Here is a 72,089-nt window from a genome sequence, read left to right on the forward strand (position 1 = left end):
GTGATATATATACACACTTAACGAAAGTCAAAATAATGTCTATTACAGAAATAATAAAAATAAATTAAAAAAAAACTCGGCAATAATAAAAGAAAGTTAAGGCAGCAAAAAAATCAAACAATAAATTAAAAAAATTATATCTTAACATTGGGTACATTACAAACTTAGGTTATATACCCAGTATTATGTGCAAATATAACTTAGTCAACATAATCAACATAATATTATGTTATTTAAAATTTCTAATGTCACAGTAGACATTACCTTCCTGTTATTTCCTCGGCTTTATTAAATATTACAATAAATAAGATAAAAATAATATCCCTAGTGTAGGCCGAAAGAAAAAAAAGCTGGAGAAAAAAACTCTCGGTACTCTTTTAAAAATTAAAAGTCATATCATATACAAGACAAAAAGTAACAGTATGGCCATGAAATGATCAGGACAAACACGAGACAGCCAATCGTGTGTGTCGAAACCACCACACGTTACCTCTCGTCGCTCACAATATTTTAACTATATCTATTTACCGATTGAGTTCAAAGGCATAGCCTAGTCGAGCTTTATTCAATCCCATGCCTTTTCATCATTAAGATATTCATTGATGTTATAATAAGCTTTACTACATAAAGTTCGCTTAGTATTTTTTTTAAACTTCAGCAAAGGCAGAGATTGAAGCGCAGCCGGAATCTTATTGTATAATAAGATAGAGATTCCTATACAGGAACTACTTTTAATGTCGACAATGGTGATATCCGGTAAAACTCAAATGAGTCTATGTGGCATCTATTATTATTAGTAATTGGATTTCTATATTATTAGTAATTGGATTTTATATTCTTACATGTATCTGTAAATAAATAAATTTATTTATTTAAGCTATCTCAATGCATCATGATATTATTAAATTCGACAATCATCATCATCATCACATCAGCCTATCGCAGTCCACTACTAGACATAGGCCTCCACAAGTTCGAGCCAAAAATGGCGTGAACTCATGTTTTTTGCCCATAGTCACCACGCTAGGCAGGCGTGGTGTGGTGGGTTGGTGACCGCAGAGATGGCTTTGTCGCACCGTAGACTCTGCTGTCCGTCTTCGGCCTGTGTCTTTGAAAGCCAGCAGTTGGATGGTTATCCCGCCATCGGTCGGTTTTTTAAGTTCCAAGGTGGTAGTGGAACTGTGTTATCCCTTAGCCGCCTCTTATGACACCCACGGGAAGAGAGGGGGTGGCTAAATTCTTTGATGCCGTAACCACGCAGCATAAATATTCAGCAATTCTATAATAGTTATTTGTAAAGAAAATTATCGGATATTATCTGAGGTTTCTCAGTACATAAAATACTTAGAAATCGCTAGGTCGTAAATTTCGAATCCAAGTTAGCACACAGTTTATAATTCTGTTTGGAATAAGTTCTCACATCATTCTCTCACCATAATTTTTTCTAATTATTTTTTCTCTGTAACAGTACTATTTTTATACCACTAGACTAGTAAACAAACGTACAGACCGCCAGATTAAGCGGACACCGTGGTCTCTGGACGCCTCCACACCAGAAGCATTGCAATCGACATAACTGTTAAAAATGAACAAATTATCATACACCCTATACAAACATCCTCAGTAAGGCTAATTCTGCGTCAAAAGTCTGGAATAATTCACAATATAAAAACAAAAACCCATACCACAACAAATATCTGTATTATACATACAAATATTGAGCGATAGTCGAAAGTGTAAATGCTAGCATTTTTAAGTCGAAACAAAAAAATAAATAAATTTAATCCGTGTGTTCTTGTAGCCCTTATATTAAATAAGCACATTACGTTATATTCAAATCCCTTGAGTAACGTAGTTAAAACATAAAAATAATATTAAAATAATGATCCCTGTTCACGTAACCCCATCCTTTTATATAGGAAAGCACATTGACAAAAACGAGGATTATTAATAAAATACCTATTAATTTTATTGAGAGGATCGAATAATTTACTGAATAAATCAGAAATAGACATTGATAGAAGAAGTAATCAAAAATTTTAATAAGGTATAATTCCATATATTAATTGAATGAAATTATCATAAATCATCATATTGGTTTATCATATACTCTTATAGTTATAGTTTGTTTAAAAAGTTTTATTCGTTATATGGATATGAATTTTAAATATATTTTTGTTACCATAAATGAAACACAAATTATAAAAAATCATCATCATCATCATCATCATAAAATCATCAATTACAACAATGTGTCCATGTTGACAATTTACTAATGTAAATAGATGTATTTACACAGAACTTAAGCCAGTGCTAAATTTACTAGGAATTGCTTTGAAAATATAGTACAAATAAATGGCATTACAGTTCAAAATGGATTAGTTTCATATGTTACGTATTACATACATGATAAAATTAAGCAAGTAGCAGTGATCACAAATTTTAATTATAATCGTACAAAGTAACTATTTTTCGAAAATATACGTTTTGGGGACTTACATTTTTTTATTAAAGTTTAAATATCATATTTTTGTACACTATTTACATAAAAATAAATGTAGAATTATTATAAAATACTGAGCTATATATAATCGAATTTAATTACAGCCTACTCTTAGTAGCTAAAAAAGTTTGTGCTTTCTTTGCAATTCAGACATAATTTGTATTGAATATAATATATTCAAAATAAATTTATTGAAATATGGTTCACTTCTTTTATAAATTAGATTATCCGTGGACTTCTTTTTTCACTCTCTATATATTTATCTCTATTTTATTGTTATTTCCCTTATTCCGATAATTAGACTCTTAGTATCGATAAAGCAAATCGGTTGTAACTCTAATCAAAGGCTAACATATAGATGGACTAAATGTTCATCAGTTTGCTTTAAACTGTAGCAGTAGCCAGTATGTGTTATTAATATAATTAGAAAGATTTTTGGTACGTGACTTAAAAACTATAATTTAAATGCTACTTTTTCACCAGTCGGAGTTTTTAAGACACAACCAAAATAATACATTTAAATTTAAAAGTTTTTACAGACGCAACATAAAAACATGTGACATGAATAAAAATATTATATGAATTAAATTACATATTATGTTACCGTTATAATTGTGTATTCAAAAAAATATTTGTAATATTCAAAGAAAATTACCTACCTATATTTTATCTACTTGGACACTTACGTTATAAACTAAATTGTGTTTTAATCCATTCTTTGCCCTGGTGCTAAATATATTAAATATTAATACATTTTAATTTTACATAAATATCTTTGAACATTTAATGTGTATTTTATTAAACGCAGTACAATTTTTTTTTCAACTTATACATAATTTACATAAATCACCACGCTTTATAAGCAAACTTATCGTCATCACTCTTACTCTAAGGTTTTGGCGATGTCATCACCGTCTTACTTATAGCATCATCCACGTTATAATTAAAAATCAATACATCCACCCAAAGTTTGGACTTAACTTTATTTCAGGATCCACATCTTTGGTTACAAATCTAGATTCACATGAATGTGATGGGCCATAGTCCACATTTCCGTACATACTTGCACCAGCGGTAGGATATACCGTCGATAAGGGTTTCATAGCTCTCAAGGCTGTTTTAGTCTGACCATCTCGATATATGATCATATCTGGATGTAGAGGATCATAAAATGTTCCTGAAATGTGACTTACGTCACAATCGTTGTCAATGTCTGACGCTGCATCATTGAAAATGTTTGGCACTTCAGTAGTGAATATATCGCCATTTTTAGAGTTGGAATCTCTTTTCTTATTTTTGTAACAACGTATTCCAAACAAAGATGCTGCTATAACGATGGTTATTAAAACTCCAATACTGATATAGATGAGAAATTTCGTATTTGATGAATAAGGTGATGATCGTTTTACAAGTGAGGATTCTGTAACAATCAATAAACATTATTCCGGTTCAAAGCGATTTAAACTTATTACTTAATATTTTAATTACATTCAAAACCAATCAAAAGACCTAATAATCAAAATAATTTCGTTCGCATATACTCGTATAATAGTTGTATGAATAAAATTTATGTATCAAAACTAGTAATTTCAAATAATTGTTACCGTATTGGATTTAACTGTCATTTTACAAATTAATTATAAATGCAATGAATATAATGAAATCAAATTTCATGCATGCATGTTAGAGTTCAATCATCGAAATTTTAATTCGACTGGAATTATTTGTGGTCGGCTTCAGTCCTGTCTGAATATATGTAACAGTATGCAAGGGTTATGCGATGCAGAAATGTGTCACCACACGAACATAGCCGACATAGTTCCTAACGATTGAATTTAAGGAATATCGGTAAGTTACACTAATATTAATATTGATATGGATCTCTTTTTTTTATAGAACATATTTTGTCATAGAACTTCTACAGCGCTAAACTAATTTTGGTGAAATTTTTGGGATACTTTAAAGGATGATCTAGACCAAACTTCCGTTTTATGTTTAAACCATTTACCACTTTATGCCATCACATTATTTATAAGACTTCGATTCCTAAAATACAAAATTTAATAAAAAAAGTACGCTTGAACAAGGGTGAAATATACTGTGACCAAAACTTCCTCGTATCCCATTCAAAAAACGGGTGATTTACTAGTTTTTGTAGACTGGGTCGTTTTTCCTCTGAAAGGTTGGATTCACATGAAGGTTTCATTAGACATTTGTAAGTAATATAAATTGGATCTTATCACATTCCGTATTATGTTACCTATGTTCAGTCCTAAACTTAACATTCTCTCCGTATTGAATTGCCACCCTCAATGACAAACAGGATATGCGGAAAGGTCACAAACGAGAGGAATAAAATTATTAAAGAGTATGTACTTTTTTCTAAAATGTATAGAAACATCATTAACCTACTTATATATGTCATCATCATCACTCCAGCCTATTGCAGTCTACTGATGGACATGGGCCTCCACAAGTTCACGCCAAAAATGACGTGAGCTCATGTGTTTTACTCACAGTCACCACACTGGGAAGTTGTGTTGGTGACCGCAGGGTTGTCTTCAGCTTGTGTATTTCAAAACCAGCAGTTGGCTGGTTATTCCGCCACAGGTCGGCTTTTTAAGTACCGAGATGGTAGTGGAATTTTGTTATCTCTTATTCGCCTCTTACGACACCCACAGGAAGAGAAAGGGTGACTATATTCTTTACTGCAGTAACCACACAGCATACTTATATATTTGTATATAAAATTTAAAACATACCTTTTTCGCCATTTTCATCATTTCGTATAAAACTCGTTGAAACATCCTCAACGTTTCTGGAGACTGGTACTTTGACAACATTAATCGAAGGCTGTAAAGCTGGATTTCCAAATGGCGCATTCTGGTCATTCCAAGTTTCACTGATATCTTGAAAAATGGTGTAATTATTAATAATTCAATACATACATCTTATCAAAGGTGCTTATTTATCATGATTAAGACATGTTCTGTAATTGAGATAGTAACGAAGAGTTACGGTGACCTACTTTCTAGTTTGTGTGACATTTTCTTTTTTCTTTTATATGACTCATTCAAAACAAGCGTATTTAAGCGGTTATCGTAGACCATACACAACATTAGAAACATTGCAAGAGCATTGCCGTCTCTACCTTGACCCTCCCCAGAAGCTCTAGCAACCATACTTACCCGAGGAACACAACACTAATTAAGAGCATTGTTATTTTTTTTCTGTATGGTTCAGGTACTTCCCCAGTCTGGCGTATCCAGATATTGAGAAAGATATATCTTAATGTGCCTTACCTCAGTAAAATATATTCATATAAACATATTGTTACCTGTTTCATCGAAACGCATAGTTTTCCTACTAGCATCATAGTTGTTATGAACTTCATCCTCTTCGACAGCACTTTCATATCTCTCTGTAAGAACTCCTAGGGGAACTGTTGAATCAAATAAATTGTTAAAATTAAATACAGTATGCAAAAATCTTTTGTCTTTATTAATTTATATAATAAACTTAGTTTTTTTTTTCTTTTGTTTTAACGTCCTAATAATAAACAACCGCTAGTGTAGTTATGCGAATAGTCGCCTCCAACAGCGGCGGTTTGCGGGTTCGATTTCCGCTTGGGATGGATAATTCTATTTGAACAAATAATTGTTTCCGGTTTGGATGTCTTTCCTTGTGGATCTTCTCATTGTGTCTCGGAGAGTACGATATGCTATCGGTCCAAATTGATATCATAAATACATATCTGATAGCGATTGTTACTAATAGTAGGGAATATATCCACCAATCTGCATTGAAGCTGCGTGGTAGATTAAGTTCCAATCCTTTTCCTACTTGAAGAAAGAAGTTTCTTTTTTATTTTTATTTTTGATATATAGACTAGCGCTTGACCGCGATCTCAACTGATGGTAAGTGATGATGCAGCCTAAGATAGTGCGCGCTTGCCTAGAAGATGCCTATTCACTCTTGATTTAAAGATACCTAAGTTATAATTATTTATAAAAACGGAAGCCGGAAGGGCATTTCGAATTTATGCGGTGCGTATTAAGAAAGTGGAAGCAAAACGCTTAATGCGAGATCATGGGATTTTAACCACGTAGCGGTGCAGACCCATGCGATGCTTTGCGGTTCGATAGTAGAATTGTGATGGTGGTGGTGGTGAAACCAAATCGTATTGTATTGTAAAGTTAATTTTGCATCAGAAAGTCTCAGAAAAGAGAAAACAGTTACAATTGTCAGTGTGACTAAAACCTAAATACTTCCTCTATTAAATTAAAATTAATAAATTACAACTTGTGTGAGTAGGTAAATTTATCACTGCTTGGCAAGTCCTTTCTCAGAAAAATTGGAGCTCAATCTGTCATGTCGTTTCCCAACAATAATAACGATATTTTTAGGCGCTTATGATGATAAATCCTATGCCTAATGGGTTTAAATTTCTGGATCAGAAACAAAAATTTGTTCAAATACAAATATCCACACCGAGTAGAAAATACCCACAATCTTCAATGATAACGCAAAGTCAGTAAGCCTATTACGGCCTCACATATTTGCATATAGATACACTCTACTTCATAACATTGTCCCCATATTATTGTCAAAGTCTGCTTTGTATTCTGAATGTGAGAGATGACGAGTTTTTATACAAAACGATTAGAATCCTCACGATGCTTGAGAGTGTAATATCAGTTGAGTATAGAATTAAATTCCCAAGTTTAATTACATTTTTATTACAATTTGAAATTAACTATTACAACAATTTGTGTCAATTTTTATTCGAATAACAATACGCCTAAAAATTGTACTAGTAAAAATATATTTGTTTGTTCTACTTGCCATATTGGCACACATATGCCATAACGCGTTATTAAAAAATAATGAAGTATTTGATTGAGCGCTAATCGCATGGTTGTTGAAATCCATTCTTATAATAATTGTTTTTCCTTTGAATACGTTTTCGTTCTTTGTTCGTTGAGGAACGTAACATACAAGCTAGAAAAGATTTTTTGTGATTTTCAACGTGACGGAAATTTCAACAAACAATGTGACAAGTATATCTAAGTAAAACGTTCCAACCAAAAATGTATTTTCTATTATGAAAAAAATTAAGAAAAGACAGCTTAAGAGTAAACAGTAGTAGTAACAGAGCTTTGGTTCATCTATCAAGCCTATAAATCACAGCAAGGTACTTCTTATGTAACACATGTTTCCCGCCCCGGCTTCGCACGGGTATTTAACAAAAAATTCTAATCCCTATTTTTTTTTTAATAACTTCTTTCCTTTTCGTTTCGAAATCGCTTGTTTCGCTGTTCAAATCGAACTAACTCTGGCGGGCGACACCGGGCTCTTATATAGCTAGGCTCTAGGATATTCGAGAAAGTTTGAGAATATTTTCTTTCTCATACCTTCTAGAATGTTCTCGACATTATTGTCCACCGTAATAATAGGTTCTGCAGCTGTAGCATACGTAGAACATAAAATTTAATAACTTTATTATAGTAACAAATGTAATTTAAGACCTTATTGAAATTGGAATTTAAAATTTCGCACCATTGCTAAACATGCTGCAATTGCTCGCAGCGCCTTTCGAAATACAACCCAAATAATCGTTGTTGCGAATGAAGTTCAAATACTCGACAACAGATGGCGCCACTACACTTAATTTCCAAGTTGAAGGGCTGGAAAAGTCCTTATGTCTTTAAAAACATGCCCTGTAGGTTAAAACGGGAACTTTCTTGTTCAAGGGACGATAAAGGGCTATCACACTATATAAGTCCCTTTATCGTGCCGGGACTCCTTTTTAAGTTTTATCGGCATGCACATTTTATCACCTTAGTTTTATTATATATAATGATAATGATAAAGATGATAATGTTAATGATGATAATGATAATGATATAATTCAACACAAAATGTAAAGAAAAACTGACGCAAAAAAAATCAAATCAACCAGCCATCTTCAGAAATTAGCTAATTCAAACAAGTAATGTAAAAATTTGTTACATTGAAAAAAATTCACGATAACCAAGTTATGTATGACGACACAGACACTTATTTACAAAAGCGTTCGAAATTAAATCATCTCCTTATCCGCGAAAACGTAACTCACTTTGGTATTAATAAATAAGTTTAGTCGTATACTGCGTCTTGTATTCACTTGACGTTATATTTTATTGAATCTCATAAAATAATAATTAAGAACAAAATATATATTTTTATTATTATTATAACAAATAAGATTTATTATTCTGTTAATGTATAATATACAGCGTTAATCACATGTTATGTAACTTATCATGTTTTCCATATTAAATTATTGGCAAAATGTTAATTCAATTGAAAATACGCTTCAGCCTGTAATATGCCACTACTGGGCATAGGCCTCTTTCCCCATGTAGGAGAAGGATCAGAACTTAATCCACCACGCTGCTCCAATGCGGGTTAGCGGATATATTCCCTACTATGATTAACGATCGCTATCAGGTGTACATGATAACAACCGGGACCGACGGCTTAACGTACTCTCCGAGGCACGGTGAGGAGACCCACAAGGACTGCACAAACACCCAGACTACGGCAAACACCTGTATGGCCAATACAAATGTTTGTCATGTGCGGGGATCGAACCCGCAACCACCGGCGCAACAGGTACAATCCATTGCTGTAACCCTTGCGCCAACGCGGCGTCAAATTGAAAATAGTCAACTGATATATCTAATGGCTATATTATACGAGTAGATACATTGAAACAGAAACCACTTTTTCCGAAATTATGGAAGGAAAAAGCCATTAGCCGTTTGTAAAATATATTAAAATTAATTTAGGTTTCTATTTAAAAACAAAATAGTTTTACCCAAAACATAAATTTCCAACATTACCTTTACGTAGTTGTACCGAAAATTTCCCCACAATTCTGGTATTCAATAAAGAGATTGAGGTCAAATTCCAGTATAGAGAGGTGCGGAATAAAAACATGCATATTCACGTAGTACAAAATGAAATAGTAATATTGAATTTTTTACATAGCACGAATATCATTACTAATCCGCAATAAGGATTCGAGGTTCGAATTTACATGATAAATGAGACCTCTAAATACATGTCTATATATATAAATTAAAAATTCATTCATTCATTACTAGAAATCCAATTTTTAAGTATTAAAAACAAGATTGATAAAATATAAATTATGTCAACAAAAACCGTATTAATTGAGAGTATAAAAGTGCGAAGTACACTTTCATTAATAGGATTTAATTCTTTAATAGGATTTAATTCATTAATACAATTTAAATTTATAATTAAGGAAAGTGCTCTTCAAAGATAATTGCTATTGGAGGAAGGAGTAATATTCGCATCGCATTCAGCCTGTAACATCCTACATACTGGGCATAGGCCTCTTTCTCCATGTAGGAAAAGGACTGCAGCGTAATCCACAACGCAGCTCCACTGCGGCTTGCCGAATATGTTCCCTACTATGAGTAACGATCGCTATCAAGTATTTGTAATAACAACTAAAGCCAACGGGGCTTAACCTACTCTATGAAACATGGAGTACAAGGACAGACATCCAAAGCGGAAAGAAATATTTGTACAAATACAATATCCATTCCGAGCGGGAGTCAAACCCACAAACCGTTGATGCTTTAGGTGACTACTCGCATCAGTACACCTGAGTGAGTTATATAAACAGAGTGTAATACAATATATGAGAGTTATATTAACAGAGTGTAATGCAATATTTGAACGTTTTAATAAGTTATTCAGTAGTAGTATTAGTTCAACCTGGCCAATGAAATACCACAAATAAACTATTAGTGCTCAACAACAATTTCTGACGAGACTAGAACCGACATTATTACGCAATAAGCACCTGTGACTCTAAGTGAGTATTGTAAATAATTAATGGCCTATAAATAAATACTACATAAGGGCTAGAATTAATACCAAAGTATTAGATGTATCAAACACACTTTTATTGGGGAACTCACGGGTTGCATTAATAATTACCTTCTACCAGGATTTTTTCCAGATAATTTAAAAGTAGCAAAAGTTACTACAATTTTTTAATCCCGAAGCAAATTATACCCTGAAAACTACAGGCCAATTATATATTTCTGACTTGATATATAACGATTTTTGAACGAATTTTATATAAGTCAAGGTCACATGGCAGACCGAGAACTTTTTAAGCAATAGTGATGTAGACCGTCGGCACCTGGACTTTTCCAGTTCGGACCCCGTCAGACCTCACCAGCTATGTCCTCAAAAGAGATGGTATATCAGCACACGCGCCTTGAACCCGCACAACCCAAGGACTCGCCTCATGCTACCCTCAGTTGATCATATACGAGTATTTTATCAAAAGGCGACCAGGTCAGCCGTACTCGGTCTTTCGAAAGCGGAGCATAGTATCGGGTTCTTCAGCTTTCTGTTGAACCTTTTCGGATCACACAGAAACGATTTTGTTGAAAGCGCTCGACTCTATCATAGTATCTGCAAATGGACATCCTCCATGCCGCGATTTTTTACTTACTACAGCCTCGCATCGAAACCATTCGAGCTCGGTGGCGTTGAATACTGCCAGGATCTGTTCCGTGATAGTTAAATTTGGCAAGCAGTTAAAACTCGCGGAGCATTACTAAGCGGTAGCCGTTCCGTCCGGTTCTCCCTCCTACAGCTCTATAGTATTCAATTATGACAGTCTCGTTCATTGTTCAGGTCGTATATCTCATGCAGCGCACCTCTACCTTTGAAAGGCACCTAGTGCTTAGTTCCTTGAAAATCTGTTGGCACAGTCCAGTCCAGTGCCAGCCCTATACATGCCCTTAATTTTCCCTGACAGCTGCCATTTGCGCCCTCCATTTTTTTATCCTCCATTTATGTGATTTTGAGTACTAGGGTGCTTACTCAGAGAGGCACTTACCCTCTCCTAGGAATCTCCTACTGAGGGGCTCGATGGTGAATGCTAGCGCGACCCTATCTTGCCCAGCCTAGGCGGAGGTCTAGTCATACGTAGGGTTTTTGCCAGTAGGAGTCTGGCATAACCACTTCGATGGCCCCGCGCCGGAATGGTATTCATGATGGATTTTGCCCAATTAAAAGGGGCCTACTCTAGTATGCTGGGAACCACACAGCTATTATTATTATTTTATTTATTTAAAAATATCCACCAACTTGTAGTGGAGCAATGTAATTGAATTAAACTTCGACCAATGTAAATGAAAAAAAAATGAGTTATATTTAGCAGTGAAATGTTACAATCTGGATCAATAAAAGATGATGTATTGGGATATGTGCTGAAGATTAAAATAGATAAACTAAAAATACTGTTTATTATAAAAATCACGCTACGTTTCTTATAATTAGTTGATAACTAGACCTGTTAACGTAAATATCAAATAAGTCAAAATACGCAATAATATTAAGTAAATAAACTTACCGCAAGCATAAACTACTTTAAAATAATTCCTCGAGTTCGCCTTGCACGATAATCCGAACGTTCTGTTATTCACTAGAATTTGACACCATTGTTTTCCGTGACATATCTGCATCACCTTTTCAACGGCGTGCGGAGATGCACATCCTGAAAAAAATATAAAATAGTATTCTAAGCCTTACCGTAGAAACGTTCACACATCTATTCATAATAATACTTCTTCCGTATAAAATGTTTTCTTTTTTTATTTTGATTAAATATGTAACGTTTTTATCAATGATAATAGATAATATTAAACAGCACAACATCGAACAACACGGTTTGTCTTTACGAATATTATTTTCGAATACTGAGAAATTATGTTTATAAAAAAATATAAATCTTTAACTATTATACCTACTAAGAATTGCAACCTAACTATAATAACATTATGCAGAATATATATATTGTTAATTTTTTTATATCATATCAAAAATCGACCGTTCCAGCGGGGATTGAACCTGCATCTCCGACTGACCGTGTCGGTGCTCTAGCCAATTAAGCTAAGGAACGCGTAAGTATGGAACGTGTGTGGGTAACACAAAAATAAAATCGTACAAAATATATATTGCTTTTTTGAAATTACAATAAGTATACGAGTAATAACATATAGAGTAGCAATAAAACAGATTTTGTTATATTGATTTAAATTTGTATTACACCATATTCAATCATAGTCATAACTTTTATTTGATTATGTATAACTTTGAATTGATTATTCTCTATGACTCATTCTATTTTCTATAAATACAGGACCTAAAATAAAAATAAAAATATTATTTATATAATAAATAAATGTAAATAGTTACTCAAAATATGTACATATTTTAATGAGAATATAATTGTTCACGAGTCAATTTTTATATTTTAACATGTTTACAATCCAATTTTATACTCGGTTAGAGCACTTAAGTTACTCTTTCGTATAAAATAGTTCAGACCACAAAACCTTATTAAATCCTCCGACGTATAACTTTATATGTATTAAGATTTCGACGACCTTTTTGTGGTATCCATATAGCCCTTTATATTGAAATTTAAACGGTGTTAAAATAACCATTAAAATCACAGAAAATACAACAAATGAGACACAAATTAGGTTATTATTATATTATATTATATTTTAAGTATTTAAAATATTTAAAAAATTCAAAAAAGTAAATACAAGTCAGTTTACTGAAACAATTGAATATGTCAATTAAAATAAACAAAATAGTGATGTGTATATGTGTGTAGTGATGAAAAAAAGGACTATAGGTCAGGGTCAGTCGACCTTCTTTCAATATTTTTCCTCTTTTTAAACAAATTAATATTGTCTGTCATGTTGGCCTTGTTCCTGGGCCGTCAAAACATCAACGGGATCACTTAACACATTTTCCGTCTTAATGATTTACTCAAAATGTTGATATCGTTAAAATTGACACTAACATTATTAAAAATATTAAACGACAAAACTATGTATTTTTCACAATAAAATGAAAATAATTGATACCAAAATTAACAAATACATACTCGTGTGTTATTACATACATTTGCATTTCTCCTATTCAGTATGAAAAATTATTGTGATTAATTTTAAATTTTAGTACTTAAAATCAAAAATATACATCAGATTTTCTTTTTTAATTATTTATTTTAAATAAATAACACCAGCTTAAGAAAGCATATAAAGTAATAAAGCAGATATAAAGTTTGTGTAATAATATGAGATCCACATTCTCTACAACGACTCTTGTAATGTCTCTTGTGATAAAACTTCTATGAACACAGCCTATATAATGTAGGTATAAACCTACTATGATACTTATTATAGCACTTGCCTACTAAATACGTCTTTTATCAATTTGCAATTTGCATTACAAACTATATATCTAACAGCACTTACATTTTTAAACACATTTTAGTCAAGCTTTATGAGTAATCATAAATTTCTACTCAAGCTGCTTCTATAACTGAAAATTTCTACATATTTACAAAACATTTAAAAACATTGCACTCCTTAACAAGAACAAAGCAGCCAGAAAACCAAGTTATTAATACAAATGTTTTGTAAAATTACTCAGTTTTACTACTCACTACAAACTTTATACCCAAAGGACGTCAGGGTATGTACAATAAAACAAAAGTTCATTATAACGCTCATATAGTCTCGAATTTTATTAACACGTAACGTTGTTCTTACTCAAGGCTATTTTACTTTGAATATAATATGCCACATCCTAGTTTTAAGTACGTGTTAGGAAGTATTTAATATTGTGATGTATGACCATTAAATATTTTGATGTTTAATTATATTATTATGTATATTGTACTCCTTTGAATATTCAAGTAGGTTATGTTTGATGGATAACGTAAATGCCCAACATTTAACTATAAAATTTTCAATCTATATATACAGAACAAGGTTATTACTTTGTATGTTAAATGACAATGACAAGGGGTAAGATGAACATAAGATTTATGATCTTAGGATGCTAAAATGGACTTGTGTCCTTCAACCATCCCGAACAGATTAGTATAGATATAACTAAAATGAAATACGAAAAAACTAATCGTCTGTGAGATGTCACAAAAGTTGGTTGGAATCTTTAATACATTTTTGTGTGAATTGATAATAATATAAGTAATTTGACAATGTACTGAATTAAGTTAAGCGCTAAATTGTATATATCATCTGTACTAAAATTGTAAAGACGATAAATTAGTTTGTTTAAAATACATCAACTGAAGATAAGCAACACAAATTATATCTAATCTATAAAATTCTCGTGTCGCGGTATTTATAGTTAAACTCCTCCTAGAAACGGCTTGACCAATTCTCATGAAATTTTGTGTGCATATTGAGTAGGTCTGACAATCGAACAACATCTATTTTTCATCCCCCTAAATATTAAGAATAGTCCACACCTATTTTTTTTTTTTAATTTTGAGGTAAATTATTTATTTTTCATTTTATTATGATTTGGCGTTAAAAATACATACAACCCTTAATTTTCACCTTTCTAACACCAACCCCTATTTTTAAAATAGCGTTTAGCGGCAAGACTACGTTTGCCGAGTCAGCCAGTTATATTAGTGGCCCCTTTTCTGATGTAGGAGAAGTATCAGAGCTTAATACACCACGCTACTCCACTGCGGATTGGCAGATATTTTCGCTATCAGATGTGCATGATAACAACCGGGACCGACAGCTAAACGTGCTCTTCGAGGCACGGTGAAGAGGACTAACAATCAGACCGGAAATAAATATTTGTCTAAATACAAATATCCACTCCGAGCGGGAACCGAACCCGCGACCGTCGTTGTTTAGGCGCCGCCGATACGGCGCACGAAACATTACACCAGAGCGGTCGTCAATAACAATATAATTATAATCAATAACAACATAGACGACTCTGGCGGTCGCGTGTTCGATCCCCGCTCACGACAGACATTTGTACAGGCCATACAGATGTTTGTCGAGGTCTTGGCGTTAGTTCTTGTGTAATGTGTGTGTTTCCGGACCCCCGACAAAGGAAAAATTCCTACTGGGGGCCGTTGAGTGTAAGCGTTCATTTGTGAATTATATGAAGTAATAAAATTAATCCATAACGGAACAGAAGGGTGCCAAACTAAATTAACACTCGACTTTAATAATGGGCTGAGTATACGTAGACACAGAGTATTATAATCGGAGACATTCGCCCACTCATCAATCAATCAAAACACCATATTGTATTATTCTATGTGATTTGACTTAATGTTACTAAAATTAAGCTTACATTCGATAACACGATAGTACGAAAGGATGAAAACACGTTTAACACTTAAATTTTAGTTTCAGTGTAAAATTTTAAGCGTTTGCATTGTTGAGATTCCATTGTCACTCCAAGGGTAAAAAATTACAAAATATTTCCTGAAATTAATTGTAAATTAGCTGTAGCTTTAAATTACATGTCAAAATGTAGTCGTAACCATAGCTTGATTACAAAGCACTAAAATGTTAAGCATAAAATTGTTATTTAATTATTATTATTATTTTTTTTTTTCATATTTGACATTGTGTTATTGTCATTAGTTGTTTTAATTTTAATATAATGAAATTATTGTTGAAATTATTTATTTGTATTTGGTATTATTTGTTATTATTGTGATTTTATTATTGTATTACTGTATTTTACAAATTGTCGTTACATTCATTATTTTTTTTTAATGTATTTGTATTATCCATTGTAAGAAGAATTGTTTTATGGGTCAATTGTTAACTGAAATAAAGAACCGAAAATAAAAATCATCATATCAAAAATTTCGCTCTGGCGGGTACATCGTTCCATAGCTTAATTGGCTAGAGCGCCGACACGGTCAGTCGGAGACGCGGGTTCGAATCCCGCTGGAGCGGTCAATTTTTGATATGATATTCAAAATGTTTAGAATTCCTAATGTGAGGGTAACACAAAAATAAAATCGTACTTAATGAAATCAAGAAATTATTATTATATTATTGAAGCAACCGGCTTATATGCTAGCGTACACGGACTCGATACCCACACATAAACATATTTTTATGATTCATTCAAACTATTTTCCTAGACGTATGTACATTTTTGGAAAGAAGTTCCTTACGGCAGGCTTGGAGGAGATAGAGATATTGCTGGGCGACCGAACTGAAAAAAAATTGGAGACTAAAACCGTTAGAAAAATATGTAACGGAAGTGACGTAATATCAGTCGCACGGCTGTATAATATGGCGTATGTAAAATCGAACTCCTAACTTTAACAGCTATAAATGTTTGGTGTTTTTTGGTAAAATAATCAATTATAATTGTATTTGCAGGCAAACGAAGAAAAACCGACTTCAATTATATCGATAAGTAATAAAACGTAGGTAGACGAAAAAATAGTCAAGTAAATACGCATTATCAAAGATTACTCCAAAAGTTGTAATCAGATCTCAATGAAATTTAAATGTGACCGAATGATAAACATCGGCTTTCGGTTAAATTAAAAATCATTAAAATCGGTACACCCAGTAAAAAGTTATGTGGATTTTCGAGAGTTTCCCTCGATTTCTCTCGGATCCCATCATCATCTCCTGATTTCCTTATCATGGTACTAAACTAGAGATATCTTCTTTCCAACAAAAAAAGAATTATCAAAATTGGTTCATAAACGACGGAGTTATCGCCGAACATACATAAAAACATATACGGTCGAATTGAGTAACCACCTCCTTTTTTTGAAGTCGGTTAAATACAATATATTAAAAATAATTTAATTATGATAATATATTTAAAAACCATAATAAAATATGATGATGATGATGACTGATGAAAACAAATTAAAAATAAAATAAAATTAATGAATAATTTAATTATAATATTATATTTAATAATTGTGTTTGCTCGCAAACGAAAAAAAAAACCGACTTCAATTACATCGACAAGTAATACAACGTAGATCGACGAAAAAATAGTCAAGCAACTACGCGTTATCAAAGATTACTCAAAAAGTAGTTATCAGATCTCGATAAAATTTATATGTGACCACATGATGAACATCAGCTTTCGATTAAATTAAAAATTATCAAAATCGGTACACCCAGTAAAAAGTTATTACGGATTTTTGAGAGTTTCCCTCGATTTCTCTGGGATTCCATCATCAGATCCTGGTTTCCTTATCACGGTACCAAACTAGGGATATCCCCTTTCCAACAAAAAAAGAATTATCAAAATCGGTACATCCAGTAGAAAGTTATGCGGTATAATACAACGTAGGTCGACGAAAAAAGCGTCAAGTAAAAACGCATTATTAGATATAACTCGAAAAGTAGTTGTTAGATCTCAAATAAATTTAAATGGGACCAATTGGCACACACCACCTTTCGATTAAAACAAAATTTGTCGAAATCGGTCTACCCGGTCAAAAGTTCTGATGTAACATACATAAAAAAAAAAAAAAAAAAAATACAGTCGAATTGAGAACCTCCTCCTTTTTTGGAAGTCGGTTAAAAACTATAATAAAAAATGGTTTCTGAAACAAGTTTTGTAGATTTTTTTTTTTTTAAATCCATCTCACTCGTTGGTTGTCTGTGACACGGTGATCTTTTTTAGCTTACTCAGAGTTCCTCAAGAAATTGCAGGACACACAAATTGCTCGGGTAAGCACGCTATATTCTTAAATATTGTTTTAATGGACTCTCACTACAGGATGCTTACCCAAGCGAGCAAGCGAACGGTGACCATCATGTATAATAAAAATTCGCACCAATTTATAAAAACAGTTAACTTCACTGTAACTATAATCTTACTCGTATCGTGATCTCCCTCTGGTTGAGAGCAAGCCAGTATCTCCTTCGCAGCCCTTCCGAAGTACGCGTTCAATATTGCGACCCTGGACTTAGGGTTGCAGGTCAACTTGATCACTTCGTCCTCACATCCCGTGCGACTCAGGAACTCGGCTGTAGATAATATTTTTATTACTGTGAGTTCTGAGTTCTCTATATATATATATATATATATATATATATATATATATATATATATATATATATTTTTTTTTTTTTTTTATATATATATATATATATATACATATATATATATTTACTTAAAGTGCTGAATTATTTCCCGACTTAATTAATCATTTACGAATCAGTTAGAGCATTATATGTAAAAAAAATCTATGAGCTAGTTAGCGGTACCTAATTATATATAAAATACAGTAGACGAAAATTGTCTGAACAGGTTATTTGTAAAATTTATAGATGAAAGAAAGTTGAAAAGGTTTAGATAAAAATACTTGATTAAACAAAATATATTTTTATGTATATTAAAAAAACTGCAAAAGCTTTTTGGTTTCTTCAAACGTTCTAACCTTCAGACAGCAGTTTGTCGTCAAAAAAAAATTCTAAGTTAGAAAGAATTCTATATTTAAATTATGCCACTAAAACTCAACTAAATTAGAGACAATTACAATAAAAACGTCAAAGTTTTAACACAAACACAAAAAACACACTTTTTCTCCTACGGTTAATAAAACACTTGAAAAATCAATGTACGTTAAAAATCATACACTTATACACACAAAAATCGTTTTATCATTTCCTAAAAGGCCTTAAGGGACTACGTATTATGTATAATTCAATACGCGAACATGAAAGACCCCTTATAAGAGTTCATTTACCCTCGCTCCTTAGGCTTATTTATTGAAATTATTAGCCGTCACGATTCAGTACAGTGTCGCATATTAATACTTGTTCTAAAACAGTGTTATTTAAGAAATATTCTAACATAGTAACAGTGATTTTCATATTTTTGTAGTGTTACTTGTTAACTATGTCTTAAGAGAATTTTCAAAATTCCATAAAACGTTTCATTTATATTCTTGTACAACTTTTTTTTACGACGCATCCGCTGTGTTGCGGTTGCAGCAGTAAAGAATATAGCCACCCCCTCTATTCCCGTTGGTGTCGTAAGAGGCGACTAAAGGATAACACAGTTCCACTGCCACCTTGGAACTTATAAAGCTGACCGATGGTTGGATATCCATCCAACTGCTGGCATTGAAATACACAGGCCGAAGACGGGCAACAGCGTCTTCGGTGCGACAAAGCCAGCCCTGCTGTCACCTACCCGCCTGTCCAGCATCGTGACTATGAGCAACACACATGAGTTCACGCCATTTTTGGCGCCAACTTTTGGAAGCCTATGTCCAGCAGTGGACTGCGATAGGCTGAAGGCTAAAGTTGTTTTATTTTATTTACTTATTCTTAATGAACACCGAAATACAGATACATAAAAAGAAAGATAGAATACAAGATGTACAAAGGCGATCTTATCGCTAAATAGCGATTTCTTCCAGATATCCTTTGGGTACTGGACACGATACAGTAGCATCACGATACAGTGGTTGTGGGGTTGTTTATGAATTGAATTAAGATTTAATAAAATCAGTAGCTACATATACATATACAAACATTATTTTAAAATCCCCAAAAACAATATTGTTGCAATGGGCCACAATAATTTAGTCTCCAAAAAATGGAGGAAATCCTCAAGTCGAATGTATTTTTTATAATACCTGTCAACTCATAAACTTGTTATTGGTTGCACCGATTTTGATAGTTGGTGCTCACTAAGTGGTCGCATTGTAATTGAGATCGAATGAGTAGTTTTTGAGTTATTCGTAATAATGCGTATATCATTCATTATTTTTTTAATTATCTACGTTGTATTACTTGTCGATATCAATTGAAGTAGGTTTTTTTCTTTATTTTTATATATTTAACGTACAAACAATAATATTTTACTACTTAGTATTTATTACATACATGGGTATTAAGGTATCATCATTCATCATTACAGCCTATACAGTCCACTGCTGGACATAGGCCTCCACAAGTTTACGCCAAAAATAACGTGAACTCATGTGTTTTGCCCATAGTCACCACGCTGGGCAGGCGGGTTGGTGACCGCAGTACTGGCTTTGTCGCACCGAAGACGCTGCTGCCCGTCTTCGACCTGTGTATTTCAAAGCCAGCAGTTGGATGGTTATCCCGCCATCGGTCGGCTTCTTAAGTTCCAAGGTGGTTGTGGAACCTTGTTATCCCTTAGTCGCCTCTTACGACACCCACGGGAAGAGAGGGGGTGGCTAAATTCTTTAGTGCCATAGCCACACAGCACTATTAAGGTATAAAAACTAGAAAGTAAATTCCTAAATTCCTAAAAAAATATCATCATTCCTATAATATAAGTTAAACAAAAACATTAAAATAACATTAATAAAATAAAAACAATAACAAAAAACGATTTATATATTAAAAATAATAACCCCCATTCGTTGAACTACATAAATGTAAACACATTAAGAAAAAATTACACGGAAACTATATTAATTTAGCATTTACTAATGCATGTCCGCTACTTGATATGACTCACTTACAAAGTAATTTCGAAATAGACGTTAAATTACAAACGAATTGCTTTCAAATTAGCTATATCAGTTGCTTTGTAAACGGCCACAACCCTTTCATCCATTAGAAATCTTACACCAACTTACAATGAAAGGACTCATCAATTAGTACCGGAGTCTTTTATACCACAGTTGTATTTGCTATTGTAAATAACGAAGTGTAGCGCAGACTTTGTTTATAGAGTATTAGCTGTAGCCCGCAATTGTGCTTGTGTGGAAGTCGATTATATTTATAAAAAGGTCCAAAAATAAAGTATCTAATTTAAAATATTAAAATTATATAGAACCTGTTTGTATACCATGTGTGTGGTTAATCTACTTGTGCTTTATTTTAATAATAATAATAATAATAATAAATAACTTTATTGTACGCAGTAACATATTATAAAAATCACAAAAGAATAAAGCTTAAAGGGAAAAAAATAATTACATCGCATGCAACGGGCGGTCTTATCACTAGATAGTGATCTCTTCCAGACTACCCACTTATTATTTTATTTTAATAATAATCTCTTTATGTAGAAACTGTTAGTGTTTTTTGGATCATCATCATCATCATAATTCCAAGCCTATTGCAGTCCACTGCTGGACATAGGCCTCCACAATTTCACGTCAAAAATGGCGTGAACTCATGTGTTTTGCCTATAGTCACCACGCTGGGACGGGGACGGGTTGGTAACCGCAGGGCTGGCTTTGTCGCACCGAAGACGCTGCTGCCCGTTTTTTGAATACAAAGGAATATTCTGATATCCTCAACGGTATTCGAGTTATAAATACCATTTGTCCTTCGCGCGTCTCTCACTCAATAGTTTACGCTTGATGATAAATCAGTAAGTAATCAATGAATCGAGACACAATTTTTTATAAATAAATTTACATATAAAAATATTTAAAACATCGTTTGTTCTAAAAACGTACAATTATTTTACAAAAATATACAATCTTGACGGTTAACAGACTAGAGAAATATCGAAAGAATGTATGAAATTCTATGTTAATCAGAACTTATCATCTTTGATATCAAAACTGTAAGTCAAAAAGGTAACTCATTTTTTCTGTTGATTTAACTAAACTATGTAGACACAACAACCGGCTCAAACATAAAACTGGCGCGTTAATTTTTTTAAACTAATTAATATGTACGATAGATGACATTAATGAATACAATTTTAAGTAAGTCACGCGACTAGGTAAGTAATTATATTCTTTGTAATCTATGGTCTCGTATAACAATTTATGCAATACTTGTCACGGATATTTATTAAAGTAAATTGTTATTAATTTAGACTAGGCTGTATGGATTATAGTCCTTTGCCTTTAATAATAATAATAATAATATATTCTTTATTGTACACCAAAATATAAACAAACAGTAGTAATTACAAAATAAAAGATGTACAAAGGCGATCTTATCGCTGAAAAGCGATTTCTTCCAGATAACCTTTGGGCACAGGACACGATATAGTAGTGACGGATAGGAAGTGTACAATATTCTTAAGGATGAATAAAAATAGTGTATGATAGATTCATTAATTCATACAAAGACACATATAAGTACAAATATCCATACATAAATAATCAAAATAGTATTAATATACGTGTATAAATGTTGCCTTTCCCTATTGAATGTAAATTTTAAAACAACAACGTAAATTGTTGAATTATAAATGTAATACTAAGAATACTACCATATAATTATGTAAAGTCATATTACCATGAATGTTTTAAATGAATTAAGCTTTGTATTTACTACGAGTGTAGGTACACGTGTAGACACGTTATACGAATATGTATTTTATAAATAAAAATTTATGTCATTTCCTAATTTAAAAACACTTAAGTTGTACAAAACTGATAGAAAACATCCTAATACCTGACGACATAACCAACTACAAGGAAAAATATATCTACTATGCAATTTTATGTCATTGGCAATATTTAAAAAAAAAATAGTTTTCATAATTATGTTCGCTCGTCTGCACAAAATCCTCCCCAGTTAGCTGCACCTACGCCACGCCCAGGGCGGTGACCTCTAGCATAAATTTAATAACCCGACGTAAATCACATCACTACATTTACTAGCCCTCGCAAGCCGGCAGCGATTAGCGCTCCCCTATAGCTTGAAAATCGTTTTATTGTTAGTTGATTTTTATTGAAAGATACTTTAATAATCTGCGTTGTATTTTCTCTACTTCCGATTCCGCGGGAATATCAGGATAAAAGGAAGCTTATGTGTTTTTCTAAATTCCAACTATCTACGTACTGTTTGTTCTTTTACATTAAATTCAGTAGTTTTTACGTGACAAAGTATAATATAAATGTCGTCAATCCTCAACATTTTTTAATTTGTACTGTTAGTAGCATAATATGTAAAACTACTACACAGATTTTAATATAACTATAATATTTAACCAAACCAGAATAGTTCTATTATCTGTTTGAATTAAAAAAAAATTGGCTTCGTCATCGATTATTATTATCGGGCATTCTTAAAACGATGTTTAAAAATATTTTTAATGTACACAATTAGCCCTGTTAAAGTTTTAGTAAACTGAACTTAACCGATCAACCTGTAAGCATACCACTCCTGGGCAAAATTGCTCCTTTAGGAAAACGGTTTGAGCGTAATCAACCACACAGATTCAATATTGATTGTCAAATGATTTCACTACCAAGAATGATAAACGGTCTGAATGTTTATAATAACAACCGGAACAGGCGCGCTTTCGAGGCACGGAGGAGGAAACGTCATACAACTAAACCTAAACTAGAAACAAATACTTTTTTTTTACACAATACACACACGGTCGTCTGTTCCTAAAGTAAGCAACTTAATGCTTGTGTTATAGGTAACAGCCGACTGGTATATAGCTACATATTTTTTTTTTTTCGATAAACATACTTATAAGTAATACATATAAAAAATATATAAATAAATATTTATATTACACCCAGACTCGGGGTGGGAATCGAACCCACAACTCTCGGAGCAGAAAGCAGGGTCACTACAAACTGCGCCAACGGGCTAGTCAGCTTATACGAATTCATTTACGTGCTCCGAGCGAAAATTTAACCTATAATCTTCGATGTTAAGACAACTATTTTGTAACGGTTGTTAATTTAAGAATATATACATACTAATCTTATGAATCTGACGAGTTTTTGTTTGGTTGATCGTACTAATTCAGGAACTACTGCTTCGAATCGAAAATTTATTTTTGTGTTAGATCGTTCATTTATCGAGGAAGGCTTATATAATATCTTACTGCGTAAGTGTAGACTATAGCTAGTGTTTATACCTTGTCCAACCGTTTATTTTCTTTTTGACAGCTCACGCCTATAAATCACTGTTTTTTTTTTTTGGAATAATGTACTAAAAATTCTACAGTAATGTCATACTTTATAGACGGGTAATGAAGTGCCCCGAGCTTAACAAACAACCACAGACTATGTAAATCAAGTTTATATCAAGAGTTATGAGCAACTATACTTGTAAAATCACATACTTACCTACTTATTTATTTAACAAACTAATAAACGATGAACTAATATTTTTAAACTAAAAATATTTCATTAAATCGATTGAAAATTCTTCTTAAGTTAACTCGATTAATATTTCAAATCGAATTGGTAACGTGTAAGTGAGTCACGAATTTACAATTTTCTTGAACTGTCCGAAAGACAATAAACGATTGGACAGGGTATAAATAAAATTATAATGATTTTTAGAGCGTTATATTACATTTTAATTTAAAATTAATTCAACATCCATGTCACGAATAAATCTTCTCTTTGTAATTTGAAATCGTAATACAATTAGAGGGTGTATATTTACGTTCAAGCATTTGCAAAATAAGCGAATATACATAATTGAAATCTAACCCTTTCTCAAACACATAGATCACGTGATAGTTTCATAGTAAATTTGATATTTCACAGTTTAATTAAACTGATTGTCATTGGTTGTATTCATTTAGATTATATTAATTCTCAAACACATCTTTAAGGTACGTGGATTTGCTTGTGGTAAAGCACCCGCTATATTTTCTTTTACGCTTTTGGTTTTCGTACGTCTTTGTTGTATCCGTTCCGTTTACAATGAAATATATATTGAAATAAAGCAATCAATACATTAAGATTTATTTATATTATATGTCAATTGAAAAACTGAGAATGTATTTGAAAATTCCGTAAATAAATAAAACATTATGCTTAAAGTTACAACTGATCAATTCTGTTTGAAGAGAAAAACAGTAAATACAAGTAAGTCTAGCTGTTTGTAGACACTTAAAAAGAAACAAAAGAATTATATGTATTTAGCGATAGCTACAACCGATGATGTAGTTCCGTTCAAATGACCCTACATAGAAAACTAAATTTGTATCCAGTTCTTCCACTCTATACATAGAGCTTAAACGAAAGACCTTCATATTTATAAACAAGAGTTTTGAATATCAATCGCTCCATCTTATCAATCTATTCCTAAAAAAAATGAGATTATAAATTTTTTCAAATCTAAAATAAGTTATTGTTAAATCAAAAATTTATTATACAATGTAAAGGCGAAACGGAAAACTTTCCTTGTCTCATTAATTTTACAAAATTGCTCAGTCGAAAGTTCCTATGATCTGATTTTTACGAGAAAACTTAACACCGAAAGAGTGTTAAGTTCATGAATAAATAAACTGAGAATAAATCAAACGTAGCTAAGCGAAAGCCGCACATTTCCGAGCAACTTTGTCATACCGTAAAATGTTTGGTCATACATAACATATGTATAATGCCCGCGTACATTATTACAGATACAAGTACACAGTATCAAAGAATTTTATTTTATTTTTATATGTTTAACACAGATGCCAGACCTTGCATATCCTGATATTCCGCAATAATTGAATTGAATATGTTATGTATGTGTATTGGATTTTCTTTTTTATACCACCCTGGTGACAAACAAGCTTACGCTCCGCCTAAAACGCCAGCAAAAACCCTTATGAAGAGCAGTAACCTTTACCTATGGACACTTCTAAAAGATTTATAAAAATCGCGTTGCCGACTCTATCTGCAGTACCTGATTATAGAGAAGAGGTTTTCGTCAAAAAGTACAGGCTATAAAGTAATGTCGAACCCTGTATATTATGACCCAAAGACAGAGGACCTGGACTGAAAACATTTGTATAAAAACAAATACAACTGAGGTAGGGCACAGCAGGAATTTCCTGCTCAAAATATGGAGCAGCCCGACTGGGGTAGTACCTCGACCTTACAGAAGATCACAGCAAAATAATACTGTTTTCAAGCAGTATTGTGTTCCTGTTGGTGAGTAAGGTGACCAGAGCTCCTGGGGGGATCGGGGATTGGGTCGGCAACGCGCTTGCGATGCTTCTGGTTTTGCAGGCGTCTATAAGCTACGGTAATCGCTTACCATCAGGTGAGCCGTACGCTTGTTTGTTGACCTAGTGACATAAAAAAAAAAAAAAAAAAATATCTACTCCGAGCTGGATCGAACCGGTGACTGCGGTGTTTAGACATCGTACCTACACATCTACTACATCAGAGTGATTGTCGCAACTAAATATACATACGAGTATAAAGGTATTATTCAAAATGTAAGTCGCTACGCTTACGCCTTAGCCTGTAATATCTCACTGCTGGGCATAGGCCTCTTACCCCATGTAGGTGAAGGATCAGAGCTTAATCCACCATGCTGCTCCAATGCGGTTTAGCAGATAAGAAGTGTAAATCATCCACAAAATATTAAAGCGGCAAAAATTTATGATCCTTTAGATCTAAAGTTAATCAGTGTAACAAGTAACCTTCTATTTATTCAGTTACGTTAATTGTACTGCTTGAAACTATTTGAAACTATAAACTTATTACGAAGCCATAAAAGTATGAACAGCATTAGGAAAATTACTACAAACAGTTTGACTAAATTGCACACTTCCTATTCTAATGACACTTAACAAATATAGTCTAAGATCGATTTACGTTTTCAGTGTTCAAAATTGCCATTAAAATACGCATACTTTTCGTTGTATAAATACACTGCTTAAGACTGTCTTTATATTTGACATAGAAATGTATTACAAGAAGTCGGCAAACTTATTTGCATCGACGTATATTCAAGGCTGATTTTTGTTTTATCTTTAAAATTTCGCACTTTATATTTTACTCTTGAAACATTTTCTTGTTAAACATTTCTCAAGGACGCTCATAGTAATTATGTCAATAAATAAGCTGCATATTTCAATCTTTGCTAATTTACATTATTTAGTAATAAGTATTTTATTAATCATTTCAGCCTATTGCAGTCCACTGCTGGACATAGGCCTTCACAAGCTCGCGCCAAAAATGGCGTGAACTCATGTGTTTTGCCCATAGTCACCACACTGGGCAGGTGGGTTGGTGACCGCAGGGCTGGCTTTGTGATGATGATAATGATGATAATGAAAAATGATGATTTTATTATTTAGTATTTCTGGTAACTTTGTTCGCGTGGAATTTACTTTCATATGCTACGCAATCGTTAATTCTTTCCTAAAATACATACAACATAAATTACTCCTTATAGCATAAATTTTTAGGCAAATACATTTAAAAATTTCAATTTATTTATTTGCTGCTCTTGTTGTATATACAGATCTTTTATACATTTCATACGTTTATATGATACGATTCCGCCTGTAACATTCCACTGCTGGATATAGGCCTCTTTCGTCATGTAAACAAGAATCTTTAAAAAACCGTGTGGTATCGTGGGACACCATATAGGAGCAAAGTTCCAAGTATTAAAAAAAACTACTTTATAAAATTATCTTACGGAATACCTGAGAGCGATCGTTACGCATAGAAGGCAATATACGCAAATCCGCAGTGGAGCAAATACAGGCTGAATCGATTCGACTCGATTACAGCAAGACTCGGGGGGGAATCGAACCCACAAACTCCTGGAGCAATCAAACTGCACCAACGGACTAGTACTTAAATGAAGTCATTGCAACGAAACAGTAATAATAAATATCAATGCGGGCAAAATAACGAGAACGTTTTAGTATAACATAATTTAATCTTAATACTTACATGGTCGGCACTTGTACGCGACTTCAACGAACTTCCGCGCACCCGGACATGGGTCAACCACCTCCGTTTTTAACTTCGTGCTGACTTTACACTGCGGTTTCTTTTGACATGCCTCCACCACCGTTTGCAGCAGTGAATACTGAGTGAAGGAAACGTTAATGACGTTAGGTATATCACAAACTAAGCTAGTTACTCAGTAAGTAAATAAATTTTAACTAGATAACGTTAATATTTAAATATATTAAATCTTTGAAAGACTATTATGAAAATAAATAACACTATTTACTTAAAATGATACACAATTACTAGGTTAGTTTTAGAGTGTCAAAGTGAAGTGAAATTAACTGCTTCATCATGCTATAAAAAATAATAAAAAAATAACTTGTCCAAATTCCAAAGACTTTGCAGATTGTAATGACAGAGCTTGATTTAAGTCATAAGATAATATATTAAAAAAAATCTCTAATAACTCGTACATCATCATCACCATCATCATCACAGCAGCCTTTCGCAGTCCACTACTGGACATAGGCCTCCACAAGTTCACGCCAAAAATGGCGTGAACTCATGTGTTTTGCCCATAGTCACCACGCTGGGCAGGCGGCTTTGCCGCACCGAAGACGCTGCTGCCCGTCTTTAGCTTGTGTATTTCAAACCAGCAGTTGGATGGTTATCCCACCATCGGTCGGCTTTTTAAGTTCCAAGGTAGTAGTGGAACTGTGTTATCCCTTAGTCGCCTCTTACGACACCCACGGGAAGAGAGAGGTGGCTATATTCTTTGATGCCGTAACCACTCAGCTTCTCTCACTCGTTCTCATTAGCAATAAACTATTTACTGAACAAAGAAAAACTTAATAAGTTTTTTTTTTAATAAATAAGACAGAAAAGTATACACAGACATATATCTTGACATAAAATATATCATATTTTCGATAATATCAATTAGCAATAACTCGAGAAGAAAATTTGATACTGTTTTGAAACAAACTCTTAGCAAGCAGAACAAACTTTTGTTTTCTTGTGGTAATTGCAGTTATAATGAGCTTACGTTTTTAATTAAAAATTTGCAGAAAGAGCTAGGTTTAAGAATTTTAAGTTTCATTAAAGTTTGCCTTACCCTAAGCTTTAACTACCAAATTGTACATAATACACTCATTGTTTAAATGAATTTAATTTTTACTATGCTACAATTTCACAAAAATGCGGAATGTATAAAAATAAAATAACTTACGCTTACGTCATAGTATATATAGAGCTTTAGAGCTTTCTTAATAAGATACAAACTAAAAAATTACCTGCAAAGGGGTTGGCCATGAGCACTCATTGTTCTCCCCAAATTCATCATTCGGGCTTGTTACAGCTTCACAGCCGTGGCCTGCAGACAATGCCTTCCCATACTGAGCGACTTGAATATTAATTGATGTTCCTGGTGGGCAGGATAACGATACTATTTCATCATCGCATACCGCACGCTGAGTTGTCCTGAGAGTGGTAAGCAGCAAAGCTGTAACAAGAAAATTAAAAAATCTGCAAATTTTTCTAAAAAATAAATGATTTTTTATGTCAAATTTATTTGAGTATAATTAATAAATAAAATAATAAAATAGTATTTGCCAGTCTTCTTAGGTCTGATGTTCAGTTAGTGAATTTATTTGTTTCAATATAAGCTTTCAACGAAATTGGCTTCTTATTAATTAAAATATATTTTTATTTATTTGTAAATCTTAAGATTTAAAAGGCCAACAGAACTTAATTTAAATTCGTTGCGATTAATTATTCAAAATTACTTTTAGAACCTAGAACAAAGGAATTACTTTGTTGTGTGCCTTTAATATCCACTAATTTCACTTTTAGGGCTTTAAGATGATACTTACATTTATTTAATAGTTTATAGTAAAACAAAATATCTTATAGTATATTTCTACTTACATTTTATAAAATCCATTTAATAAAGTTAGAAATAAGATATATTTATGATATTGTATCAAATTTATACAGTTAAACATGATTAATACTCATATTTATTTTCTACTAGTCTTATATTGGATTTACCCTAAGGTTGTACACGATATTCAATTAAATATTTAATTACAAGGATAATAATAATACACGCTGATTATTTATTTTGGGTGTGTTTATTTTATATCACAAGGAAGTACTAATTGTTATTTTCTTTCACTTTTAAATACATGTACGAGTATTGTTGTATTGTTGTCGATGTTTGATGTTTGTAAATTTTGTTTATGCTGATTTATTTATTTTTACCCAAACATAATATATATATTGTCACAGACTGATCTGACGAGCCGAGAAAAATAGTTAATACGCACTTGTAAGGACAATTTAGAAAGTACTCATCAGATGTCAATCAAGTTTAAATGAAATTACATGATCAGCACCATCTTTTGATTTAAAAAAAAATATCAAAATCCATACATCCAGTAAAAGGTTATAAGGTGTAATACAAGGTAGGTTGACGAAAAAATACTCAAATAAATACGCATTATATATAATACGCAAAGAATATAGCCACCCCCTCTCTTCCCGTGGGTGTCACAAGAGACAACTAAGGGATAACACAATTCCACTACCACCTTGGAACTTAAAAAGCCAAGCGATGGCGGGATAACCAACCTACTGCTGGCTTTGAAATTCACAGGCCGAATACGAGCAGCAGCGTCTTCGGTGCGACAAATTCAATCCTGCTGTCACCAACCCGCCTATCCAGCATCGTGACTATGGACAAAACACATGAGTTCACGCATTTTTGGCGCGAACTTGTGGTGGCCTATGTCCAGCAGTGGACTGTGATAGGCTCAAATGAATGATCAATGAATGAAATACGCATTAATAGAGACAACTCAAATAATACTTGTCAAATCTCGAGTAAATTTAAATAGGACCACATGAAAAGCACCACATTTCACACCACATCATATTTCTGTTTTTAACACGTGTAATGTCTATGACAACCGGTATGACATCGACTTGTTCACCAGTGGGTTCAATAAGTACAAATACTTATTAAATGGGAAAAAAAGAAAAAAAAGTAATCAAATTTGAGTTAATGTTTAAAACTATTGTTATTTTTGGCGGTAGGTATTATTTGTTTTTCAAAAAAAAATCCAATATGATTTTGTGTTGTTTCTCAAAAGTATTTGGAATTTGAGTTTGTAGTAATATTCGATTTATATAATATATATTTGTTTTTGTTTTTTTTTTCATATTATATATATGTCATATGTACAACTATATTTTATTGCATTGTGTAACATATTTATTGGTGTTCGAAGTAATAATTTCATGTTAATAGATATAAGTGGAAACTTTGCTGGCTTAATCATTCTTATTGTCTTGTGAATTAATTGAATTGTTTTGTGCTGTTTGTATCCCAATAAATAAAAAAATAAAATAAAACATTTCACTTCAATTTTAATTAACATTTATTGACTACATACTTTATTAGTTTATGACAGTATATATGATTGTTAATTTTTATTATTCTTTTTATTTATTTAATTATGTATTTTCTATAAGTATTAGAATGTTGACATTTGTATTTATGTTTATTATTTAACTGCATCACCTACTCAATTTAGTTAATAAGTTTCCTTTTTATGTCTGGGGGTTGTCTAGAAGAAAAGGCTAATTAGCCATAAGTCCGCCCATTGTACTTCACAGTCTGTAACTATCTTTATGCTTTGTATTTAACGTGTTTGTTGTATATAACGGTTATAGAAACTTTATTCTCATAAAGAATTACAATAAATGTAATTAAATGAGAAATTTAACTATATAAACAATTTGTAATTTATAACATAGTATTACTGCGAGTCCAACACAAAAGAAAAAAATAAAACGAAAGTAGGTAGAAATCCAACACTCAGTTTACACAGCGATCGAATGCGTGGAATATAAATAGATCAAACACGCATACATACATACATACATATATACAACATAATAAATAATTAGATGTCAAAGTTTTGTACGGTCGGCAAAGAAAGTGGTGTACCAGTTTTGATTTAGTTTCATGGTCATCGATAATTACAACAAGGTTCGTTATTAAAATATATTACTGAAAGAGACATATAATAATGACGTAAACCTAATTAATAAGTATCCATACGTCATTACACATGACATTTTAAACTCTATTAGGTATAAATAATATCGTTAACAATAACCAGATAAAGACGACAATAGAAGTTGTCAGATCGATCTGCAAGCGAAACTAATCTTTATCAACTATGAACCTGCAAGCGGCATTCAACCTTAGGGTGGTGCACCACTTTACTGGTCCACGGTACATAATTATTTCGTAAGCATAATTTGTCTTACGCATCCAAAAGTTATTGTCACATGTCACATTGTCAAATTTTAAGGTTTTAGTCTTCTTATTTTAATAGAAATAATGTTCAATTTGCCAGACTTAAAATATGTTTAATCTTTAGTATAGCTATCATTTAAGGCAATGTATAAAATATTAATTAAACTCTACAAAAATAAAAAAGTCGCAATAACAAACTATTAAAATAAAATAAAAATAGAAAAAGAAAGTACAAATCTAAGATAAAATCTCCATTCTCTTATCCAAACAATAAATCTGAGTATTCTCAGAAAACGGTTCCTAATCATAATTGTACAATATTTTTTTATCGTTCATTGAATATGAAGACCCTGAAAAAATGGTTAAGTGCCTCAAAGGTTTTGAAGTGCTCAATTTATAAACTCAAATAGCTTCGGATTCTTCAGTGAAAATAAATGTACTGAAAAGGTTTTTAGAAATATATCCGCAAAAAAATAATTGAAGAACCTAGTAAGTTGAAGGTTATAGTGGACGCAAGTATCCATAATAGTACTGTACATAATTATTTTTGTACTCAAACGAAAAAAAACGACATTTACATCAACCATACAAGTGTAATATAATACACATTATTAGGTATAACTCACAAACTGCTTGTCGAATCTCGCAGAAAATTAAACGAGACCACACAACTAACACCAGCTTTATAATAAAAAATAATAATCAAAATCGATACAAACAGTAAAACGTTATGGAGAAACACACATTAAAAAATACAGTCGAATTGGGAACATTGTCCTTCTTTTGAAGTCGATATTTTATCGTTACATGTCTATTATGTCTCCTAATCAGGACAGAATTAATATACAGATGACGTGAACAAACGTATTGTATAATAGTATGGTAATTCATAATTCCTTTTAATTGGGATGTATATATATCCTCTGTATTACTTATTACTGTTTTACTAAAGATCGACCGTCCATGACTCAATTTCGCTTGCCAACTATGTTTTTAATTAAATCGAAATTTGGACTTATGCGGCTGCTAAATAATACTGATAAGTAATAGAAAAAGATAATATGATTAGAGGAGGTATACCCGACAAGTCAAACGTGATTCATTTGGCTTCACATACCTTGATCCTAAAAAAATGTATTGTTATATATGTATTATACGAAAAAGTTTATCTGGAGGAACTCTTTGTATTCCATTACAGCTCACCTTTAGCTGATATTTTTACTAACGTAATGAACCCATTAACGTAATGAATCTTAGCAACCTTTCCTTTATATAACTTAAAAGGAATCATCGTAAAATAACACAAATATCTATATAAAAAAAAGGATTTAAGTTATATTTTATTGGATAAGACTTTTACTTAACAGATCAAAGTTACCTATCCCTTTGTAAATTAAAGAAGCACTCTATTTCTATTAACGTAGAGAGCTCTTGATACATAAACATTACCGGGACTATGGGGTTGTGAGTACGTAAAAATGTGAACGCTTGTATGAAAGTCAACATTTTTTTAAAGTTTGATTTACAAATAAGACTACATTTTTATATTCTAGATTTTAAATTCATAAATACGAGCTCTATTATATATATTTATATATACGTTTTAATAAAATAAGATCTTATTTGGGTACATAAAGCGAGGTAAAACTCATTTGCATGAATAAAGACGCGAGCAACACCTTGTTATTGTAAAATTCATTAAAAAATTACTTTTTTTATTACTAGGACTTGTACGTTTTCCTCTTAATTCTAACAAACCTACTCAATTTTGCTAATCCAAGCGTTTGTCATCTTAGGCACCAGACATATTATTGTTTCGAATTATGTTACATCGATACTACTTAAAGCGCCGTAAAAAGCTATATTTTATTAATAAAGAAATATTTAAATGTATGTATGTAATGTATATGTTGTGTATACAGCTCAAATAAACATATATCCCAAACGTTAATAAATTCAAGATATTAATATGTCTGTGTTGATTGAAGTTTTTAACTAGACAATATGGCACGCATATAACCGTTTCTATAAGTAACTTATTTTCCTCAGCTTAAAACTTTAACTAACAAACTTTTAAGTTTATAATATACGACTAGCCCGTTGGCGCAGTTTGTAGCAATGCTGCTTTCGGCTCCGAGGGTTGTGGGTTCGATTCCCACCCCGAGCCTGGGTGTAATATAAATATTTATTTATATATTTATATATGTAAAATGTATTCTTTATAAGTATGTTTATCGAAAAAAAATATGTACGTATACCAGTCAGCTGTGTTACCTATAACATAAGAATTAGCTTACTTTAGGAACAGACGATCGTGTGTGTTTTGTTTAGACATTTATTTATTTATTTATAATATACACATATATTGTAGTTAGCAAATAAGTGTAAATTTAATAAAAATAATATCTATAAACAAAAATAATATGTAGAATAGTCTTGATCAGTGGACTCACGTCAATTTTTTTACAGATTCTAAGGCTAGCTATTAAGTTATCTAAAGTTGCAGTGAACTACTGATGCATGTTTAAATAAAAAATAAATTAATATGGAATGACAAAAGCACGGGTATTATAAGCCCGTGGATATATCACTTACATAAAAAAATATACACATATAACACAAAGCATAAAATATTTATGACTAATAAATGAACAGACACTTCTACTATCTAAGACTTCGTTTTGAATGAATTTTAATAGCACGTTGTACGCGTCATGATATTAAACGGCTTTGACATAAACGACATACGGCGCTTTCATAGAAATTCCCGCCTCAAGTTAAATCACATAACCAGATTCAACGTTTCCGAGGACCAATAAAGAATACGTATGTTTATCACAGCTTCAAGGCGCCTGTAACATTAGGGAGACAAAAGAACACCACATCAAATATAACATACTGCGTCTTGAGGGAAATCGTCTGAAACAATAGTCGCTGATAATGTGAATAAGCGGTTTTGGTGAATTTTCCCTAACATATTTTAGAAGTATCACCGTACATTGAATGTAATGTTATTGTGTAGAAATTAGATTTCTTAGCTTATAATTTCTTTCTTATATCTATACATATAATAAAATGGTAGGAAAGTCAAAACTGTACATTGAATATTTTTTTTAAAGAATACTTGGGGTGTGATATACAATCGATACCGAAGTCAAAAATATAGTTTTTAGAATTTTTGTCTGTTTGTCTGTATATATGTCCGGGATAAACTCAAAAAGTACCGCATGGATTTACTTCAAATTTGGCACGAATACTATTAAGAAGTCGGGTCAACATATAGGTTACATATTATCATGCTATCACCTACGGGGAACGAGCAGTGAACCTTTATTTCCTCAACGCATTCTGTAACAACGTGTAATCTAACGACATATATTTGAATGTTATTGTTATTATGTTAATAACCATGCTGTATAAGCTAGCTTCACACTATAAAAATCACGCAATATAAGTAACTAAGCCGATAAACATAATTAAATGAATATAAGTAGACAAGACAATTTTAAAGCAGTGCCATCTATGAGATTTTTCTGTAGATATGAAATGTTAAGAGGAAACGGGTAAATAAATGTTATGTTAAAAGGTATAATCGTAGGTATTTTTGGTGCTGTATAGCGTTCACGCAGACGACGTCGCGAACAGCAGCTACTGTACATATATGTACACAAATGTTTACACTGTAACTCGATAGACTCTTGACGCTTGTCAGCACCTACTATTGACTTCTGTTACTGTTCGGGGCTCACTTTTCTATTACACTCTTTATATAATCCCGCTAGACAGTTGAAATGAAACCCTAATAAAATTATTGTGAAAAATAACAAAATCTAAAACAGTTCCACGAGAGACGTGTACCTACTATTCGTAAAAGTTCTATGTATTGTATTGTATTGTAGTGGGCTCGGTTTTCCGCATTTAGACACAGAGGTGGTCCATTATGCGTGAAAAGTGGGATGACTAGTTCAGCCAGCCCAGCTCCTTCCAGAAGCTCAGAAGCCTCCTGGGGCGTTCACAGGCTTCTCGGAGCGTCCTTATTCCCTTAAGGATGGTAGCCCGGTGTGTGGCCACTCCCTCACATTCCAGGATTACGTGGGCGGCTGTTTCTTCAGCAGCCAGACAGCCCCTGCAAAGAGGGCTGTCTGTTGCATTCATGATGAATAGTTGGTGATTAAGTGCCATATGGCCGGTAATCGTGCCAACAACTATTCGGATGTCTAAACGGTTAAGACTGAGCAGTCGGCACGCTAGTTGCGGTGATACCTCTGTGAGTATCAATTTAGACTGCCTACAGCCGGTTTGGTTTGCCCAAAGGGCATTGTGATTTGCACGTGTACGTTGCCTTACCCACGAGCGCAGTTGTCCAAAAGGTAGCGGCATTAGGATAGTTGGGCCGGCAACCTTTGTATTGGACCCCTGTCTAGCAAGCTCATCGGCAGCGTCGTTACCGTGTGATCCACTATGTCCTTTTATCCACTGTAGTATTACCTCATTATGTGAGGCTAATACTTCCAGGGTTTGATGACATTCGTATATAAGACTAGAGTTAATCAAGTTGCTCTCTAGTGCTTTAAGTACAGCCATGCTGTCCGACAGAATACGGATTTTGTAATCCCTAATGCCTTTTGACAGGACGGCGGTGGCTGCATGGGTTATAGCAACACATTCACATTGAAAGATGGAACTGTGTTGGCCCAGCGTTAGTGATAAATTGATATTAAGGTCTTGTGAGTACACTCCAGCACCGGTACCAGACCCCATTTCGGAGTAAAAGTTCTATTTACAAACTACAATTAATTATCAAAAACAAAACTAAATAATTATACAAAGTTATGGTAAAAGATACAACTTTAATAAAATATACTTGTTCTCGTCACTACATAGTATAAAACAAAGTCACTTTCTCTGTCCCTATGTCCCTATGTATGCTTAAATCTTTAAAACTACGCAACGGGTTTTGATGCAGTTTTTTTTTTTTAATAGATAGAATGATTGAAGAGGAAGGTTTATATGTATAATACATGCATAACATGGTAGAGGAATACTGGTAGTTTTTGCAACCGTGCGAAGCCTGGGCGTGTCGCTAGTTTAATATGACAGTATGGTGAGTATAGCTTTAGAGGAAAACACCTTCGGAGCGTTATTTGGGGACGTCTAGATTTGATTACTGCAGTGTCGAAACTTTTGATATGATTTGCAAAATTATTCATATAACTACTACTCAATGTTTGTGTGGACAGTGAAATTGAGCGAAATTATTCTCGTACAAATCACACTAACACAAATATATTATATTATACAAATAAAAAGGAATCGCTTAAATGTGTGTGAACATAACTTCCGAGAGCTGTTTAAACAGTAACTACCTTCTATTTTCTTTAAGTACATTACATATACATTATATTACATACATTATACTCAATACTAAAAAAAACACGTAATAAATGTGAAAAATAATCCTCTAAATCCTCCTTCATTTTTTTATCTCAAGTATAAAAACCGAATCAAGCGTTCAGTTAGGCCGATATTAATCTCAAGAGTAATGTTGTTTCTACAACGACATTTATCTAATACGGGTTTTATAGAGACATAACATCGCACACATACACATCGTCACACACACATCACAGATCTTAGTTACCCGTACCCTTTTTTTGTATATCATGAATTTTTATAGAGTAGAGTATGCTATTATCGGTAGCCTTTCAGACTAGCAGTCCATATGTAGGTAGTTATTTAGTAGTGTTTATAAAAACGTATAAAAAAATTATATTTTTGCATCTTGTAACAAAAAACATGGCATTTTAAAATGACGTGTTTGTTGACTTCTACCACGGAGTTATAAAAGCAGATTATTTTCCTTATTTTATTAAATTTAATTGTAGATTGTCGTCACATTAATAATATTACTATCTAATTCGTTAGACAGAAAAAGTTGCATTCAGGTTAGCCTGGCTCTAGTTTTGTTAGTGAAATTATAACAAGGCTTTTTAATAACTCTATCTCTTTCAAGATCTTAGCTTTAAAAAAAATTAAGTAGATTTTATCGATTTTCATTTACGTCAGCTGGCTAAGTCCGATAAGCTGATTTTTTGCGAACAATTTAAATCACATGTTCTGTTCCATTGTTGCTTTACATCGGTCGGGGAAGAGGTATTTTCGTATTTTCTAGTAAAAAGTTGTAATAAAATCTTTTTGGTTGTGTTTTTTTTTGTAACTGGCTAGTTTTGATGCCGTGAAAAGCTAACATTTTGAAATTAACAAGTAAAAAATGGTTTTCCGCCACTTTTAATTTGTTTTTCTGTCTGCCAAAATAGCTGAATCCAAGAAAGAAAAAAAATCGGTAAATTTTAAAGTTACCTTTAAAAAAAGGAAAAATGCGACTCAAGGCGCAACTCAAATTGTGACACTTATAGATCTAATGCAGCCCCAAATCATCATCTGTTTCGGTCTCTTCAGAATTCTTTATGTAGTGTAAAATTAACATCAAGAGAGGACTGTCAAAACGCGGTTTTTTAAGGAGAAGTCCCAAAATTTATACAGCAGCGGCAGTTTGTCACTACTTACCAGATGGCGGTAAGCTATCGAACAAAATGGTACATATATATGTATACTAGCTTCTGCTTCTTCTGCGACTTCGTCCGCGTGGAGTAGGAAAAATTATGTCATACATGATTCTGCGAAACTTTAAGGGAAAAAAAAACAATTTTGAAATATTCTTCATTGGTGCTCCGCTTTTATTCGTTTTAGCGTAATTATATATAGCCTATAGCCTTCCTTGATAAATGTGCTATCTAACACTGAAAGAATTTTTCAAATTGGACCAGTAGTTTCTGAGATTAGCATGATTTTTTGTGTAAGTGAACATACTTTCATACTGAAATCTTTCAACGTCAAGACCAATGCCAGTAGTACCAATCAAACAATCAATCAATTATCAAAGAAGAAGGTTACTAAACTAATCAGTAACAAAAGACTAATAACTTAGTGATTTAGTTAAACATTTATTATTACCATTAAAGGCTTCCTTCGTAGAACAAAAGGACATTGTTTTTCTCGTTTTATTTTTTTATCGAACAACAGGATATCGTAAAAGGTTATACAACCTTAATAGCTTTACCAAAGAAAACAAATTAAAGAAGCCGATAAAATTTTATACTTATTCTTGAATATTAATTAAGATTTCCGAAAAACAATGGCATCAATATCAAACAGTCGGTTATAGATTGGTCATTGTTATCGTTAGACCGTTTTTTTTTTTTTTTTTTTTTTTCATTGAATAATAAAGACTATCAAACCCGATATACTGAAGTCTATTAATGTTACTATCGACTCTAAACACGACAAAATGATTCCTTGTCAAACATAATCTTAAACATACATATAATTCTGCTATTACTAATTTATGGTTCTGTTTTGTTCTGCGTGATAATATATTTAAAAATATATATTTTAACATAAAATAAATATATGACTTTTTCATAATAGGATACATTATAATAAGAAACTGTTGTGTATACTACAACTAATAAGAAAACTTTTGTTTTGAATTGCCATTTCGTATTTTAGTGTTAATGAAGTGGTAAAACAAAAAACAAATACAGAAAACAAGGTGAATCTGCTAACGCTATTGCGTGACTTGCCACAAACATACATGACCAGTGTAATTACATCACACATCCTTAATTTCATGCAATGATTACACGGGGAGCATGCTTAGTCACGACATGTTGTTGTTGATAATCTGGTCACGCCGATATCATTGCATTGCAACGCGTAATGAAAAATACGAAAAATGTTAGGTGAGATTTTTCTTTACGGCAAAACGCTTGTTTAAGATCTCGCTTAAATTTGTTCGTGTATATCTAACTGCACGTTAATATTATTAAAATGAATTATGAAGTAAAAGCTATAATTATTAAATGTAGGTATATGCTTAAATTTTAGATAATTTTTTATGTCCAAAATTTAAGTGCTGTTATTCTTAATGCTTCCATCGTTCTTGTTGATGTGCATTTGGATATATTTGAAATTACGAAACAAGAAGTAGAAAAGTGAAGATTAGTAGTTTTTCAAGTTGAACTAATGGATACAAATCTTATTTAAAACTTGAACAGTTCGCCACGTCACGTATGTGTATCCTCAAACTTTTTGGATACGGACAAGTCCCTTCGTCCGACTTTTATCTATCCCAATTCTTTTACCAGTTTTTAGATTTAATAAAGAATTTATATTTGAAATGGCAATATAATATGAATAAAAGGCGTTGGGAAAAGTTTAGTTAGGGAAGAACGTTTTAGATTGTCTCATTTCTGATGCTATCTTTGAGAGAGACTAGACTGGCCGTTCACACACCTTAAGTGATTAAACTTATGGACTACTCTCATTGTCAGTGTCAATTTCTTAGCACCGTATGTCAACAAAGGCCTTGTTGACATACGCTTTCCTCGAAGACTTTTGCCTTCAAACATTGCAGAATCTTAGAAGTGGAGACTCGCCAAGCCAAATTCCGCTCAGCCCAACCGAATTTTAGTATCGGCTTCATTCTCGAAGTTGTTTCCACCTATTTGGATTTTATGGTACACATAATCATGTCCAACTGCAATAAGTGTACATCGACCGACACCTTGTAATGTGTGTTTAGTTTTAATAATATTTTCAACTTCTATTCAGTAATTAGTAATTTATAATCAACTTCAAAAAGGCGGAGATTCTCAATTCGACTGTACTTTTTATGTAAATTACCTCATACTTTACTGGGTGGTATCGATTTTTATGATTATTTTTAAATTGATAGCTGGAGCTTGTTATGTGGTCTTACTTAAATTTGACATCGAGGTCTGAAGAATACTTTTTGAGTTATGAGTATAGTTAACACGTAATTAATTGAATATTTATTCGTCTAGCTTACCTTGTATTACTTGTCGATGAAAATGGAAGTCAGTTTTTTTCGTTTGCGAGCTAATACAATAATAAAATCTCTACAAACAAATCTTTGGTTCATAAGATAAATTGAATCGACCATTGTAATTTAAAAAAAAACACAAAAAATAAATCAATTTTGTTCGTATTACAAAACATTATAAATTTTGACCAAAAAATAATACATTTGATGTAAAAGCACTAAATGTTAAGCGCTTTTATATTAGTGATTAAAATTTTGATTAAAATTCATGTTTAGCTGAAAATCAAAGGCAATATTTTTTTATTCAGACTCTTCGTCAATGGATCCCCGCTTAATCGTGATACTCTGTCTATCGAATATCTAATTATTGCCTTTTTGTATCTTTTTTCTAAATATATTATTTGATGAATTAATGAATAAAAAGATGCCATAGAGATTCAACTGCCGGGCTATTTCGTTTTATTCTAAATGCCTTTTACTCATCGAAAATCACAAAAAAATGGATATGGCTTACAAACTACAAAGGTAAACTTTTCCTTATTAACAAATAAAAATTGAAAGATATTATAGGTATTAAGAATGATTATTTTTACTTTTAAATTCTCAGTCAAAAATAATAATAACTTTTTCACATTTTTTATACAAATCGTAAGATACGGTTCAGTCAGTCACGTTGACTACTTTCGAGTTTATCAAGAAAAGACAGACAAGCCCAGCGGGAGATTTTGTTTGATAATATTTATATTAAACGTGTACAAACCCTTTCTCTTTTTTTAAAGATTGTCAGGAACCATTTAAAAAAATTCAACATTAATAAAATTATATGTATGCATATATGTTATATATATTTGTATGTGTGTATTTATATGTGTATATATAGGTATGTTTAGTGAAATAATGAAAAATGAAGACATGCCGCTTAAAGAGAAAAGAAAAGTATATAATATCTGCATTTTACCATGCTTAACATATGGTTGCCAAACATGGGCATTAACAGAAAAATTAATGAACAAAATAAGCGTATGTCAAAACGGAATAGAGAGAAGTGTAATTGGGGTAAAGAGATTGGATAAAATAACATTAGAAGAAATAAAAAATATTACTAAATTTAAGGATGCAAAAAAGATATGCAAGACTTTAAAATGGAGATGGACGGGACATATGATAAGAGAGATAAACGAGAAATGGACAAAAATGATAACGGATATCTTAGGAGTAGAAAAAGAAACAAAGGGCGACAAATGAAACGTTGGGAAGATGACCTGAAGAAGGTGGCTGGTCCAGTGTGGATGAGAATAGCGAGAGACAGATCAATGTGGGAAAAATTAGAGGAGGCCTATGTCGAAGGACAAGCTGTTTGAAACCGATTGTCGATAACAAACTAATATAAAAATCTTATTATTTCTATAAATTATGGAACAGTAATAAAATCTTATTTTATTTTATTTTATTTATTTTTATATAAGTATGTTTACACGTTTATATCTCACTTTAAACTTTGTATCATAATTTGTATACCTACACCGACCTAATACCATCTCACCTGCTCCTAGGTGAACTGGAAAAGAACGCTTTTCAGCGATAAGGGCGCCCTTTACACATAACATTTCTGTTTTGGTATCATACATATCTGTTTTTGGTGTACAATAAAGTGTTATATTATTATTATTATTGATTATTCGTTACTATTGACTTAAGTTAGTACAGTTATACATTATCGCAGCATGACAATTGCACTCATATATTATCACGATAGCGATCGTGATTGAGCCTGTAACCTCCCACAGCTGGGCATAGACCTCTTTCTACGTTTAGGGGAAGGATATATTATATCATAATGATATAATTCAAAATTTTATTCAATTGTTATTTCACAAATAATCACAATTTCATCATTATCAATACTCATAATAAAAATGTAACGCAACGTTGTCTGTACATGGACGATATATGAGGAAAAATATTACTGGGATGTTTATCAACGCAAATAATGCCCAAACTAATGATTGTTAGAATTTTTATCTGTTTGTCTGTGTTTTTACGCTAATATCAGAAACAGCTAATCCGATTTAGATGTGATTTTCACTAATATATTGTGGTAAGCTTCACTTAACATTTGGTGCTTGTTTAATATCAATCGGTTCATAAATAAAAAAGTTATGCAAATTTAATGAATCACGTTGAACATGTAAATATCCATATGTCTATATTAATAATCCTAAATAAACCAAAAGGTATATCCAAAAATTCTGTCCAAAGTCATTATTCTACACTGACAAAGTTGTGGGTACAGCTAGTTTAAAATAATATTTTGTACCTAACCTACCCAATATGATATTATATATTACCTCAGTACTGTTATATATAGTTTTTTATATCTTTATATAACAAAGGGCAAAAAGGCCTAAACATAAGTATCAATATACCTTTAAATATTTACGAGATGGAGGATTTTGCCAGGAGGGACAACGTAAACAGGATAAGGGAGTTTAGGACAATTGATAAAGTTAGGGGATGCTTTCTTAGATGATGATTAAAATTATGGTTGAAACCTTCGTCAAAGACACTGAATCGATACGCACCAGGTTCAATTAACTAGGCTACAAAAAATTGACGCTTGTTAAATCGTACAGCCTTGACAATAAGTAGAAAAGTTTTACTATAAACTTGATTGTGAAGTCAATTGAGTACAAGTGTCTGCAATTTAGGCTAGGAGTAAGTCAATATTAGATCAGTAATTCTAGTGTAGATAAACGGATATATAGATGAGATAACAAAAATATAGATATTAAAAAAATTCAAAGTTTTACTGTTCAAGTGCAATTGAACTGTAATAGGAAAACATTTTATCACAGACCCTATTTTAAGTATTAAAATTATATAGCATATTGAGTGGTATAATTAAGTAGATTTGCTACCGCATGTAAATTACAATTTGCTTAAAGAAATAAGCTGAGAGATAATAATTACAGTTAAAAATAAATAATAAAAGATAATAGTTATATTCAGTGGTAATGTAATAGAGAATTAATTTTGCTGTTAATTACATACAGTTTTCTATTGACATTTATTTCTTGTGTGCCATAAGACAGTCACATATTTTTTAAATCTCTCATAAACTTAGTAGCTCATACAAAAATTCAATATTTTGTTTTACTTTCAACACCATCTAAATTTAAATCTCGTTCTTCAGTTATCCTATTGTTATTTTCATAAAATTTTAGAATATATGTCATGTTAGAGGCACAAAAGGTGTACAAATTATTTTACTGCAATATTTTTCCATATTATTTGATTTAAAAAAATTAAAATACGATAACCATAATTTATTTTCTATTAGCAGCAACGGTAACTAACATTTAGTAAAAATTTAACATTTTTTTTTTTTTCTAAAAAGTATTACTTTTCTTTTTACCTTAAATTAAAAATCGAAATGAGGTCCAGATGGGCTGTTTGTGGGTAAAATATCTATTTACTCTTTAATATATCATACTTATTTATACATGGAAGGCGTTTATCACCTTCGCAGTTCGTTTCGAGGAAATAAACGTTACGTGTGAATAGGTTGGATGACTCGGCGTTCTGTGGTAAAAAAAAAAAAAGATTCTTAATAGTAATCTTCAAAGTATATCCTACAGAAAATCGATAAGCAGTTTCTTGGTTTAAGTTTAGTGTTTAAAAATAAACGGTTTAGTTCATTAAGACTAATTTTAAATAATTTTGCTGGAGAGGTGTTAAATTCAGTCTTATATATGGGGTTGATATTTGAAGAACCATCGCAAAGATGCCTAAAGTCTGAGTCTGATACAATTTGAGAAAATCTCCCAGCGTCACGTACTTATTTGTTTCAAATTAGCGTTTTATTTTTGCACAAATAAAAAGATAGATATTTTTAAGGAACAACTATTACTTTTTCTATGTATATGATAATTTTAAGATAGTATAAAGTGTGCGTAATTAAAATGTGCGTAGCACCTCGAACATTAACTAATCGAAATTTAATGGATATAGTGACGATAATAATTAATATTTCTGGAAATATTTAATACAGAAAATGATATTTTTTACTTTTACATAAAAATATAAACATAATTAAAAGTAAAAAAAAATAAGAATTATATATTTCGTTTTAGTTAACAAAGGACCCATTAACGCTGTTTAGAAACACGATATTATTCCCTGACCTTTCACTAGCATGTTGTTCTTTAAACGAATCGCTAGAGTAACGATAATTGATGATTTTTATACATAACAAAGAGGTGTGTTAGCCTCGCCCACTCGTATATTAATTAAAAACGTGACAACCGCGAACATAGCCCTTTCATACCGTGACCGAGTTAAGTTACAAACAATGTTCTGTTTTGGTCTAAAATTAATAATGACGTCACCCACAGACGTTTTTCTATTGATTTTTCATACAAATTAATGAAAGACTTTAATATAATTTCAGTTTAAGTTTAATACCTTTTACATAACCTACTGTTGGACATCTGCTACTTTTAAAGAAAAAAATATATCATACATGTACGAATACTGAGGTGAGGTGGGGTATATCAGAAAATATCCAGCTCAAAATCTGGAACAGCCCAACTGGGGAAGTACCTCGACCCTACAAAAACATCACAGATAAATAATACTGATTTCAACTTTGTTGTGTTTTTGTGGTGGGCAAGGTGACCAGACCTCCGGGGGGGGGGGGGGTTGAGGGTATTTTGATGATCTAACGCGCTTGTGTATTGCTGGTTTTGCAGACGTCTATAAGCTACCGTAATCACTTACCATCAGGTGAACCGTAAGCTTGTTTGTCCAATTAAAATATTTCTGGCTTTAAAATACTATGCATTACTATTTTCCTATTCACAAATGTAGCATTTGTATACGTAATACTAAATTAATTTACATTTGATGTCGAAACAAAATTTTTTGTACCTACAATGAAAATGTTAAATTAATGCATATGCGAGTACAGATTACGATATTTTCAGATACGATTTACGAGATTTATATTACACAGTTTGTAACGTTATTTTTAAGCAAAGACAAATTCGTCTTAAAAAAACAATGATCGCGTTGAAAAAAAGGATTTTGTATCTCAAGACAAAATCACTTACTGGTATTAGCTTTTAATATCTTATGAGTTCAATGAACCTCAAAAGCCCTTTGTTAAATATTCACAAGGCAGTGGTTCTCGTAAATTCAAACAAACACTAACAAAACCAAAGCAAGTAGCAAATTAAATATAAATTTGAATAAATATGTCCTCGTACGCTTGCTAAGTCAAAAGACTAACAAGTCACATAATGCAAAGCTACGCCGTAGAGATTTCGTAGCACTTTCTGTTTTAGAGGACTTCATTTAAACTACTTCAAATTTTTGTTAAGATTCTAAGCACCATGGATACAGAACTGTGTTGATTTTAAAAATATCCTTTATTACGTTACATTTTGTAAAAAAAAAAATAGTAAAAGCTACTATTTTTTCGTAACCTACATACTTTTTTGCTTTTAACGTAATGATATTTCTAAAAAAGCTAGAAAAAGTATACCTTACCATATTGGTTAGAAACTTACTTAGCTACTTTGCTTTAAATGAACGTGTATTATTATTACAAACGTTGAAAATCTTAGGAAACACTTTAAATTTATATATCTCAAAAAAAATCGAAAACAACTTTATTTCCACTATGAGTATGACAATATATTATATTAACACATTAGTGAATTTACAACACTTTTGTAAGCTTAAAAATACCTCAACAAAGGTAAAAAGATTATAACATCTGCCTTTTAATCACATATAATAAAAATTTAACGGGTCGTTGTCTGTACATTTACGATATACTCGTATGAGACAAAATATTATTGGGGCCTTTATCAACGCAAATAACACCTAAAACAATGATTGTCAGAGTTTTCGTCTGTCTGTTTGTCTGTGCGTTTGTGCATGTTAATCTCAGAAATGGCTTATTCGATTTAGATGTGGTTTTTACTAATATATTATGGCAAGCTTGGCTTGACATTTAGTATTTGTTTCATGTCAAGCGATTCATAAACAAAAAAGTTATGCCAATTTAAAGAATCACGTTGAACATGAAAAGTCACTATTCCAAGGACAAAGCCGCGAGCACATCTAGTATACATATAACATAGACATTTTAAAAGCAAGATAAAGAGAACGTTAAATAAAAAAATCAGCTTAGTCGTTCAACGATTACTTTTACTGTAACTTTCTTATAAAAATAATCGTAAAAAGCGGCCTAAAACATCGAAATCACTTTGGTTCTTCTTCTGAAATACGACAAATAGTGCTTTTATTGTAAGTGATGTAGAAATATGAAAGTCACCCTTGACGTTGACAGGTATTCAGAGCCCTATCCACTGCTTATTCGAAATATAAATAGAGTTTAATAATGAATAAAAAAATCATTGGAATATTTCATACTCCCATGACCAAAATTGCCAGATCTTGCAACTCAAAAAAATTGCTATTAATCTATATATTAATTTGCGTGAATCAAAAACTTTGTACCCCTTTTTACGAAAATATCGCGGACAGGGGAGTATGAAATTTCGCACACTTATCGTTTATATAGAGAAAAAGTGCAGAATACTCATATTTTTTTAATTATGCATAAAAAGTACATTAAATCAATAAAAAAAACCTTACACACACTACCGTGTATTTGACACACACACTGATTATAATTTTTTGTGGATTGTCAAAGTCTGTAATCATGTTGAAAAATTAGAAGAAGAAAAAAAAAGGTTCTTTATTTTCATTATTTTTTGATTTTCTTTAATATAAATTTTTAATTATGGTCGAATTTCGACCTCCGGGCGACCACTAGTTTATATAACTAGACATCATCTATTTATTACTAATATAAAACTGAAGAGTTTGTTTTGTTTGTTTGAACGCACTAATTTCAGGTACTAATTGTTCGAATTGAAAATGTATTTTTACGTTAGAAAGTCTTTTATCGATAACAGCTATACATTATATAATATTTTATAAGTTTTCTTCTCAAATTAACGTTGGTCAAACTGGTTGCAAGGCAGAGCTAGTAATTCGTAAATAAAAGCTTGTAATAATACATTGTGTGTTTTTATACCGCTACGGTGGCAAACAAACTTATGATCTGCCTGATATTAAGCGGATATCGTAGCCCATGGACCCTTATAACCTCAGAAGCATTACAAGCGCATTGCTGACCCTACCCACGACCCTCGGCAAGAGCTCTGGCTTACCTTACTCACCATAGTAACACAACACTTCTTGTGACCAGTATGATCTAGTTGTAATCATCTTGTTGTAATCATCTTATTGTTATCATCATATTTGCTTCGCCGCAAATATATTATTAATTAATCGAAATGTATGAAGAGATTTTATACAATGAAACAAATAAACATATATCCATCTCATAAATAATGAGGAGCAGGCGAATACAACTGCGTAATTGGAAAATATTATCCGAGTGTGACATGATTATTATGATGTTATTTATTATATTAAGATAATGAAAGAATATATATATTGTGTAAGGCTAATTAAAATGAAGAACAAAAACCATACTAATATTATAACGCTGAAAAGTTTGTTCGATTTTTGAAGTGAAAACTTCTTTTGGTGCAACACACACATTTTTTCGTAAATAGTAAGTTAAGCTGATCCGTCACGCTCTGAGGTGAAAGGCTTGATCGGGTGAACTCGGGTATACCCGAGTGTACCCGAGTGAGAAAGATACAGTCAGCTGCTCTTCGCTATTGTGTCGCTGTGTACTAAACACATGAAGAAGTGAATATTCACAATGAAATTTTTACTTCTGCCGTGCGCTCTTAAGCACACACTATGTTTATTTGTTTGTTTAAACGTGCTAATTTCAGGAACTACTGGATCGAATTGAAAAATTGTTTTTGTGTTTAATAGCCGATTTACTGAGGAAGGCTATAGATTTTTTTTCTATCACTTACGAGTGTGAACTCGTGAGGCACAGTTAGTATTCTCATATATAGTCTCTACATTAATCAGCTGATTGAGGGTCTCAGCAGCGTTCATGTAGGATGCTATATCGATGGACAATGCGTCAATAATTTAAGCTACGCTGACGATATGGTGCTGCTGAGTCCATCAATCGGAGGGTTAAAAAAATTATTAGAGATTTGCGAGTCGTATGCGAGGGCCCATAGCTTAGTGTACAATGCTAAGAAAAGTAAGATTCTCGTGTTTAGGGCTGGTAAGCGGTTGCCAGGTCATGTACCGACAATTACCTTAAACGGGGCAGCATTAAGCAAAGTCAACCAATTTAAATATTTAGGTCATATAATCACTGCTGATTTGAACGATGATGACGATATTGAGAGAGAGCGTAGGGCGTTGGCGGTGAGAAGCAATATGCTCGCACGCAAGTTCACACGTGGTACTGCGGCTGTCAAAATTACTCTATTCCGGGCTTTTTGTCAATCTTTTTACTCGGGTGGTCTGTAGGTAAGCTACACGCGTTGAGCCTACAGCGCACTACGTATTCAGTATAATAATGCCTTCAGAGTGCTGTTGCGGCTACCGCGGTTTTGCAGCGCCTCAGGAATGTTCACGGATGCTCGGGTCGATGGATTTCACGCGATTATGCGTAAAAAAGCATCATCTCAGCTGCGGCGCATGAGGGCCAGCAACAACAACATTCTGAGGATACTCACGGCTCGCCCTAATTGTTCTATTCAAAAATACTGGATAGAAACAATGACGGGCCAACTAAAATGATTATTATTATTTATTTTTTTAATTTATCATCTTACTAACAATAACTAAAATAGATTATAAGTAAATATTGTATATAGTAAATATTGTTACTAACACACTAATACACTATGGTTGTTCACGTCTGAAATAAACGCTTATTATTATTATTATTATTATTATTATTATTATTAGTATTCACTAAAAACTAGCTGCAAAATACTTCAGATTTTTAATAATAGAGTCGTAGGTGGATAAAAATTGTATATCAAGTCACCTGTGTAACAATCATTAAAGATTCCCTTTACGCTCAACTTCGTGTCCAGAATAAGACGTTAAATGGTCATTATTATACTTCGTTACCCGCTCACGTACAGACCCGGGACCCGCGTATATTTGATCTAATGTACAAAATTTGATAACCCTCGTGGAAGGACAAAATGGCAGTGTTAAATATCACGTTCAAAATTAAGTTAAATAATTAATAAGTTTATACTAATTAAATTTTCGTGCATGTATAGCAAGAGAGGACGTAATTTACGAGTTGGTGTGTACGTGGTGGATAATCTTCAGCAACATTGGGCCTGTTTTACTATATGGGGGTATTTCATTAAAATATTTCAAGTAGACATAGGCTATATAACTTGACGTTATAGATGGGACCTTTTTGCCACTGATATCGCATTCAGCCTGTAACATCCCACTGTTTGGTATAGGCCTCTTTTCCCATGTAAGAGAAGGATTGGAGCTCAATTCACCACGCCGCTCTACTGCGGATTGGCGGATATGTTCCCTATTACGAGTAACGATCGCTATCAGTTTTTTAATGATTGTCACTGTTATATAACAATGAATAACAATAAAGTCGGCGAGTATCAAAAGTGAATGCGAATAGAACCCCTCGTTGATAATAATTTGACTAAATAATTAGGTCGCGTCAGTATATCCTATAGTAATTCAAATTTCATAAAATTATACTATTTATGCGACCGCTCGGCACTGTCTAAATTGTTTGCTACTAATATAATAGAAATAACGTTTTCTAAACTAAAGACTGATTAAAAACTAACTGCCTAACATTTTTAGCGATGAAAGTCTGATAGGCAGATTCACAAAACTTAATCATTAAGGTTTACTTTCTAATAATAAAATAACAAAAAAACACTATAATAATTATTATAGTAATTAACATGCATAATCTACAATTTAATGCTATGATAACATAAGCAATTTTAAAAACATATTATCTTAAAATCTATAACTACACTTATTTCGCAGATATTTTATCAATAAAAAAGGTTAAGCAAAAAACTATATCGACGATAAATAAGATTTATGTAACACTCTTTTTCTACTTATACTAATTAAGATAATTACAATATCTGTCAGTGTCATTAAGTTAACGCAATTATCTTTGTGGCTAGTATTTATGAGCACAATAAATTTACTGACCTAGATTATCGGAGTTTGTACAGGAAGGGCCGGGTAACACTAGGAAGCCGAAAACCAGAGCTATAGCTGTATCCATATTTGAAAATAAGCGTCCGTTACAACATGACAATCACCGACTTTTTTGACAAAAAAGAGTTAATTATTCACTACTTTTGTAAATACTTCAGTAATTCAAACTAAATAACATAACTGTAAAATAAACAAAAACAATTCTGTTAAACTTCACGTAATAAAAAAAAACACTAAATTAAAATATATTGTTAAAAAAAAAACAAACGTCAATCGAAAAATATAAAACTAAGCAATGTAAAAAGTATTTATTTATAGATGACCACGTAATCGAGCACCAAAAAGTTTTTTTTAAGTCAATTAGCGAACGCTTATTAGTCCGAATGCGCAAGCGACATGTCTCAATTATGTGTCACGTGGGTATGACCGCGTGGTATTATTTATCTGTTGACGGCGAGCGTGTGACCACTCTCGCGCCAAACGTCCAACTGACGCGTTCGCCCTTCATTCAGTGGTCAGAAGCGAACCCATCAATTTGGACTGACGTTTCAATGGAACCTTTCCTTTTTCCCTGGTGAGCAATTAGTAGCACTGCTTGTAATTAATAAAACTGGCTTAGAAGTTTAAAAAGATCGGCACGGGATGTATCAAATTTTCCTTTTGAGATTTAGAAAATATTTTTAATTACGATCTTAGCACCGCTTTTTTTTTTAGTTTTCGTTTGAAAGCGCGTGGTTATTGAGACTATAAGAAAAACCTTATTAAAAAATTAAAATATTTCTAAAATGTAGACATTAATTAACGTGAGATTTTTTTCAAGTTTATTTAGTATTTATTATTTGCAATAATAATATAAAGAAATTATTTACATCTACAAACATAATTATTTTTTGTTACATTAATATGAGTAAAAAAGCAAAACCATTCCTCTCGTGTTTTCCCTGCGGTTATAAAAAGGTCAAACCGCAGTCAACTAGTTTCAGCAACAAACGATCTCCGGAAAAATACTGTAATAATATGGCGAAAATTTCAGAATTTCGTTTGCATAAGAAATTTGATAAATGATGACAAATGGGATAGCTAAAAAAGTATAAAAAACCGCATCCGCCTTCATTGCTTTATTCCATGTCATTATTTTATCATCCCATGGAGATTTTACACGTTTTTCCTTTATCAATTTAATCCTAAGCGCATTATAAAATAAAAAAGTTGAGTCAGTTTTGAAATTAGAATAACAACTTCACATAAAAGCCCGACTATCATTAGCAAATTGCTAGATTTTCCTAATATACTTATTTTTAAGCTACAACATACTACCAGATTTAATTAAGTAAATTAATTCACATTCAGAATATTCTAATAGAGTTGTAAAACTCACTAAAATAATATAATGTGAATATTGTTTTCTCATAACCAACAACGATTACTTTCACTTAGATGAAATTTTATGTAGGTATAATATATATAGTAGCTATAATAAATATAGGGATAATAAATTTGTGCCATACCTCTTTACATAAATTGGACATTGAAAATATTTTGAAAAAGAAAATAAAGGACACTAGAGTCAATACTGAAGCTAAAATTGTATTTTTGAAGGTAAGGTTGTCTCAAAAAACGATGTAAGTCGTGGTACATGGTATGAAAAAATGTAGGAGTTATATGGTGCGAAAGAGTAACAATAAGCACTGCGAGTAACGTTTTACAGCGTTTTTAGCTGTTTTTATAAGATAAAGATATAATTTTTTGCCGTATCGATACTATTATAGCAAACACTAATTTATATTTTGACTCAAAAGTTTCATCATTTTTATTGATTGATACTTTTAATAATTTAATTATAATTAATACACTTTCATTTTTAAAAGTCACAGTAGTCGTTTTTTATCAGTTCAGTGTACGTATTGGCAGCACAATAAGCCGCAGCGGTCACAGCACTGGCAGTTGCACTGGCTGTTGCGGGTTTGATCCCCGCTCACGACTGACAAGTATTATGTGTGTTTCCGGCCCACCAACACAGGAGCAAATCCGTAATTTATTTATTTATTGGGGTAGGGTACAGCAGGAAACATCTTGCTCATAATTTGGAGCAGCCCGATCAGGTAGATTTTTTTTCCGCTGGGAAATGCTTTTACGCTGCGCACCGGCAAGGTCAGTGGAATTTTGGGGCTCCTGGCCCAATGAACAGCCCAGGCTACCCACTAAAACCCAGCGGTGCAAAACCCCTCATCATCATAGCGGAGCGTCACGGGATTGCTTTCGCATGCTATTGTGACGCTCCGACGGTTGGCCCACCTGTGCTGGCCACCTTCGTCTATATCTATAGAACGCCCACAGTCACAGTGAGCGCTCTATTACCCCAGTGACGAGTAGGAGCGCGTAGTGACGTCTCCTTCCCCCTGGTCGTCTCTTGCAGAGCGGGTCGGCGCGAGCATCAGCCTTGCGCTGTCGCTCCACAGCCTCCCTTAACGCCATGACCTCGCAGAAGGAGGTCAAAGCCAACTAGCACCCAGATTATGCTGCGGACCACGCTAGGCAACGACAGATCTACGCCTATTACGGCCACCAAGACGCAGCGTGCCCGATTAGGGAGATACGGAGATACTCTCAAATAGTGGGTTTCTGTGGTAAGGTGGCCAGAGCTCTTGAGGAGGGTTAGAGGTAGGGTCGGCAACACGATTGCTATGCTTGTTTGCAGATGTCCATAAGCTACGGTACCCGCTTACCATCAGACTGACCATACGTTTGTTTGCCACCTTTGTAGTAAACGTAAAAAAGTAACTTATCCCTGTCAAATTCTCCGTCCGATCACACTTTTCGCAACGCTCTCGTCACGCATTCAACAGCTTACTCCGAAAGCGTGCATAAAGAAGCTTAGCTTCAAAAAAATAATATAATTTGGTGAATATTTATGCAAAGTTCGTCTCTTATAGGTGGTTTTCATATTCATCAACTACTCGTATTTATTACCTTCAGTGGTAACAATTATGTCAAAACTAAACTTTATGTGAACCTGTACTCACGACTATGTCCGCGTGGAATTAAAAAAAAATGAATGTTGAATGAAATGAAATGAAAAAAATGTCTATGTTAATCCTTATGACAGCAGCTATCTGCTAGTGAAAGACCCGTCGAAATCGGTCCAGCCGTTGCAGAGATTATCCGGAACAAACAGACAAACAGACGAAAATTGTAAAAAATGTTATTTTGGTATTATATTTATTTATACCGTGTATACATCCATATGCATTTAGTAAAAAGTAGTTATTATAATAGACAGCCACTTCCATTTTATTTATTTGTATAGATGAATAAGAACATACTTTAAGACTCTATAGTTACTTACTGTCTCACTTTAATTTCCCTTGTCTCGTATTGTTCTGTCACTTAGTAACTATTCGATCATCTACGTCAACTCCTAAATGTGGCATAACGTATCCTAACACAAAAACCATTTGACGATCCTATAAAACTAATGAGAAAGACAAAATTAACATACATATTTTAAGCTAAACAAAACACAATACTTTTGGGTACAACCATACAAAATATAAGCAATAGAAAAGTTATCTTTGGAACCTTGTTGATTTTGATTATTCGCATCGTTCAATCTTCACTTAGTCACCGTATGATTTACCTTCTTCTAAAGATTTAGAAGACAAGTTATTTAAATATGTATAAAACGTTTCTTTGATCTCAATGTACTCTAATATATAATTGAATGAACCATAAATTTAAATTGGCTGGGTTTAAATTTATAAAAACTGAAGATAATATTTATAATGCTTTCAATCTTATGAATAATTGAGCAGATTAGTGCACAGCACGGTTTTTTAATCTATATTCTATAAGTATAATAAATGTGAAGCTATCATCCACCAGACACCCTCAATTCGAAATTCAAATTCTGCTGAGAACAATTAACGAGAAACCAACACTTAATCCTATCAAAAATAATTACCATATTACTCAGCAATCAATAAACTCAGACATATTATGTCCTACATGAAAGTCAACGCCACTAAACCTAAACATCTTTATCGTTTATATAAACTTATAACATAACATAAACTTAGGGACTTGTTATATATTAAAATTATAATAATAAACCTCATTTGTTTGTTGAATGTCCTAATTTTAATGATTACCAGTCATTTGACTCTAACTTAAATTAGTTAAGCAGAAACCGTAAAATAATTTCAAATAATTTGATGAGTACCAAAATATATCGGGAGACGAAACGCAAGGAATGTCTAGTTAACAAAATATTTTATTATAATGTGGCCGCGAAATGACACTGGAGCAGCATGGCAGAATAAATTGTAATACTTGGTTTTCATTGTTAGTCTCATGACTATAGTACAATATACATTAGTGGAAAGTTGACTAGATCAATCTGCTAATGAAAGGCCTCACTTAGAAGTTTCACCAGTCGAGGCCACACATGCGAGAAACTTAATTATCCCTAATCCACGACTTGAACAATGATGTAACGGACTTCAGTATGATCATATTGATAGATAAAACTAGATATACGTTTTATTATCATCTATACTAATAGTTTTGGATACTAATGCTACGTGTATCTACCGCCTTAACAATATTAAAATTATGTATGCGTGTTATTCGTTTAGCTTACCTGATATGTATCCAGTTTTCCCGCGGCACGAAAAGTGCTTGAATGATACTTATTTTGATACTTATTCAATTCACATTATTGTTTTACACTTTCCTATCTTGCTTGACTTTTAAAAATACTTTTTATTCATTATAATGAATCAAATTTATCGGATTTTATCGAGGTTTATTAGGCTTTTTACATTCTCGAGGTTTTGGATACTTTACAGCAATTATGGTCACGGGAGGACTGACTTACTTTTTATTCATCGACTCAAACACATTTTTAGCTTGTAGTCGATGGCACTTTATGGTAATGCAGTCTTTTCACATATTATTTATTTAATTTATTCTACACAGAAAATACATAACAAACAAAGCTTAAAGATAGTTACAGACTGTGAAGTACTATAGTACTAAGCTAAGTCATGTTTAATTAGCCATTTCATATATTACTTGTTTTCTTTTCACTGATATCAAATCTTTGAATTAGATTTTAAAGAACGATACTACAATCACGCTTGGTTTGACCAGATACAATTCGTAAGACACATATCTAGTACCTAAATAAATAGACTAAACATATCAAACACCATGTACGTACTCCTAGTGAGATTAACATGTTCGATCAATTAAAGTTTTGATTCAAGTTTAACATACTGGCTTAGTCACCTGCGTGGCTTTATTATTTCACCTATGATTATTGCCATTAATAGAAATTAATATATAATTTGGTCTCTCAATAAAATATTATCCAAAACGAGAAGTTCAAATGATAATTTAACCGGACTTGAACTTTTCACTTTGGCGTTAGGCTTAGGCGTTACCAGTATTGAGAGTTCACATCGTAAAACTTCAAAATTTATGACAATTAAAACTTCGTCGATTTATTTTAAAATTTACTGTATTTTAACTAACAGTTTGTAATAAATTTCAACAACACGAAGTTAAAATTGTTGTTGTCTTTGACTACATAGTAGATTTTTTTATTCATTTATATCATATTAGTTGTATATTTTTAGGAGGAAATTACATCATATATTAATCTATAAATAATTTAATAATAATGTATAAATAATACAATAATAAATAATCTACAGTTAATGTCAAAAACATATTGTATTGAACCACATTATTATTTAATATTTGCACACCATAAGGTAGAACATGTTAGGACTATACTAATGTTAATCTTGTACAACTTCAACACCATGTTCTTGCAAATAAACTATTATTATTATTATTTATAAATGGAAAGCTACTTAGGTTGATACAGTATTACCTCTTATCAACTTTAAAACGTTAGTTTCCTTAAGCACGTCACATATTGCTTACACACATGTTGTTTAAATGGATAATTAGAAATTAGAAATATATAGAAAAACTGCCCGCGAAAATATATCCAATCGTAGGTTACACATTCACGCCACGCCCCTCGGTACTGCTATGAACTTTATACATCATTACCCATGTGAAACCGTGGCGGATCGCTAGTTACTCGAACTGAAAACAATTTTGAAAAAAAATAGTCTAATTCAATTTTGTATTGTTTTACGAAAAAGCTTTCAACTTGTAAAAATAAACTTAGTCTTTATTCAATATAGTTACAATTTAATAAAGCTTACAACAATAACTTAATAAATTTATAAAAAGACTTCCCAACATTCCAGCTTCTTAGTTAACTGGACATTTTACTGAGGTTGATTTATTTATTTACCCACCCCTGAGAATATATATATATACCTACATATAATATAATATAAATCCCCAAATATGACTAACAATTGCTATCTGACAATAGCTGTTTTGATAACAAAGGGGACCGACATGACGTGCTTTCCGAGGCACGGTGGGGAGACCCACAAATACACTTAGACTGGAAATAAATATGTATTTGATCAAATACAAATAATCGCTCCGGGCGGGAGAATCTACCCCGCGACCGTCGATGTGTAGGCGGACACACGGCACGATTACATCAGAGCGGTCGATTTACTAAGGGTTGTGTGTAATTTATAATATATCAAAAAAAAAAACAAAGCTAGACAAATTGAGGCAAAAAAATTTATAAAGTTATATCATTGTTAGAAAAAAAAGAAAAAAAATGATGGAAATAAGAAAATTCGTTATTATATTACAAAAAGTACCGGTTAAGAATTTCCTCCCTTCTCCCAAGTTGCACGTGAGTTGCGTGTGCCTCGTTTTAGCTGCTGTCTATGAAGATATTAAAAAACTCTGTCAATAGCCCCTCTTTATTTATCTTTTTACTCTCCTCATCTTAGGCTTACATTAAATATAACTTCATGTCATGACATTTCTTCGTGTGTTTACTTTTGTTTGAACGTATTTTTTTTCTCTTTTTTTTTATATATTTTGTTTGTAGTATGTATATATGTATATATATAAGTATATTTATGTATTTATATGCGTATGTTTATTTTGCTTGTATTGTTTTATAGTCCTACCTCAACACTTACTTTTACTATTTTTTTTTACGCCTTAAGGTTGACTGGTAGATAAGGCTGTACGGCCTTAAGTCCGCCTTTTGCGCTACGTGTTATCTTGATGTGTTGTTATGTTGTTTTTTTTTTTTGGAGTTGTGTAATAAAGTTTAAATAAATAAATAAATAAATATTAAAAAAGATAGACCAGAAACAATCATACAGACAGACCAAAATGAATATAATTCTATCTTACTTCAATATCTATTATAGAATATCTTCAAACACTTCTGTATTATTTGCGAACATATTAGTTTCTGGGTTACGTGTATGTTCTTGTGGATCTCCTCACTGGGCTTCGGAGTAATCAAAATTTGCTGCTACATGGAGAAGATGTCATATTTCCGGGAGTTTTACCGGCTTACAGACTGATTTAATTTAGTTCAGTCTGTAAGCCTCATCGCATATTGGTGGAATTTTTTTAAATTCTAATTAGATGAAAAATCACTTAATTCATAACAAGCGATATTCACAAAAGTATATCTCTCAGTATGATAAAATTTATAATATCCCCCATGCACCCATCCAGTAACTGTAAAATATGTATATTAAACAATTGAACTATAAAAGTTTCTTGGATTCTAGTACAAAATTAATACAGAGTGGTACAGAGTGGTAGATTATTATTTTTTTTTTTTTTGTAAAGGTGTATCCAACTTATAATGTCTTAAAAAAATAATGATTAAAAATAAAATTAAGACAAGAGACTTTCTAAGCGTTATGGGAGATCACAGACATACCAAAGAAAACTACTTTCAAGTAGTGTTGTGTTCCTGTTGTTGATACCACAGTTCCTGAGCGCTGTTGACAGAGAAAGTTGGGTCAGTTACGCGCTTTTGATGCTGTTGGTTTTGCAAGCACCCGCAGACTGCGCTAGCCACTTATCATCACGTGGAACGTAACTTCGTCTGCCATACTAGTGCTATAGAATACTACAGTAAGTAATAAATAACGTAAAAAATTAAACAGACAGTTCTCGACATCTTACCCAGTTCATCGTGTTTATTGCATTACTATCATTAATATAATTCCGTTAAAACGATTCGTAATATGGGATGGTTTAAGCTTTCTAATAGTCAAGGAACATTAATCACAGTGTATAAAGAGCTTTAGAAAATCATATTTTGCCTCTTTATAGAATTTATCTTGCTTTTATTAAAACTTACACGAGTATAAACCAAGAGAATAAACATGTCTCTAAGCGTTCATTAATAAATCACAGATTTATTACAATTCTCACTGTTTTTTTTTTTTTTTTTTTTTTTTAATTTAAAACATTTATAACCATTTAATATTTCAAAATCCACCAAGCACTTACAATTATAACAAAAAGAAGTTTACACAATTTCAACTTTTCTGAGAAAACTCTCTTAAAGAAAAAGAAAACTTTTCAAAATATAAAGTTATTTTGATAACATTTAACGAACGCCCAGAGGCTGTATTCCGCAGTTTTAATAAAATTAAATAGAAACCTTAAATAAAATTAAGAACAATTTTCAACATTTTCATTCATTAAAGAAATTTAAAAAAAGTGTTTTTATAAGAAAATTTTTACTTTCCTCTACAAATTTCTTAACTTATCTATTCTTAACTCTAGCTTAAGATTTATTCGATTTCATCATCATCATTGGCCTCAGTCCGTCTATTGCAGACGATTTAGACAATGTCAAAGAGACAGTGTGTCGCCTAGGAAATTCTTCACATAGCTCTTTCTTATTCGATTTATAACATGAGTTATTATTAAGGAACAATTAAAAAGAAAACCAAATTCCTTAATAGTGCAAGATCCCAGGTTCCGCAGATTTTACTTATTTTCAGGTGGACAAAATGATTACAATACTATTGTATTATTATGTGGAGTGAACATATGTATGTATACCCGCTAGCTGAGACCGACGGCCAATTCTCAGACATTAGCTGCTAAAGTAATACGTAAGCCTGGGTTCCTACTCTATAGCTAGAAATTGACATCAAACGCTTAATCATCCCAAATAGTCAAATCCAAGAATGGACAGCTTAACCCTGATAAAATAGGATTCAATTTCAAAGAAGATAGGACAAAAACATATGACAAAGGATACCAAATCAGACTAAAAGAAATTTATTTAAAACGCCAAAGCAAATAAGTAGCGAAGTATAGCGTTCGTTTAACTATAACGTCAAGTTTCGTATAATAATTTTTATAGGTAGTTTAATATATCAATTTTTATATTATATATTAAAATATATTATAACAATTTACATTAAAAAGTGTAACTGAGTGACACTTCAGTTTTTCGAGGCAACTTTAGATTCAAAGCTTAATTTGTAATTCTGCATAAGCAGAGTTCCTTTTTTAGTTGTTAAAAAAATTAAGTAACTGCAATAAATTAATCTAATATATAAAATTTTCGTATCGCGATGTTTGAACACCAAACTCCTCCGAAACGGTTATAACGATTTTTATGAAATTTTTGATATATATAGGGTAGGTCTGAGAATCGGTCAAATTCTATTTTTCATACCCCTAAATGATAAGGGTGACCCACCGCTAAATATATTTTTAATTTTTTGACATTATTTTTTATGTTTATTTTATTATGATTTGGCATCGAGTAATTCATACAATCCTAACATTCATCCTTCTACTTAGATGCAAAACAACGTTTGCCGGGTCAACTAGTATAACTGTAAAGATGTTCATAATGTCACACTATACGCTTTAATGTTATGGAATAGTGCAGTAGGTATTGAAACTAACAAACATATTGGTAAATAATATATAAAACAAAAGATAAAGTTAGAAGATATTAGATAAATTTAAGCTGTGGTTTCAAACCTTGTGACATACATATGCATCAGCTGTCGTGTCCTATTAATTCTGGCATATGTTGGTAAGTTGGAATACATTTCAGCATGGGCTTAGTCCTTAACATACTGTTATGTCACTGGTTACATGTGTTTATATTAGACGTTATGTATATGAAATTTATTTACGTGTCTAAGAATCTAGTAAGGATCAATGTTGATGAATTGATCTTAAATTCCTGAGACTTACATACTCTAACTACAAATAAAATACATTTTAGAGTTTTTTTTTTTTTCTTAAAATGTTCCCATAGTAAAAATTTAATTTTCTTAACAGCCCAAACATATTTAATTCGACATTCAAAAAATGAATAAACATGTCTATTTTCGTTATGGTTTTATGTCGAAACAATTAAATTCGTTTTCGTCGAAATAATTACTACAAACTTAATGTAAATATTTGTATTAATCGAATACAAATATGATATTAAATAAAATTCATATTGATTCGTTTAATAAAACAAGGCCTCTCACGGCAATTACTCAAGCTGATTCCTAATACTGTACTGCAATTCTCAGATCCTAAGCTTCTACGTCATCAACAGCTGTTACATTAAATCGCTCATGCCAGTACCGTGAGTATGGCTTATTCGTAAAAACGCTTTTCTGTTCTTGCATAGTATATCTATCTTTTGAAATAATAATGTACGTGTAATCTTTTCATATATAAAATTCTTGTGTCACAATGTTAGTTTAAATACTCCTCCGAAACGGATGGACCAAGTTTTATGAAATTTTGTGTGCATATCGGGTAGACCTGAGAATTGGCTAACATCTTTTTCATACCCCTAAGTTACAAGGGGGGGGATTAAGGGGGTTAATAACATATATGGCAAAACAGTTATATTAATATTTTCATAATTAAAAGAAGTTTATATAGAATGTGTTATTTTATCTAATTATTACAAAAAAAAAACAACGTTTACGAGCCTTTACGGATAGATTTCGTCCTAACGATACAGTTAGTTGTGATATTTTTGATGAAAAATGCTTTTGTCTTGAGATATATCATAAGTAGCTTCTACTTTGTATGGAATATAAATAAAACTTTGCGTAAGAAGTCATAATTCAACGATTACTTCAAAATAAATTATTTATTTTATAAATAATGGTTCGAAGATAAATTTAAGTTTTACCTTACATTTATAATTCTATTATTCTCTATTGTCCATTAAAGGTAAACGTTAACCGTTGTTCAGGTCAACTTCGGAATAATTGTGAAAATAGTTTGTATTATTCTGAACACGAATAATATATTAGTGTTATTCAAATTTATGGTGAAATGAGAAAAAAGGAAGATTTCAATGGGCGCATCTATACAAATTAATTGTTTTATATTTACTTCTCCTTTATATATATACATAAAATATATATATATATATATATATATATATATATATATATATATATATATATATATATATATATATAACTAGGTCGGCAAACAAGCGTACGGCTCACCTGATGGTAAGCAATTACCATAGCTTATAGACGCCTGCAACAACAGAACCATCGCCTTCTTCTTCATCGTCACCTTACTCACCAACAGGAACACAATACTGCTTGAAAACAGTATTATTTAGCTGTGATCTTTTGTAAGGTTGAGGTACTACCCCAGTCGGGCTGCTCCATATTTTGAGCAGTAAATTCCTGCCGTGCCCTACCTCAGTTAATCCCTATCACGTCTAGGAGAACTTTAATGAATTTTCCCAAGGAGGTATCGATTAAAGATACTTTTTTAATAAAACTAGTTTGATAAACTATACTCCGTTAAATTGGTTACCGTCACCTTCCAATTTTTCTAGTATATCTGTTTGTTAAATTCCTTTTTATGAACAAAATAGATACTAAAATCATAATTTTCAAATTGATCGCAATTATGATTATGGCTATCGTTCTTTAAGAATTTTTTTTACATTGTATAGCGGTAGTGTAACCTTCTTACTATGGTTTAAATGACCTAATTATCTTTAAAATTATTTCACACATATAATTCAAAACCAAAAGTAATGAGAACTTTTAAAATGATTCGTACGAATAATAATAAAATTTCGTTATATCAATGAGTTGTGATTATTGAGTGTATAATTTAAATTTGATTTCAAATTACCTTATTATCGAAAAAGAGGACAAAAATTATTCTGTTAATACAGTATGAGAAACTAATAATTTTACTGAAATTAAATTAAGTTGAAATTAAAACGAATATTCGTAAAAATAACATGAACAAAATTTAAATATTCAAGACGAGCAAAAGCTGACTGTGTTATTACAAAGAAAAATATTTACACATGCAAAAGCTGGGCATGATATTTCATATAAAAATAACGATTTTAACCTTCACCCTCAGAGCTCTAATCTCAATTCCGTCAGCGTCGGGGTATGTTTATACTGAGACCTTTTCGTCAATTTTTGCAGTAGTTCAGCGAAGTGAAATAGTAAGAAATACATAACGTAAGCCTCACCTGATTGGTAAACAAGGGAAGATCTCGATCCGGAATATGATTCGACGGCAATCCCGAGTAAGACATGCGAAGATATGAAATTTGGGTGACATTTGTAGAACACCACTGAGAACACTCAATGAAACACTTATTTCTCACTTCAAATCTACAGTAATTCATTCACAAAACACACTTTTAACTGCATTGAATACGTTATCACACTAATCACTTATACGCTACTTATCGAATAGCAACGTTACCCCCACAATAATTAAACAATAACTGCTTCTTCACTTAAAAATTATCATATAGGACAACAATCCCGCGAATACATGACAAAGATGGCGACTATCATAAAATAATCATAAAATGAGTATTAATTATTCGGAAAATGGTGTCTCCATCTTTATGCTCTTCCGGTACTTCAGTAAATAATAATCTGAATAAGAACATTAACAAATGATAACAATATTAAATGATAACAGTATTAAACGATAGCAGTATTTATTGGGTAACTACCCTGCAAAACAGATAACACACACAACGGTAGATGGCGTCTACATCTTTGTACTGTTCCGGTATTAAGCGAATAAACAATAAGAGTAATATCGACACAAAATCCAATATTTTAATAATTGTAAGAATTACAAATTTGAATGCTAACACATTTAAAATGAATAATATTTTACTGCATCGTTGTACACTTATCGATTTAACACGTAAATTTCATTTCTGAAAAAGTAATATTAAATACAAGGGGTCAATTTCACCAAACGCCGTATCAAAAATATTGAGGCATCTGGTAATTTTACGAAAAAAAGGTAGTGAACGAAAATGATTTATCATAAAAATTAATTATTAAAATTCCAAAGTTATTTTACAACATCTTGCCTTTACTATGAAAAATATATTCATACTGACATTACAGATACTGATAAATCTATACTAATATTATAAATCTGAAGAGTTTGTTTGTTTGTGTTTTTGTTTGTTTGTTTGTTTGAACGCACTAATCTCAGAAACTACTGGTCCGATTTGAAAAATTATTTTAGTGTTATATAGTCCATTTATCGAGGAAGGTTATATATCATTACGCTATTACCAAATTCCTCCAAAACCTTATAGGCTATATATCATTACGCTACGACCAAAAGGAGCGGAACACCAATGAAGAATGTTTCAAAATCGGGGGTTCTTTTTTCCTTTTAGATCTTCCGCTGCGTGCGTTGTGAAAACAGTTAAAGTTTCGCAAAAATCATGTATGAAAAATAGATTATCTTTAAAAATTCTAAAAAAAAGTCCGCGACAGCATACATCTATCTTTTAAGGTTGGCTCACTATAACCTTTATTATGCTAACCAAGTTTGTTCTAAAATAATGCATTATTTGCGAAGATGTTTTTATGAACATGATATTAATCCTTATCTAAAAAAATACGTTATTCATCACAAGTATTTAATTTAAAACAAAATAGCCTTTTGCATAATTCGATTTCAATGAGTATTTCAGGAAATATCGCAAGTTTAAAATAACATCGCAGCAAAATACTGATCAAGTATTGCGCGCCTCTGTTCCACGCGGACAAAGTCGCGTGCAGAAGCTAGTACTTGATAAAGTAGCGCCCTTGCGAAAATTATAGGAGCTCATTTAATTTAAAAAAGTAAATAGCTTATTAACGTACACCATCCACTTTCTGTAGACTGAATAACTAATATTTAATTAATATAAAATTAGATAAACAATTTTTATTCAAGAAAAAAACTTATCCATTAAAATTTTAATTGATTACAAACGATTAAGAGTAATAATAATTTTGTACTACAACATATATTTACGTAGTTCGTGAAGTTTTGGAGTTATTTTGTGAATAATTATGACAATCAATAGCCGGTAATATACTCGCATAGTCGTGTCAGTGTAAAATCAGAAATGATGATTAAATTATTGAAACTGTAATGTAATACGAATACTATTAATACTAATATATTTACCGGTCTCCTCTGAAAAACCAACTGGTGTCCGTTAAGTGTATGAAGTTTTTATACTATCGATAAATAAAATCAAAACAGTTTTATCGATGTAAAACTATCGATAGTGTTGAATGTCCTAATCCTACTAGTGACAATACATAACATAATAGTAACAGCAATATAAGCGACAAGAACTTATGAGTGTTCTAAACTGTTATAAACTAGTTAGGTGACGCTTCCATTGTTTAGATTTTATGTTAGATTCATGATTCACGTCGAATAATGAAGATTTGCAATTCAATTTGATATAACTCGTTCAATTACTGTTTCAATATCAATATAAATTTCATTGGTTACGTTATATTTGTTTTACAACCGCTGAAATAATAAATTTGTTTGTTTTATGGAATATTGTAATTATGCGTTTTAGTACTGTTTATCACCTGATTTGTCACACGAATGTTTTAGTATTAAATTGTGTTTATCGTGTTAACGCTGTGACGTGGACTTGGTAATAATATTCTTTTTAGTAACAAATCGATGATGGTCTACAATTATTTTTTGGGTGGTGACATTTTTTTTTTTTTTTATGTCACTAAGTCGGCAAACAAGCGTACGGCTCACCTGATGGTAAGCGATTACCGTTGCTTATAGACGCCTGCAACACCAGAAGCATCGCAAGCGCGTTGCCGACCTAATCCCCAATCCCCCCAGGAGCTCTGGTCACCTTACTCACCAACAGGAACACAATACTGCTTGAAAACAGTATTATTTTGCTGTGATCTTCTGTAAGGTCGAGGTACTACCCCAGTCGGGCTGCTCCATATTTTGAGCAGGAAATTCCTGCTGTGCCCTACCTCAGTTCAACATACCTATAGCATACGTATGCTCTACATAGTTAGGTTTGTTCTTATATGTTTATTTCATAACATAATAATAACATATTATTGCAGCAGTTATGAGTTCAAATTGGTTATTTTACATATCACATAATATACAAAAACGACGGCGCGTTGGCGCAGCGGTCACGGCACTCACGACAGATATTTGTATTGGCCATATAGATGCTTGTCGTGGTCTGGGCGTTTGTGCTTGTGCGTTGTGTGTGTTTTCAAACCCTTGATACTGAATAAAATCCTACTGGGGACCGTTGAGTGTGTCAACGATCTCTGTCGTGAAAATTAAATCATATAAAAATATTTCTTTACTAATAATGTTATATCCAATGAAAGTGCTATTTAGTATGTTTATTAGTCAAGCTGCTGTTATCTGCTTTTGTATCAAAGATTCTTAACAATCATAGTTCAATTTATAACAAAGAATATTATAACCTTATAGAAGAAAATATACAGCAGGAAGGACCCAACAAGAACTATAAATAAGGTACACATAAATTTATACCGTGAATGTTTTAAAAAAAAAAAATTCTACGAATAGATTTCTAGTTTAGATACGCATTTAGACTTAAATCCTAGTCACACATACCACAAATGAAAAAATATATTTCTATACCACGTAAAATATAACATTAATATCCATAAAAATCTACTTAATTAACTAAAAACCCATGGAATGTTTCCAGCTACTAAAATGAGGGTGGAGCTTCACGAAATTATTCTCTCCATAATAATTTAACTGAACAATGCGTTCTTCCCCTTCCATTAGCTTTTGTAAGTCAAACATGCAATGCGTTCGCATTGTTTAGAAGCGTCATTCTTTCAATTGCTCCCCATATACACATATATATTTATATGCCTTGTTAATTTTTTTATTTATTTATGTATTTTTAATAAGCATTAAAATGTAGACCTTTTTTTGTTTTTAAGTTTATTATACATCTACACCACCTACCCAATTTTGATAATAAGTTTCCTTTTTATGTCTGGGTTGTCTAGAAGAAATGGCTAATTAGACATAAGTCCTACTGTACTTCACTGCATGTAGTTATCTTTATGCTTTGTTTGTAATATATTTGTAGTGAACAATATAGTATAAAGTATAAAAATAAACAATAAATAATATAATAAAATTTTCAATAATTACCGGATTGAATGCTTTTTACTTCTGTCAGGTTTAAATACACTTTTTCTTTCAAATTGTATCATGTACAGTAAATGCTGCTCAGTTACAAAAAGAAAGGAAAAATTAATAAAATTAATTTACTGTTTTTTTTTATAATGGAAACAGTTATTTTTTTCCGCCCACATGCTATAGGGCGTGATGTTGAAGCGCGTAAAAAGATAATAATTATTATTTTTACAATTGATGGTGTTTTCTTTTTAACATAGGAATATACACTTATCCCCAATCAATTTATTAACTTTAGTTTGTATATTTTTAAAGGATAATATTGTTTTTGGTGCTTAACGCTGTGTTGATAAAATCGCGTTACAGGCTCTACTATAGTAAAAGCATACAACAAAAGTATTACTCACAAGCAGTGCCCCGCGGTTTCAACTATCAGTTCCTGAGACTAACGCGTCCAAACAAAAAAAAAACCTTTCAGTTTTATAATACTATCGAAATAATACTAGAACTTTAGAAATTCATTAAACGCTGTGTATATTATTTGCAGTTATGATGAATACACGAAAGATAATGACTATAAACTGTTTTCTAATCATTATCATTATAATGAGCGACTATAAATATAGACGACAAAAAAATATTTAAAATCCTAAAAGGTAACAAAGTTGTAAAGTCAACGTCCCTTCGGAAGCGCGTTACAAATTCTACCTTCGTTTTCAACACAGCGCAGCCCCATGAATTATAGCTACTTTACTCTTGACTTTTACTCTTAACTTGAGATGAGTAGGGTAATATTTTAGCTATGATCTTCTGTAAAGTAACAATATTATAACATAGTACGCTAATGTAACATAGCATTCAATACATTCGCACGTTTTCGTAGATTATATAAAAATATCATTTCATAAAAATCTCCACTGAAATTACAAATAAAATGTTTCAAATTATAACTTGAATTTAGATGAGGAATCGTCATGAGATATAAAGCTCGGTTGAGCTGAAATTAAGCACCAAATTGGCCATTAGATGAATGCAGCTGTGCTTAAATTGCATAGAAATATGGATTAAATTAACCCATTTATGAATAAAATATTATTATTTATCATTTAAGATTACAAGATATTAATTGTGTTAATTTGTTAAATTCTAATATACCTAATATAATACAAGTACTCATATCAACGCGTTGGCGCAGTCGTCAAACATGACGAATGTTGGTGTGGCATAGTAAAATAGCACGAGTCATTTACTTCTTACTAAAATTTGATTGCGGAAAAAAAAAAAAAAAAAAAAAAAATATATATATATATATATATATATATATATATACGTTAAAATATTGTCAAAATACACATATAACAACATATCCGACCAATTCATTCGATTCGAATATGAGCTACTAGCGACCTCTGTCCGTCCAAATATTTTTATACACGAAAAGTAATCACCAATATATCAAATACTGAAAAAAACCAGCTCTCCATTTATTAGTATAGATATGAACTATTGACACTAAAAAAACTAAAATGAACTATAAAAACCCAAAAACCCTCAAACAATTTTAACATATTATAATTACTTTTTATTTATATTTACAGTAGTAATATTTATTTTAATTATTTTTATCACGAATAATTTCACCCAAAAGGCAATGAAAATGTAAAAAAAAAAATCTGTTCGAGCGAAAACGCAGAAAGGCCATGTGAATAAATCAATATTATATTCATTAACAATATTGAATCAAGGCGAACAGAAAATACGACTAACCAATTCATAGAACCATTTTATCAAATAGAATAAGGTAAAGGTCTTCTACGGGAAAAGAAAAGTAAAACATTAATATCCATCCATTTCAAAATATAATACGAGTATACGATGCAAAAGAATATATATTTTTATTTCATGAAAAATATAAACATTAATGATAGTATCATATTTAAAATATAAACCAAAATATATTAAATAATATAATAAAAAAATAAATAATACAATTAAAAAAACCACGATAAAAATACTTTCAAAATTTTGTCTTACCTTTTCAGTTTTGATATTTGCTCAGTTATTTTTTTGTAAGAATGTTTAATATTGTTAAGTTTTTTAGTGTTGTAACGATTGATTAGGGTTCTCTCGAAATTATTAGAGTTATCTCGAATTATCCGAAGTGTTATTCGATATTTCAACTGTAACGTGAAAATCAAGTGTAGGTATTCAGTTAATTAAATTTGTTTATTAATTTTGTGTGCCGTAAATTTTTAGTATTTTTATGGTTTTTGTGTTGAATCCTGTATCAATACAAACACAAACATTACGAGAACAAACAACTTTTCATAGTCTATAACAATACTGTCTGAGTTGGAATGGCTTTATGATTGATTTCAGTTAATTTAATATTATATCTGGAAAAAAATAAACAAAAAAATACCATTGAAAGTCCTCAAAGTCCCTGAATGTTGATCAAAAGAAGTGTTACAATTTGCAAAATATCACAAATTTATTAACTTTGAAAATAGCTCAAAACGATAATATTAACGCTAAAAGCGCTTTCAAAATCTTGGGAATTAAAATGAAATTCGAGTAAAAGAGCTAAAATTAAAAAGACCACATTTTTTTCTTAAGAACGCAGCTGCTTTAAATGGTTAAACTATTCAGCCTTGCCAAACTTATTATGAATAAAAAAATAAAAAAATCCTATTTCATATAGCTTGCCGCTCGGCAAACGTTAATTGCATTCGTTATGCTAGCTTAGCTCTCAGTAAATATAAACATTCGTTTGTAGATACTTTAATATTTACTGTAAAACTACATTTTCACTGTTGCTACTAAGTCCTAATGAGAAAATGAAAATTGTATCAGAGAACAAAATGCACAGTGTAGTTCCAACGACTACAATATTATATAATGCGTTTAAGTACTGATTTTATATTTCAACTTATATTAAAGTGATCGCAGGAACTATGGCTAAATATATTCGGATATCAAACTTGTTTATCGAAACTAGTTTGACAACTAAACTATAATATATCTGTAGAATATGCTATATGTTATAGAATCTATAATAATCTGTCCCGGGAACTTATTTGAAGTTTGGTTCGGGGGTAACAGAGTCTTTAGTAGTAGTAAATAGTTAACGCCCAAACTCCTTCAGTGCTAAAACACTTAACGTAACCTACCGTTCATGTGTTCAAACGTGAATACATAAACCTAATTTCTCCTCCCCCCACTACTTGTGTTAATGTCTGTCAGTTTCTGTGTCACAGAGTATACGGATTTTGCAGCCCACTATCAGAAAAATGTAAGTAACATTTTATTACTACATTACTGTTTCAATAAAATGAGAGACCATACGACTAAGTTAAACTTCTTTAGTTTCCCCTACAGTAATAGACGAAAAGTAACTCTCTCTCTTTCTATCTTCACTAACTTATATCTCCCTCTCAACTTCTACGATATTTATACTTATGAAATTCCATTATATTACATACAAAAGAAATAATTACAAAATTGTATAACACAATTATAATAAAATTTAATTGAAATTAAACACAATTTTTATTTAAATTAGAAATCCAATGATCTAAACGCTGTTTCAAGATTTTATCGCCTTTGTTCCATTATTCAAAGTACTTACCTTTGAAGTTTTCTCAAAGAAATCTTTCTTGACACCCATTAAAATCGACTTGATGTAAAAAAAATCCCTTTCTAAATTTAAATCTTTACCCCTCGTAAACATAATTTCTTTAAATATAGTAAGTGGGTACTTAAATATAAGTTTTTTTTTACTTTAATGCTATTAGCACAAGTATTGATCAAAGATTCCAAGACTTGAGTAGGCAGATTATAAAAAATCATAAAAAAGAGATTCAATCGACAATTTTACATTGGCAAAATAATTTTTGGAATTTGACGTAATTAAAAGTCATCAAACCTAAAAATGTAATTAAATTGAATTTATTTTATTTATAGTCACATCAAATTGAAAACGATAACCATCGATCGGCAAATAATCACGCTAATAGCTACAGCTTTTCAACGAAAATGTTAAATCTCCATCAAATCTTTTTAGTCATATCATTAAATTTTTAACGAAGCGGTCAATGCACTGGCTGTAGAGCTTGGGATTGACGTCTATCGTTTGGGTAAGGTCTTAGATTAAGAACCTTTGAATTATCTAAGCTCAAATTTTGACCGTTCATCGGCATAATTTCATTAGAAAAAAAACATAACTCTAACC

At 31.8% G+C, this 72,089-nt stretch overlaps 1 protein-coding gene across 1 annotated transcript; it reads right to left on the reverse strand.

Moving 5' to 3' along the window:
- Positions 1–3,453: 3,453 nt before the first annotated feature.
- Positions 3,454–36,933, reverse strand: LOC123657446. Its single transcript, XM_045592988.1, has 10 exons — positions 36,928–36,933; positions 36,697–36,825; positions 33,467–33,473; positions 29,315–29,523; positions 28,020–28,158; positions 18,277–18,426; positions 11,955–12,098; positions 5,841–5,945; positions 5,266–5,412; positions 3,454–3,923 (listed from the first exon to the last, which is right to left on the reverse strand). Exons 1-10 carry the CDS (start codon positions 36,931–36,933, stop codon positions 3,454–3,456), a joined length of 1,506 nt encoding a protein of 501 aa, XP_045448944.1.
- Positions 36,934–72,089: the final 35,156 nt, after the last annotated feature.

Source organism: Melitaea cinxia, chromosome 10 (assembly GCF_905220565.1).
Source record: "Melitaea cinxia chromosome 10, ilMelCinx1.1, whole genome shotgun sequence".
Taxonomy (NCBI): Eukaryota; Metazoa; Arthropoda; class Insecta; order Lepidoptera; family Nymphalidae; genus Melitaea; species Melitaea cinxia.

Coding starts and splice junctions, on each gene's coding strand:
- LOC123657446 (XM_045592988.1), bottom strand. Junction 28,159..29,314: donor CATGGCCAACCCCTTTGCAG/GTAATTTTTTAG, acceptor TCCTTCACTCAG/TATTCACTGCTGCAAACGGT. Junction 12,099..18,276: donor AGAGGGAGATCACGATACGA/GTAAGATTATAG, acceptor TATTTTTTTCAG/GATGTGCATCTCCGCACGCC.